General features: G+C 46.1%; 3 protein-coding genes across 8 annotated transcripts; 1 reads left to right on the plus strand and 2 right to left on the minus strand.

Moving 5' to 3' along the window:
• The first annotated feature begins 1,096 nt into the window (after positions 1-1,096).
• SYCE1 (synaptonemal complex central element protein 1) lies at positions 1,097-9,820 on the plus strand. The gene is made up of 13 exons (XM_041744366.1): positions 1,097-1,166; positions 4,771-4,833; positions 5,432-5,491; positions 5,803-5,877; positions 6,491-6,538; positions 6,937-6,991; positions 7,654-7,743; positions 7,972-8,035; positions 8,813-8,879; positions 8,960-9,083; positions 9,159-9,269; positions 9,420-9,507; positions 9,743-9,820. Exons 1-13 carry the CDS (start codon positions 1,097-1,099, stop codon positions 9,818-9,820), a joined length of 993 nt encoding a protein of 330 aa, XP_041600300.1.
• Positions 9,821-12,413: 2,593 nt separating this feature from the next.
• LOC121485741 (zinc finger protein OZF-like) lies at positions 12,414-29,389 on the minus strand. 2 transcript variants are annotated; one of them, XM_041746470.1, is made up of 5 exons: positions 29,306-29,389; positions 28,423-29,054; positions 27,116-27,282; positions 17,454-17,580; positions 12,414-15,248 (listed from the first exon to the last, which is right to left on the minus strand). In XM_041746470.1, the coding sequence occupies exon 5, from the start codon at positions 14,761-14,763 to the stop codon at positions 13,417-13,419; it is 1,347 nt and encodes a 448-aa protein (XP_041602404.1). In that variant the 5' UTR covers positions 14,764-15,248; positions 17,454-17,580; positions 27,116-27,282; positions 28,423-29,054; positions 29,306-29,389; the 3' UTR covers positions 12,414-13,416. The 2 variants fall into 2 exon arrangements, with proteins under 2 accessions (XP_041602404.1, XP_041602405.1); XM_041746471.1 differs by having other exon boundaries at positions 17,454-17,596; positions 28,423-29,383.
• An 11,686-nt stretch (positions 29,390-41,075) lies between these two features.
• LOC121484666 (cytochrome P450 2C23-like) lies at positions 41,076-64,165 on the minus strand. Of its 5 annotated transcripts, none has more exons than XM_041744155.1 (10): positions 64,057-64,165; positions 63,122-63,362; positions 61,010-61,172; positions 51,793-51,942; positions 51,460-51,620; positions 50,918-51,094; positions 50,015-50,156; positions 47,438-47,625; positions 43,383-43,524; positions 41,076-42,920 (listed from the first exon to the last, which is right to left on the minus strand). In XM_041744155.1, exons 2-10 carry the CDS (start codon positions 63,299-63,301, stop codon positions 42,733-42,735), a joined length of 1,491 nt encoding a protein of 496 aa, XP_041600089.1. In that variant the 5' UTR covers positions 63,302-63,362; positions 64,057-64,165; the 3' UTR covers positions 41,076-42,732. The 5 variants fall into 5 exon arrangements, with proteins under 5 accessions (XP_041600089.1, XP_041600090.1, XP_041600091.1 ...); XM_041744156.1 differs by lacking the exon at positions 64,057-64,165 and adding an exon at positions 63,931-64,033; XM_041744157.1 differs by lacking the exon at positions 64,057-64,165 and adding an exon at positions 63,870-63,891.
• Between the last annotated feature and the right edge of the window lie 6,682 nt (positions 64,166-70,847).

Below are 70,847 nucleotides of genomic sequence, written 5' to 3' on the forward strand. Positions count from 1 at the left end.
GGCTACTCACCTCCTCCTCCCGCAGCTCCAGGCCCCCAGAAGCCCAGGACTAGCGGCACCTCCGCGGTGGCCCCGTCCATGAGGATGCAGAGCAACGCCACAGGAGTGCGACCCATCTTGGCATCAGCATTGTTTGAGCGGCTAGAACAGACCAGGAAGCCAGGCTCAAGTGAAGGCCCAAGGCTGGGAAGGAGCCAGCCCTGTGCCCTGGCAGCAGGCAGGGGGGAGCCTCGCAGGGGACGCCCTTCACGGTCTCGCAGGAGCCCGCAGCGCAGCAGGCCTCCAAGCGCACCTCGTCTCGCCGGTTCTCAGGACCCCCGCGGTTTGGCAGGGGTTGGCCTGTCCTGGTGGTCAATCTCTACTGTTCCAGATAAACCCGTCTTTTGCTGATAAAATAAATGGCAGGTTTTGTTAAGGTTAACAGGCCTGATTCATTTTAAGGAAGAGCAAACAGAAAACAGCCTCTGAAAACTGAGCGGCAGCTGGGCTTGGCTGGCACAGCTGCAGTAAAAGGAAAGTGTCCGTTTGCACTAGGAGCCGCGCGGGCCGGGTGGCCTGGGGCCGCCGCTCCGCCCACGCCGCCGGTGCCCTGGGTGCCCCCGAATCTGAGGGAGGAGGCCCCCGTGTTAGACTTGCGGGCTCCCCGCTTCATCCTTCGTCACACGGACGCACCAACAGTCCCAACGGGCCTCCGACCTAACGGGCTTCGTCCGGGCTGGCCGCGCGCCCTGCGCTCCAAGACCGCCCGCCGCGCGCTTGGGGCTCCGGGCAAACCGCAGCCGCAACCGCTCCCGGCGGCCCCGTCGGGGTCACGACCCGGGCACCAGCCCCGGGAGCGCGGAGCTGGCCCCACAGCGGGTCCCCAAGAGCGCCGCCCTCGCGGTCACGGTCACGGAGCCCCGCTGGCCAATCAGCGGCCTGGACCACCGCGAGGCTGCACGCATGCGCACCAGCGCCCGTCCGCAGCCGTTGGGACCCGGCCCGCCGCGCTCCGAAGCTCAGTGCGCAGGCGTGCCGCGGGAAGCCCCACCCCCGGCGCGGGTTTCAGCCAATCCCTGCCGAGGCGCCACACGCCGGGCGCCGGGGAGCTGAGGCCATGGCGGGGCGGCCGGGGCCTTCGGGCGTTGAGCGGGCGGGAGCCATGGAGCGGGCCGAGAAGGCTGGAGGTAATGTGGGGGCCCGGCCACCGGGAGGGGCGGGTAGGCGGGGGCGCTGCTGAAGGAAGGTCGGGCGTCCACAGCCGTTCCCCCGGCGGCCGGCGCCTCAGGAGACCGCAGTCGCTCCGCTCTCCTCGCGGGCGTCGAGCAGCCGGGAACGCGGGGGCAGCGCGGCTCTGCTCCCGGTGCCGGCCGCCGCACCAGCCCCGCGGGCGCCCTCGCGGCTCACAGCTCGGGGGGCGGGGGGCGAGGGGCACCGGAGAGGAGGGGGAGGGGCACCGGAAGCGGCGGCCCCGCCCCCCAGCCCCGCCCCCACCCGGAGCGAGGGGCCGTGGAGGGAGCGGGGTGACACCCGGAGACGGCACCCCCGCCCCCACCCCACCCGGCCAGGACCGGCCCACACAGGGGGGCTCAGCCTGGCGGCCCTAGTGGAACCTTCAGGGTGTGGGGCGGGGCTGCCCTCGGGCGCGGACGGGGGGCGCCTCCGGGGGCCGCGGGGAGCATCCCTGAGGTGGGGCAGGTGTGTGGCGTCTTCGCGCCTCTGCCCGCCTTGGCTGCGGCTCCCCTGTGGCCTCGACGTCAGCGCGGGGAATGGGAGCCACATGTCCGCCTTCCACCGCTTCTTAGTCGGTTTGACATTATTTTGAGATAAAAGTAAAACCTGGGGGTCACACTGCACAGGCTACCTTTTGCCCTGGATGCTTTGTTCACAGGCTAACAAGCGTCGCACAACAAGGTATGACGACCCCGTGAGGGCACAGCAGTCTGCCTTCCCTTGTGAGGGCGCTGGCCATGCAGTAGAGGAAAAACCCCTGCAGCTCACTGCCTGGTCCACTGATAGTCCCTGCGAAAATGGTTGCCCAGACTAACTGTAAAAACCGTTTTGGAGTCCCCCAAATTTGTTAACTTCAAAAAAATTCAACCTTGTGTCTGATGAAAGGAAACACCCTCTTGTCCTCCAGTCCCAGCCTCCAGAGGCAATGACTGTTGAAGTTTCTTCTGTTATTCTGGCCAGACGTTACCTAAACATGGTGGGCACGAATCTGTAGACTGACTGACGGTGTTTCACTCTGGCCCTATGGGGTTCGCTCCACACCATTTTTTCCACTAGGGTCTCTTTCCCTGTTAGTACACGCAAATCTACCTGTTCAGTGGCTGTACGGCATCTTGTGGGGATAAGGCATAAGTTCTTGACTGCCGGGCATTCAAGTTGTTTCTCACTTTTGATGTAACAGGTATTGCTTCAGTGTCTTTACAGGCCTTGTGCATCCTTAACTGACTATATCTCCTACATAAATCCCTAGATAACAGAATTATGGCCCCTTCAGTTTCCACAGTCTTACCAGTATGTATGAGTTTTCCCACATCATCTCACTGGCCATTGTCAGATTTATTAATCTTTACCAATCAGATAGGTATAATATGTTATTTTCAATTCATTAATTATGATAGTTACCTCTTTTAAAATATTTAGTGACCATTTATATCATTTTTGCTTGACTGTCCTCTCCTTTTCTCCATTCTTATAGAGAAATGATTGTTTACCTTCTTTATATTGACTAGTTGCTCTTTAAAAACATATCATGAAAAAAAAAAACATATCATGGAAAAATTTAAGCATATTCAAAAGGTAAGAATAAAGTATAATTACCCCATGACCCCATCTTTCCACTTCAGTAGTTACTAGCTTTTAGCAAACCTTGTTTCTCCTTTATCCTCACCCACTCACTCCACTATTTCATTGGAGGATGACAGGCATGATAGCATGTCATCTATAAATATTTCCGTACATATCTCTAACAGTTATCCAAAATATAACCACAATAGTATTCTCATGTCTGAATAACAACTACAGTAATTCCTTAGTTTCAAATATCAAATATCCAGTCAGTTTTCTAATTTCCCTGATTGTGTCATCAATATTTTTTAAAGTGCACAGGTTTGAATCAAGATCTAAATAATGTCCATTTTCAGATTAATTTATGTTCCTTTAATCCCTTTTAGTCTGCAAGACTTTCTTTCTTCCTTATCCCTCAAAATCTGTTGAAAGAACTGAGTTGGTTTTCCTGTAAAGTTGCCAATCTGGATGTTGCTGATTGCATCCCCATGTGTCCTGTTGCCTGTATTTCCTTTGAATTAGTATTTAGACTAGTGGATTAAAAGATATTAGTCTGACTTTTTTTTTTTTGGCAAAAATAGTATATTTTTACATCAAGTGGCTCATAGTATCCAGTTATCTTTATTGTGATGTTAACGCCATTAATAGTAATTGCCTAGATCTACCAGTTCATTAAGATATTAAGAATAAGAGGCAGCCCCAGTGGCTCAGCGGTTTGGCGTCGCCTTCAGCCCCAGGTGTGATCCTGGAGACCCAGGATCGAATCCCACATCGGGCTCCCTGCGTGGGGCCTGCTTCTCCCTCTGCTTGTGTCTCTGCCTCTGTGTGTGTGTGTGTGTGTCTCTCATGAATAAATAAATAAAATATAAAAAAGAATAAGTGCCTATATTGGTTATAAACAGGTTAATATGAAATATTTTACTAAGAGGCTTCATAATAAGTGATTGTATATAGAATAGCTTTTTGTATTTTTTATTTATGTATTTTTTATGTTTAAATGAGATGTCTTAAATTTTCTTCTATTTTTTAAGATGCCTTGAATTTTCTGTTCTCAAGACTCTTTAGAACTCTCTAGTTAATTAGCCATCTGCAGTTAGAGTGATTTTTGATCCCTGTTTCTATATATATATATATTTTTATTTATTTATTTATTTTTTTTTATTGGTGTTTAATTTACCAACATACAGAAAAACACCCAGTGCTCATCCCGTCAAGTGTCCACCTCAGTGCCCGTCACCCATTCCCCTCCAACACCCGCCCTCCTCCCCTTCCACCACCCCTAGTTCGTTTCCCCGAGTTAGGAGTCTTTATGTTCTGTCTCCCTTCCTGATATTTCCCAACATTTCTTTTCCCTTCATTTATATTCCCTTTCACTATTATTCATATTCCCCAAATGAATGAGAACATACACTGTTTGTCCTTCTCCGATTGACTTATTTCACTCAGCATAATACCCTCCAGTTCCATCCACGTTGAAGCAAATGGTGGGTATTTGTCGTTTCTAATTGCTGAGTAATATTCCATTGTATACATAAACCACATCTTCTTTATCCATTCATCTTTCGATGGACACCGAGGCTCCTTCCACAGTTTGGCTATTGTGGCCATTGCTGATAGAAACATCGGGGTGCAGGTGTCCCGACGTTTCATTGCATCTGAATCTTTGTTTCTATATATACGCCTTTTTATATATACCCCTCCTTTTTTTTCTTTCATTATTACATCATGAGCTTTGAGCCAATCTTGAATATTACAGGCTGTGAAAGTTCACCCCTCCCCTTGGCCTGAGTTTTATTAAGGGGGAATCTGTGGTATGATTTCACAATTGCAGAAGGTTGACAGTGAAACAGTCTGACTCATCTCATATTCAGTGTCTACCTCAGGACAAGAGGCAGGGGCTGCCATTGTGGCTGGGGACCTGAGCTCCTTCAGTCCCACACCAAAGTTGTTGGACCCTTACTCGGGATTTTAAAGCGTTTGGTTTTGCCTCCACAGGGCAGGCCAAGTCCTCACAGAAAATTGAAGACTTGCTGGAAATGGTGAAGAAGTTGCAGAAAGGTCACATGTCTCCTGTAACTGAAGCACAGCCTGAGCTTTGGGATAAGGCAGAAATGGATTCAGTTCCAGACCCCACAATTTACAACCTTGGGAAATTAACTCATTTGTTCTCTCTTACTTTTAAAAATTAATTCTTTGAAGTAAAGATACAGCCCCATGATTCAAAATTACAGTCTGAGGGGATAGAAGGCAAAAAATGTTCCCCAAACCCTCTTGCTAGACACCCATTTGGCCCCCACTGCATTTAGTTAAATCCAGGGTTTCAGTGTAAACCTCCACCTTAGCTATACTGCTCTCTGCAGCCAAGAGCTTACCAGGCTCGTTCTAGCCATGTTCCCACCTCATGGTGGTGTCCCACCCCCACCTGGAAACTTCGCTTCCCGTGATTGGGGACCTTTAAGAGGTCTTCCCATGGCTAAAGAGCATGCCCTACTCGTTCACTCTTTAATTCCTTGCCTGTCTATTTTTCTTGGCTACAATTTCTACAACCTGACTCAGTATCTCTATTTTTTCATTGCCTCCCCTGCCCAGAATAAGTTCCTGTAGGGCTCCCAACTTCCCCTTCCTGTCATCACTCAGCTTCCTTTCCTTCCTGCAGCGGGAAGCCTAGAGCCCAGGGTTGAAGTCCTGATCAATCGGATTAACGAGGTTCAGCAAGGTGAGCTCAGGGACTAGCTACATGATTTGCAGGTTCCTTGTTGAAAAGTGACTTAAGTATTTCATAGCAGATCATTAAACCAAGGATGGGTCCATCTAAATGCAACTGCTATAGTCATATTGTCCATTAACCTGGCACTGCTGTCACCTGAGCCCCCCCAAAAAAGGCATGGGCTCTGGAAGCCTCATTTCTTGCCTTAAAATCTGCCCCCCCACCCAGATTTCCTTGAAGAGAAATGTGAAATGTCACTGTTTGCAGGGAATCGTGCAGTTGGAGGCTGCACTTATACATAGTTCTGCTTTTTGGCACAGCAAAAAAGAAAGCCAGTGAGGAGCTGGGAGAGGCCCGAACTGTTTGGGAGGCCCTGCAGAAGGAAATGGACTCACGTAAGCATACCAGGGGTTACCCAGAGGTCTCTGGTGTCAAGCCTTCCTGAACTCAACACTCTGGACATGTAGCATCCTTGCTGTGGCCAAGGGCTCCCGCCCCCTCTGCAGCATCAGGTCCTACCAGTCTCCTACTAGTAGGGTGGATAGGAGTATTCCCAGAGTACCCTCCAAGCATCCTTCCACCTCAGGGCCTGTGAGGCGGTTCAGCCCCAGATAGTACAGGTCCTTCTTGCCACCCGTCATCCTAAGCCCTTACCTTGAATGTCCCCATCTCCAGTAGAACTCCCCCAGCCATCCCATTTAAGGATAGCATCCTGTCCCCACCGGATCACATTCCCCTTAGAACTTAATGTGTTTCTTCTTAGCGCATATTCCCGGTTCATCTCTCCCCTCCGTGTGAACACACTGGCCTCCACAGTTTCCTCAGTCAGCCGTCACCAACCCTAGGGCCCTTGACTGCTTACAGGGAGTGTGGGCTCAACTCCCAAGGGTCCAGTTTTGGGGTTGGAGTAGAGCTGTCCCAAAGTGCCTGTGCAACCAGGGGCAGGTGCACTCCCTGAGGGTGCAGTGGGAGGTCTCCGATGCCTGAATGTGTTACTGTGTTTTCCAGTGAGTGGAGAGAAAGTACGCCTGAAAGAGATCTTGAACAAAAAGCAAGGTAATTGCAGCGACTCCATCCCCCTGCAGAAGCCAGTCTCTCCATAGTAGCTGAAGCCCTTTGAAACCTGAATTAGCTTGTATTCCTCCTGTGGCTTCTACCAGACTTTTAAATTTATGACAGACACACAGAGAGGCAGAGACCTAGGCAGAGGGAGAAGCAGGCTCCCTGCGGGGAGCCAGATGCAGGACTTGATCCTGGAACCCTGGGATCATGCCCTGAGCCAAAGACAGATGTTCAACCACTGAGCCACCGAGGCATCCCTCCACTAGACTTGGAGTAAATGACAAAGTCCCATCAGGTGTCCACAAGCCCACACATGATCTGACCCTATTTCCTACATCCAATCCTGATGTCTTGAAGGATTTTCACGTGGCCCTTGGCCCCTCTCCCTGCAGAGACCCTAAGAATCCTCAGGCTGCACTGCCAGGAGAAGGAGAGTGAGGCACAGAGGTAAGAGCTTCCACCTGGGCCTTGTTCTGCCCACCCCCTTGATCTGGGTGGAAAAGACAGCAGGAAAACCAGCTTTGGACCCACGGTTGCATTTTCTTCCTCTGTAAAAAAGAGAAGCTAGATGCATGTCTTCTCACCTCAGTCCCAACAGCACACAGTAAGGGTACTCTGACTCACTCAGATAATCATTCATTTGCTAGAACTACCAAATTCTTTCTGTGGTTTTATTCTATGCTTGGTACTCTTTCTAAAATAGGCTCCTTGGTTCTCTGTGCACTCATGTGTCCCCTCATTTAGGCATCTAGCCACCCAGTGTCTCTCCATCCACTTCAGTATTCGTTAATCCATATCTCCACATACCCTTGATTTAGCTCATTTCGTGACCCAGAGTCCCCAAGCCCTCGTATACCAACATTGGAATGGTGTGGGAAATTTGGAGGAGATTAGTATCTCTGTGCTTGTGCACCTGTGTCCATGTTGATCTCCCTGATTTCACAACAGTATTTCCAGGGGACACGTGCCCATGCCCCCCCATAAAGTGATCAAAGAAGGACCTCAACCTAGAAAGCAAGAACAGACCCCAAGAGGAAGCAGAAGCCCCACCCCAGCCCTCTCCTGGGGAGACATTCAGAGACTGTGAGAGCTGCCTTGCCTCTTCCCAGGAAGCATACCATGCTGCAGGAGTGCAAGGAGCGAATTTCTGCCCTGAACTCCCAGATTGAGGAAGAGAAGAATAAACAGAGGCAACTGAGGTAAAGTCCCCAAGGCCAGACAGGGTGGTGGTGGGTAATATTAGGGATGGGGCTTAGAAGAGCTGGCTGAGGTGAGGCCTGGAGCCTCAAGGTGGTGAAGGTGCTTCCCACAGAGCAGAGGATGTGGGCAACTTTTATATGGTCTATGCATGAAGACCCCTGGCTTGGGCCAAGGTGGGGAGGAATGTCTCAGCACATGGCTCCTCATCTTGTGTGGTTGGTCTGCAGGTTGGATTTTGAGGAACAGCTAGAGGATCTGATGGGCCAGCACAAGGACCTCTGGAAGTTCCATGTGAGTCACCCAAAGCCATTCCTCCCACCTTTCACATCTTCCCTGGCAGTCCCAGGCCCAAAACTCATGATCATGCTGCAGGCCTCCTTTCTCTCATCTGCCACCCCCAGCTCCTGAGCTACCATGGGTGGTCATATGTCCAAATGGCCCTTAACTCAATCCCTCGTCACCATCCTCACTGCCACCCAATGTCCTTCTCTTCACCGGGCCTGCCCATTCATCCCTTCAGGGGCCAGGAGGAACCCTGATGAACCAAGGAGAGGTAATCCATAGAGCGGATAGGAGGTGTGTCTGCAGCCATGACTGACACAGGGCACACAAGCGGGGATCCAGGCAGACCATCCTGACCACCTGGGAGTCCAGAGAGAATAAGTGTTAAGATGGAGGGGCTCAGTGAGGAGGCCACACAAAGGCAAGTGGAGCTGCAGTGCCAGGCTGGTAACTGATTCTCCAGGGAACAGTTGTGATTTGTAATATTTTCGGGATATCCTGTAAGAAATAGTTGCCTCAGACCTGATCTCAAAACTGGCAAAGTTCCTGAACATTAACCACCTCATGAGCCTCAAGTGCAGCATCACAGGTATCAGGTGAGACAGTTCCAGGTGCAGACAGTAGCCAGTACAAAGGCCCTGAAGCTGGAACATGCCTTGTGTGCCCAGAGGCCCAGAATAGTAGGAAGTGAGGCAGGTTGAATAGAGACCAGATCCAGATAGACTTCTCTGAAGGGCATGGGAAGAGGCTGGAACACATGGACAGGCCTCCTCTCTACCTACTCAGGGGCCAGAGCAGATGGCCCGGGAGATTGACACCCTGGACAGCAGCAAGGAGCACCTGCTCAAGGAAGGTGAGAGCGAGAAGGGGGAAGCCCTGATTTGCCCTGCACTGCCCTGCTGTACCCTGCCCATTGTCCCCATCTTGCTGCAGAGAAGCTTGTGGAGGCAAAGCTGGAAGATGTGAAGCATCGTCTGTGTTCCCAGTTTGGGGCTGACGGCTGCTCAACCATTGCTGAGGGGCTCTTTCTCCGCAGCCAGGAGGCTGCAGCTGCAGTGTAAGACCAAAGAGGACAGGGACAGGGAATGGGGTGGAGGGACGGAGTTTCCAGTGCTGATGGCCCCACCCTCAGGCATCTGTTTGAAGAGGAGAACAGGAAGGCCCAGGGACTCCTGGATGCTGCTACACATCACCATGAGCAGCTGCAGCAGAAGTGCCAACAACTGCAGCAGAAGAGGCAGAGGTGGGCATGGAGGCCCTGCCCCCAGTCCCCAAGAGGAAGGTGGCTGTGAGGGCACCTCTGCTCCCCTTTCAGCTCATCTCCTCATTTCTTTACACCCTCTTGTCCCTTCTCCTCCCCCTCCCCGTACTGACCCCACCCCTTTCTGTCCAGGCTTAAAGAGGAGCTGGAAAAGCTTGGCATGCAGATCCCTGTTCAAGCCCAAAGCAAACAAGAGGAAGGGGCTGGCCCAGGAGAACCTGTGAGACCTGGAATTGGGTGGCAAGGAGCATAAAAGGAGCTGGGTAGAGGAAGGCAAGGAAGGGGAATCACAGAGTCCTCAAAGATGCTCTTTGGGGAAGGGTGTTCTCATAGGGCATAACCAAGACAGAAGTACAGAGGCTGGCAGTAGTGGGGTGGGAAGGGGCACATCCCAGTAAGGCTGTGGGCACAGGGGTGCACAGAGACTTCGCTTCTCAGACCCTGACCTCCCACAGGCCAATCCCAAGCTCCTAGGAGTCATTCAGGAGAAAGACCCAGAGATGCCCACCAAGGAAGGCCCTATGCCCTCTTAGGCAAGAAGGACTCTCCCTACTCTGGAGCCTATTTAGTGCCATGAACTTCAAGAAATAAAATTACTATTTCAGTACCACTGTCTCAGCTGAGTTCGTGCAAGGGTGGTAGGGGTTGTCCAGCCCAAGACCCTTGACCCCTGAGGCTGGGTAAAGCCTTGGCCACATCTCCATTTGGCCTCAGCCAGAGTTCAACAGGAGGTACCCAGTATGTGCTTCCCTAACCTCATAGTTTCTGCTCGTTTCTAGGACTATACACCCTGTTTTGGATCTGCAGGCAGAAAGGTGCACGTTCTGCAAACCCACCCTGTGATTATTTGAATTTGTTACTGAGGCCTGGACTATACAGAACCTACAGAACCTGGAAATCCCAAACATGAGGAACAAGGTGCTTGGGATCTCAGCCAGTTCCTTACCCACAGTCCCCACCGACTAGCTGAGAAAAACATAATTGGAAGCCAAGTGTAGTTTCTGCTCTTGTGGGCACAAAATACATAACTGACATACCTGTCTATACAACACAGTATGTTAGAATTTTCCATGTCCTGGAGTCAGTCACCTGAGACTATTGTGTGCTTTTGAAGTAGGTCTCAAATAAAAAAATGTACTCCCCAAATCAACGGCAGCAAAGGTAGTCCAAGTCGGATCCTAGGCCAAAATGCAGTGACTAAAGTAGAGATCCTTCCCTTGGAAGGCTCCCACATGCCAGTAGGGAGGTAACATGGGAGGATGGAGAGAGGTCCAAGCAGGCCACCAGTGTGGAGAGCACTGTTTCCACGAAACAATGGGAAAACCTAACCTGGTGAGAAATTATTCATTCAGCCAGACCGTAAGCATCAGCCTTCCAGTTTTCTACCTGAGGTGGGGTTAATCAGACCTGTGTCATAAATGAATAGGTAATCTCAAAGCAACTCCTGCATCTCCTGGAAATTAATATTTTTCACCGCATGCCGGTGGAAACATCACCTTTAAGAACTGCATCTCAGCCAAGCCCATGATGCCCATGATTGTAGCATCAGGTTTAGATTTTTAAAACAGGACACACGATTGCTTCAACAGATGAATGAAAGGCTTTGGCAAAATCCAACACCTATTTACATAAAGAAAAATTATAAATCCAGGAATAGAAGGTAACTTCACTTATACTTGGTGGTGAAGTGTTAGAAGCATTTCAGGCGTATTTAAATACTATTCATGACATTGAAGTTCTAGACAGTGAAATAGGATCAGAGAAAAAGGACTGGAACCTTCCCCTACCCCTGCTCACAACCACATGACTATCTGCCAAAGAAGAAAGAAAATCTTCCTGCTCAGCCTTGCAATCTCCCTCCAGGCCCTTTACTTGGAAACCCAAAGATCGTGTCAGCTGGAAAAGGAGAACTGTAGCCCCATCACCACAGTGGGGCAATCAAGAGTGGGTTCCCAGCTGAGAAACACTAAAATCCATAGCTGGTGGAGTCACTTATAAGGTTAAGGTAAAGGAAGATGACCTAGAAGAGATTGTTCAAAGATTAACCTAGACAAAATACCAAGGAGCCAGGACTCACTAGGTTTGAAAATAAAACTGTTCCTCCTTCCCAGCTTCTCCAGTTAGATCAGGCTAAAGATCACTTTCAAGACAGTACCAGCAAAATGGAGCCGCAGAGTAAATCTCAGACCAAGGGTGCTGCTTTAAGACCCTTCCTTGAGACTCTTGGGACACCTGGGTGGCTCAACAGTTGAGCGTCTGCCTTTGGCTCAGGACATGTTCCCAGTTTGGGGGTCGAGTCCCACATCAGGCTCCCTGTGAGGAGCCTGCTTCTCCCTCTGCCTATGTCTCTGCCTCTCTCTGTGTCGCATGAATAAATAAAATCTTTTTAAAAATGCCCCTTCCTTGAGACTCCTAAGAGTGCACCTTGTATATTCTCACAGATGATTAATAAGGCTTTTACAAATCTCAGAGGCTCTGTCCCCACATCACTCTCAGGTTGAGGTAGAGTGGATCCTGTTCCAGAAGTATGGGGCTGGCTTTCATCTAATAGAGTGGACAGTAGTTTCATGTATCAGAAATCCAAAAACTTTTTTAAAGGAATCAAATCAATTACAAATGAAAGGTTTAGAAACAGCTCAAATGAAGAAACTAGTTAAAAAAAGGGGGGGGGTATGTCTTGTAGAAGAGAGAAAATGACTGAGTGCAGAATCCAGAACCTTGGAAGTCATCCCCAGAACCACTGCACCCTAATCCAGGAACTGATGGTGTGCCCTGCTAGAACCCAAAGTTTCTATGGACCACAGATGGCTAAGTGCCTCCCGATTCCCCTCCGCTTTGAGTGGACCAGCTGAAACTCCCATCTCCGTGCCACCACCGTGTGTTGTATTGTGTTGTGCAGGGCCCTAACTGGTCATGTCAGGTCACATGGCTTCAGCTTAAGAGCAACCACGCAGAAGGGACTGTGCCCAAGACCGAGTACAGATGATGTCCTAGATTTTGAGCCAAGCAGCTTTATAAACAGACATCCTTGAGTTTTATTTTAAGTTTTTATTTATTCATAGAGACACAGAGAGAGGCAGAGACACAGGCAGAGGGAGAAGCAGGCCCCATGCAGGGAGCCCGACATGGGACTTGATCCCGGGTTTCCAGGATCACACCCCGGGCTGCAAGCAGCGCTAAACTGCTAAGCCACCAGGGCTGCCCAATCCTTGAGTTTTAATATAGTTTTTATATGTAAGTGATGTGAACTCTATCGCCAGAAAGCAGATTGTATCCACTCAATTTTCCAAAAATGGCCACATTACTATGTCCCATCCCACCATACTCTTTTGTAAGATGCCCTTCTGTCAATAGTTGGAATCTATTTCTCCACTACTTAGAGTCTTCATGGGCCCTGTAAATACAGACTAAAGAAATGGAGAACGGGCACTGGCTACTTAGCAGTAGTACTGGTAAATGTCCCCTTGGAGGCTAAAATCACTCAAAATAACCAATGGTCTATAGTGTTTAGAAAACTTTTTTCAATACATTATCATTTATAGCTGAGTTTTTATAAACCTTGCTGAAACTGATCATTTTTCCTTCATGAGAAATTCACTGATAAACACAAAATTCGTTCTCTTGAAAACTTGGACAAATTAAAGATATTTATAAGGTTTCACTTTATTCTAAGTGCTCATCTAAGTGAGTCATCTCTGTCTGATAAAGGCATTCCTACCTTTATTGGATTCTTCCTTCCTATATTTAATTTTTCCATACATTGACTTGGGTTTAAAAGATGACCCACAGGTTCTTTCCTGTGTGATTTCCTACACACGGATTGGTAACTCCTCTCCTATCTCAAAATCAAAGTGAACTCACTACAGTGGACTGGTAGTGTTGTAGATGTGTCAGTAGGGCACATAAAAGGGTCCAACAGTGAACACTTCTCATTCAGGTAAATATAAGCAAAGATTTCTGAGGTAGAGTTGAGAAGACCTCTGCCCTCTCCATTCAATTCTTTCTGCCCTAAGTCATGGCTGTGATCTCCATCCTGTGGCCCCCAAAACAAACTTGTGTGTAATCTGTGCTTCAGGAGCACAGGGAATGAAAAAATCAGCAAATGCAAGTAAGTATTTTTGGTGGCAAGTCATAGATGTAATGTTTGTAATTTATATTCATATCCTCTTGGCCAGAATTCAATTACATGGTTCCACCCACAGTTAAGGGAGGCTGAGGAATGAAGGCTGTGTGCCCAACACAAAGAGAAAGTGAGTTTTGACATACACATAGCCAGTCTCATACATGACCTCTCCCCAGTGTGAGTTCTCTGATGTTTGCTGAGGTGTGATTTCTGAGAGAAAGTTTTTCCACATTCATGACATTCATAGGGTTTCTCTCCTGTATGAGTTCTCCGGTGCACAGTCAGGGCTGACTTCTGGTAAAAAGTTTTCCTATGTTCTTTACACCCACAGGGTTTCTCTCCTGTGTGAGTTCTCTGATGTTTATTCAGAGCTGATTTCTCACAAAAGGTTTTCCAACATTCCTTACATTTGTAAGGTTTCTCACCTGTGGGAGTTCTCTGGTGTACAGTGAGTTTTGACTTCTGGTAGAAAGTTTTCCCACATTCTTTACATTCATACGGTTTCTCACCTGTTTGAAGTCTCAGATGCACAGTGAGCTTTGGCTTTACACAGGAGGATTTCCCACATTCATTACATTTATATGGTTTGTCTCTTGAGTGAGTTCTCTGATGGACAGTAAGAGCTGGGCAATGGCCAAAGGACTTCCCACATTCTTTACATTCATATGGTCTCTCTCCTGTGTGAGTTCTCTGATGTGCAATGAGAATTGGCTTCTTATGGAAGGTTTTACCACAAGCAATGCACTCATGATGTGTCTCCCTATTGTGAACCCTTTGATGTACAGTGAGGGCTGACTTCTGGTAAAAGAACTTCCTACACACATTACATTCATAGCATTTCTGCCCTGTGTGTGTTCTCAGGTGTACAGTGAGTTTTGTCTTCACAGAGAAGGATTTCCCACCTTCATAACACTCATATGATTTTTCTCCTGTGTGGATTCTCTGATGAACAGTTAGGAATGACTTATGGCAGAAAGATTTCTCACATTTGATACATGCATAGGGTTTCTCCCCGGTATGAGTTCTCTGATGGATTGTAAGAACTGTCTTACTGATGAAGGTTTTCTCACACTCGCTACATTTATAGGGTTTCTCTCCTGCGTGTATTTTCTGATGTTTACTGAGATTAGACTTTTTGTAGAAAGTTTTACCACATACATCACATTCAAAAGTTTTCTCTCCTAGCTGAGTCCTTGAAAACTGAGGGAAGTGTAATTTCTTGCAGAAATTATCCCCACTTTGATTACATTTATGGTGATGTTCCTCAAAATCAGCTCTAGGAAGATTCAGCTGTGTTGGTTTCAAACAAATGGTGTTCCCCCATTCATTATATCTACAGGGATTCTCCCTCATGGAAGTTCTCTCTTGGGCAAGGAGAGCAGATTTGTCACAGGCTCTCCAATATTTATAGGCAGTCTCTCCAGTGTAAGCCCTGCTACAGGTAAAGAATGTTGTCTCCTTGTTGAAGCCTTTCCCTTGCCCAACAAATTCAACAAGTGGCTACAAAGTCTGATCCTTCTGATGACAACTAAGAGGCCCAGAACACCTGAGGGGCTTCCCAGTCATATAACTCCTCAGGCTTCTTTCTATCATGTATCTCATCAGGCTCACTGGGGAGAAACATGTCCTGACACATGTTAAACTCCTCTGGCTTTGTTCCTGAATAGTTTCCATCATTTATAATCAGGTTTGAGATGTGGATTGCACTCATATAACCGGTTTTCCCAAGTCGGTTCTCTCCTCAGTTGATGTTTCCTGGTTGGAGAATCCAAATTGCCACAAACGTCTGCTCTGATGCTCCTGTTGGGTCTCCATCAGGTCATTTGCAGTCTGGACATCTAAAATAAGACAAAGTAACCATATCTGTGAATTGCATCTAAGCACTTCTTATGGAATGTTTGTGTAAGAATAAAGAAGTTTTTTTGCATTGCAGTAGAATATGAATTTTAAAGACTCAATAATGGGTATGATTATGATAAACATATGATTTTTCTTTCTAATGAATTAACGTAACACATTACACTAACAGATTCTCTAACATCAAAGCATGGTTTTATTTGTTCATTTTGCCTATTTAAGGTTTTTTTTTTCCCCTTTCTGGGTCCACTAGGAAATATCTGGTCACAATATTCACCTATTCCCTAGCCATGATTCTCAGCTGAGGTCCTTCAACTGCATTTCTGTCCCTGTTCTGTTTCCTGCTTTCTCTCATAATACCTGTGGGTTCCTTGTGCTGGGCTTTTTCTTATCATTCAGCTTTGCAGATGGCAAGATCTTCCTGGATCGGTTACTCTAGGATGCAGGAGAGGGCCATCTGTCTGTCACCTAAACAGGTATATTGCTTAGGGACAAACTTTATTTTTTTACTCCTCTATGGATGGCTATGGGCACCTGTGGGGTTTTTCAAAGGCATCATCTCTACTTCTTCATGCTAGCCAAAGACAGCTTTCTTTTTTTTTCTTTTATTTTTTAAGGATTTTACTTATTCATGACAGAGAGAGAGAGAAAGAGGCAGAGACACAGGCAGAGGAAGAAGCAGGCACCAGAGAGACCGATGTGGGACTGGATCCCAAGATTCCATAACGGGTACAGAAAACTCTGGTCATCACTGTGCAATTCCTCCCTTCTGGTCTAAAAGATTTAGGTTCTGCTGTGCCCACCAACTCTGAAAAATCTTCTTCTGGATCCTACTTAGGTAGAAACAAACAAACAAACAAACAAACAAACTCCTGGCATTCTCACCCACAGTTTACAAATGTCCATACTTGATAATTTAGTTTCTAAAGACTTCTATCTTGCATTTCAGAGTTTCAGCTGTCCTATAGTTCTACTGAAACTGGAGTCACACACCTTTCTCTTTTTTAACAATGATTTCCACAAAAGAAGGTAAAAATGCTAACTTCAGATTCCAGTCCCCAAGTTTGAGTACCCTAACCTAAACACCTCATTCTACTAGACTTCAACCAATAATCTCTAGTTTCTCCTCTCATGTCATGGACCACCTCCTTCCGTGCTCAACAATTTACTGGGTCCTCCTTTGTTTCATGATCTCTGATGCTGTCATTCACAAGGTTCCAGCTGGACCTCTTCTCTCAATTCTTAATAACTCCCTAGGCAACCTCCTCTAATCCTACCCAGTTTAGGGTTAATAATTCCCTAATTTACATCTCCAATATGGTGATGGATATCCATACCCTACTCCAGATTTTAGGTGCACCATGTATGACATATGGAAATGGAAACTTCACATTCCCTGAAAAGGACATTTCAAGAAACTTCAAGAAACTTCACATTCCATGAAAAGGACATTTCTTTGATTACTGTTCTTTACACAACAAAAATGACCAGTGCTTAAAATTTTCCACTTCACATGCCAAAAGATTAAACCAATGTATGAATAAATGCCTGAAAGAAAACAGTCCTTGAAAATAGACAAAAGGAAGACATTAAGAATCTAGGGATTGTAACTAACCAAGAAAATATTCCAAGAGATGCAGCTAGGTACCACATGTTGGTAAGTCTAAGAAAATATACTTGGTAATTTTTTAAAAATGGGGATGTCTGTGTATGAGAGTAAAGAATTCATGAGTCTGATACATGCAGACTCACTGTCCTAAGGTCTGGACCTGGGAAAAGCACTGGGGAAAACAGCCCAGCATGGCCAGCATCTACTGGGCTCTCCTCTTCCCAGACCCCTGCCCAGTATGCACTGACTGACCTGGGAGGCTCTGGGCTGGGGGTTCCTCTACAATCCATGGCTCTGCTCCTAGCTCAACCTGATGATCACCTCAGGTTTTGTCATACAGTGCCCTGTCGATCAGAAATAAAGAGGGACTCTTAACAAACTGCTTTGGTTTCACGGCCTTTGAGGAATGACAGGAGCACCGCTGCAAGAGCTGTACAATGAAGGGCCAATGTGAACCTCTGAGTAGAGGGGTGAACACACGTTCTTCTGGGCCTTGAATCTTAAACCTAAGAAACATTTAATTTCATAAACAGTTGCACATATACCAATGAAGAAAAAAGTGGACACTTTCACTCACCCAAAGATGCCAGGCTACTGTAGGTCTCCAGCATCACGACCTTGCACAGGGTCCGCTGAGCATGATCCAGGTCCTGCCACTCCTCCCAAGTGAAGTTCACAGCCACATCCTCAAATGACACCAACTCCTGTAATGACACATGCCTCAATTCAAGGCATTAGCCTGGATCAGAACAGGAGTCTGGGAGTTCACTCTTCTTTGTGTGTTTTATCTTGTACAAAATACAGCATGATCTGTACTCTGCACTGTGGGGTAAAGAGAAACCACAGTAGAAATTTCCTACCTCAGGCTGTAAACAGCAGCAAAAGAAAGCCACTGAACTTGAAGATGGATCAACAGATTTTTCTAATCTTTGTGAGACACAGAGAAAGAAAATGAAGAAAAATGGAACGAGGTTTAAAAACAAGTTTAACAACAGTCTAACAACATGTAATTGGAGTTCCATAAGTAAAGAAGAAAGAATTGAGCATTTATGTATTTTCAGAAACAATTACTACAACCTTCACAAATTTTGTGAATGATAGTAATTTACAAACTTAAAAATTACAATGACCCATAATTAACTTAATAAAAAACTACTCTAGGCACATTACAGTCAAACTGCCAATATCCAAGGATAAAAAAAAAAACTTGAAAGCAGCCATAGAAGGAAGAGCACATTCAGATAAAAATACATATGAATGATGAGTGACTTATCAGAAGCAATGGAAAAAGATATCTTTCAAGTGGTGAAAGGAAATATCCTTCAATCCATGATTCTACATCCACTGAAAACTTATGCTACAAAATTGAGGTGAAATGAAAACATTTTCAGATAAACAAAAACTAGATAATTCATCATCAAAAGATGGCACTATAGTGATAAAGAACATTCTCCATGGTTGAAAGAAAATGACACCAAATAACAATATGGATCCATAAGACAGAATCAAGATTACTAGAAATGGCAAGTGTATATGTAAACATAAATAAATAAACGTTTTTCTTCTTTTGGTGTCTATAAAATACATGGTCCTTTAAAGAAAACAAAACGTACAGACTCAAGATGTACCTATGTATTTATACTATTGATACAAGTGATAGGTTTGGAAACAGATTTATACTATTCTAAAGTTCCTTTATGGTGTATGAAATAGGGCACTACTGCTTTAGTATGTTGTGATAAAGATTCATATTGTAAAACTATATACAGTAATGAATAAAAAAGTTAAGGAATGAAGCACAGTGTTTTAATTTGCTATGGCTGCCACATCAAAATATAAAAATGGTTTAGCCATTTGGAAGACAGTTTGGTACTGGATTCAAAAGTAAACACAACCTTTCAACACACAATCCAGTAATTGCACTTCTGGTATTTACCTAAAGAAGCTGAAAACGTCCACAGAAAAACCAGCACATGGATGTATTGCAGCTTTATTCACAATTGCGTAAACTTGGGACGCGACCAAAATGTCCTTCAATGGATGCATGAAAATGTGGTACATTCAGACAATTATATTACTCAGCACTAAAGATAAATGAGCTATCAAGCCATTAAAAAAAAAAGGAAGAGGGGGGAGGGGCAAGATGGCGGAGGAGTAGGGTCTCCAGGTCACCTGTCCTCAGCAAATTACCTAGAAAACCATCCAATCATCCTGAAAACCTACGAATTCGGCCTGAGATTTAAAGAGAGACCAGCTGGAACGCTCCAGTGAGAAGAGTTCGCGCTTCTATCAAGGTAGGAAGACGGGGAAAAAGAAATAAAGACACAAAAGGCCTCCAAGGGGGAGGGGCCCCGCGAGGAGCCGGGCTGAGGCCGGGGCGAGTGTCCCCAGGACAGGAGAGCCCCGTCCCGGAGGAGCAGGAGCTGCACCGACCTTCCCCGCGGAAGGGGGCTCCCCGGGAATTGGAGCAGGATCCCCAGAAAGGCGGGGACGCCCTCGGGCTCCCTGGGACAGTAACAGAGGAACTGCGCCCGGGAGAGTGCGCCGAGCTCCCTAAGGGCTGCAGCGCTCGGCGGGACCCGGAGCAGCTCAGAGGGGCTCGGGCGGCGGCTCCGCGGAGGGGGCTGCGCGGCTCCGGGAACAGCTTGGCGGCGGCGGCTCGGGCGGAGGAAGAAGCTCCGCGGAGGGGGCGGCGCGGCTCCGGGAACAGCTCGGAGGGGCTCGGGCGGCGGCTCCGCGGAGGGGGCTGCACGGCTCCGGGAACAGCTCAGCGGCGGCGGCTCGCGCAGAGGAAGAAGCTCCGCGCGGAGGGGGCTGCGCGGCTCTGGGAACAGCTCGGAGAGGCTCGGGCGGCGGCTCCGCGGAGGGGGCTGCACCGCCGGGAGCGCGAATCCAACAGCGCAGGCCCCGGAGCACAGGGCGCCGGGACACAGCCCAGGATCCGGCCTCCCCCGGGACAGGCAGAGGCCGGGAGGGCCCAGGACAGCAAGGACGCTCCTGCCTGGAACTGAGCAGATCAGCGGCCCCGCCCCAGAGCCCCCAGGCCCTGCAGACGGAGAGCCCCGGAGCTACTGCGGGGGCTGACTCCAGGGTCCCAGAGCTGCCCCCGCCACTGTGGCTTCCTCCCGGGGCCTCACGGGGTGAACAACCCCCACCGAGCCCTGCACCAGGCAGGGGCAGAGCAGCTCCCCCAAGTGCTAACACCTGAGAATCAGCACAGCAGGCCCCTCCCCCAGAAGACCAGCGAGACGGACCAGTTCCAAGGGAAATCAAGGGACTTAAACTACACAGAATCGGAAGATACTCCCCCGTGGGTTTTTTTTGTTTTTTGTTTTTTTTGTTTTTGTTTTTGTTTTTTTTGTTTTGTTTTGTGCTTTTTTTTTCTCTCTTTCTTCTTGATTTCTGATTGCTTCCCCCTCCCCCCCCCTTTTTTCTTTTTTCTCCTTTCTTTCTTTTTCTTTCTTTTTCTTCTCTTTTTCCCCTATTTTTTTCTTCTTTCTCTTTTTTCTTTTTCTCTTTTCTTTCCTTCTCTCTCTTTTTCTCCTTTTCCCAATACAACTTGTTTTTGGCCACTCTGCACTAAGCAAAATGACTAGAAGGAAAACCCCTCAAAAAAAAGAATCAGAAACAGCCCACTCTCCCACAGAGTTACAAAATATGGATTACAATTCAATGTCAGAAAGCCAATTCAGAAGCACTATTTTACAGCTACTGGTGGCTCTAGAAAAAACCATAAAGGACTCAAGAGACTTCATGACTGCAGAATTTAGATCTAATCAGGCAGAAATTAAAAATCAATTAAATGAGATGCAATCCAAGCTAGAAGTCCTAACGACGAGGCTTGACGAGGTGGAAGAACGAGTGAGTGACATAGAAGACAAGTTGATGGCAAAGAGGGAAACTGAGGAAAAAAGAGACAGGCAATTAAAAGACCATGAGGATAGATTAAGGGAAATAAATGATAGCCTGAGGAAGAAAAACCTACGTTTAATTGGGGTTCCCGAGGGCGTGGAAAGGGACAGAGGGCCAGAATATGTATTTGAACAAATCCTAGCTGAAAACTTTCCGAATCTGGGAAGGGAAACAGGCATTCAGATCCAGGAAATAGAGAGATCCCCCCCTAAAATCAACAAAAACCGTTCAACACCTCGACATTTAATAGTGAAGCTTGCAAATTCCAAAGATAAGGAGAAGATCCTTAAAGCAGCAAGAGAAAAAAAGTCCCTGACTTTTATGGGGAGGAATATTAGGGTAACAGCAGACCTCTCCACAGAGACCTGGCAGGCCAGAAAGGGCTGGCAGGATATATTCAGGGTCCTAAATGAAAAGAACATGCAACCAAGAATACTTTACCCCGCAAGGCTTTCATTCAAAATGGAAGGAGAGATAAAGAGCTTCCAAGACAGGCAGGAACTGAAAGAATATGTAACCTCCAAACCAGCTCTGCAAGAAATTTTAAGGGGGACTCTTAAAATTCCCCTTTAAGAAGAAGTTCAGTGGAACAATCCACAAAAACAAGGACTGAATAGATATGATGACACTAAACTCATATCTATCAATAGTAACTCTGAATGTGAACGGGCTTAATGACCCCATCAAAAGGCGCAGGGTTTCAGACTGGATAAAAAAGCAGGACCCATCTATTTGCTGTCTACAAGAGACTCATTTTAGACAGAAGGACACCTACAACCTGAAAATAAAAGGTTGGAGAACCATTTACCATTCAAATGGTCCTCAAAAGAAAGCAGGGGTTGCCATCCTTATATCAGATAAATTAAAATTTACCCCGAAGACTATAGTGAGAGATGAAGAGGGACACTATCTCATACTCAAAGGATCTATCCAACAAGAGGACTTAACAATCCTCAATATATATGCCCCGAATGTGGGAGCTGCCAAATATTTAAACCAATTAATAACCAAACTCAAGAAATACCTTGATAATAATACACTTATACTTGGTGACTTCAATCTAGCTCTTTCTACCCTGGATAGGTCTTCTAAGCACAACATCTCCAAAGAAACGAGAGCTTTAAATGATACACTGGACCAGATGGATTTCACAGATATCTACAGAACTTTTCATCCAAACTCAACTGAATACACATTCTTCTCAAGTGCACATGGAACTTTCTCCAGAATAGACCACATACTGGGTCACAAATCGGGTTTGAACCGATACCAAAAGATCGGGATAGTCCCCTGTATATTCTCAGACCATAATGCCTTGAAATTAGAACTTAATCACAACAAGAAATATGGAAGGACCACAAACACGTGGAGGTTAAGGACCATCCTGCTAAAAGATGAAAAGGTCAACCAGGAAATTAAGGAAGAATTAAAAAGATTCATGGAAACTAATGAAAATGAAGTTACAACCGTTCAAAATCTTTGGGATGCAGCAAAAGCAGTCCTGAGGGGGAAATACATCGCAATACAAGCATACATTCAAAAACTGGAAAGATCTCAAATTCAAAAGCTCACCTTACACATAAAGGAACTAGAGAAAAAGCAACAAATAGACCCCACCCCCAGCAGAAGAAGAGAGTTAATTAAAATTCGAGCAGAACTCAATGATATCGAGACCAAAAGAACTGTGGAACAGATCAACAGAACCAGGAGTTGGTTCTTTGAAAGAATTAATAAGATAGATAAACCATTAGCCAACCTTATTAAAAAGAAGAGAGAGAAGACTCAAATTAATAAAATCATGAATGAGAAAGGGGACATCACTACCAACACCAAGGAAATACAAACGATTTTAAAAACATATTATGAACAGCTGTACGCCAATAAATTAGGAAATCTAGAAGAAATGGACGCATTCCTGGAAAGCCACAAACTACCAAAACTGGAGCAGGAAGAAATAGAAAACCTGAACAGGCCAATAACCAGGGAGGAAATCGAAGCAGTCATCAAAAACCTCCCAAGACACAAGAGTCCAGGGCCAGATGGCTTCCCAGGGGAATTCTATCAAACGTTTAAAGAAGAAATCATACCTATTCTACTAAAGCTGTTTGGAAAGATAGAAAGAGATGGAGTACTTCCAAATTCGTTCTTTGAGGCCAGCATCACCTTAATTCCGAAACCAGACAAAGACCCCACCAAAAAGGAGAATTACAGACCAATATCCCTGATGAACATGGATGCAAAAATTCTCAACAAGATACTAGCCAATAGGATCCAACAACACATTAAGAAAATTATTCCCCATGACCAAGTAGGATTTATCCCTGGGACACAAGGCTGGTTCAACACTCGTAAAACCATCAATGTGATTCATCATATCAGCAAGAGAAAAACCAAGAACCATATGATACTCTCATTAGATGCAGAGAAAGCATTTGACAAAATACAGCATCCATTCCTGATCAAAACCCTTCAGAGTGTTGGGATAGAGGGAACTTTCCTCGACATCTTAAAAGCCATCTACGAAAAGCCCACAGCAAATATCATTCTCAATGGGGAAGCATTGGGAGCCTTTCCCCTAAGATCAGGAACAAGACAGGGATGTCCACTCTCACCACTGCTGTTCAACATAGTTCTGGAAGTCCTCGCCTCAGCAATCAGACAACAAAAAGACATTAAAGGCATTCAAATTGGCAAAGAAGAAGTCAAACTCTCCCTCTTCGCCGATGACATGATACTCTACATAGAAAACCCAAAAGCCTCCACCCCCAGATTGCTAGAACTCATACAGCAATTTGGTAGCGTGGCAGGATACAAAATCAATGCCCAGAAATCAATGGCATTTCTATACACTAACAATGAGACTGAAGAAAGAGAAATTAAGGAGTCAATCCCATTTACAATTGCACCCAAAAGCATAAGATACCTAGGAATAAACCTAACCAAAGAGGTAAAAGATCTATACCCTAAAAACTATAGAACACTTCTGAAAGAAATTGAGGAAGACACAAAGAGATGGAAAAATATTCCATGCTCATGGATTGGCAGAATTAATATTGTAAAAATGTCAATGTTACCCAGGGCAATTTATACGTTTAATGCAATCCCTATCAAAATACCATGGACTTTCTTCAGAGAGTTAGAACAAATTATTTTAAGATTTGTGTGGAATCAGAAAAGACCCCGAATAGCCAGGGGAATATTAAAAAAGAAAACCTTAGCTGGGGGCATCACAATGCCAGATTTCAGGTTGTATTACAAAGCTGTGGTCATCAAGACAGTGTGGTACTGGCACAAAAACAGACACATAGATCAATGGAACAGAATAGAGAACCCAGAAGTGGACCCTGAAATGTACGGCCATCTAATATTCGATAAAGGAGGAAAGACTATCCATTGGAAGAAAGACAGTCTCTTCAATAAATGGTGCTGGGAAAATTGGACATCCACATGCAGAAGAATGAAACTGGACCACTCTCTTTCACCATACACAAAGATAAACTCAAAATGGATGAGAGATCTAAATGTGAGACAAGATTCCATCAAAATCCTAGAGGAGAACACAGGCAACACCCTTTTTGAACTTGGCCACAGTAACTTCTTGCAAGATACATCCACGAAGGCAAAAGAAACAAAAGCAAAAATGAACTATTGGGACTTCATCAAGATAAGAAGCTTTTGCACAGCAAAGGATACAGTCAACAAAACTAAAAGACAACCTACAGAATGGGAGAAGATATTTGCAAATGACATATCAGATAAAGGGCTAGTTTCCAAAATCTATAAAGAACTTATTAAACTCAACACCAAAGAAACAAACAATCCAATCATGAAATGGGCAAAAGACATGAAGAGAAATCTCACAGAGGAAGACATGGACATGGCCAACATGCACATGAGAAAATGCTCTGCATCACTTGCCATCAGGGAAATACAAATCAAAACCACAATGAGATACCACCTCACACCAGTGAGAATGGGGAAAATTAACAAGGCAGGAAACAACAAATGTTGGAGAGGATGCGGAGAAAAGGGAACCCTCTTACACTGTTGGTGGGAATGTGAACTGGTGCAGCCACTCTGGAAAACTGTGTGGAGGTTCCTCAAAGAGTTAAAAATAGACCTGCCCTACGACCCAGCAATTGCACTGTTGGGGATTTACCCCAAAGATTCAGATGCAATGAAACGTCGGGACACCTGCACCCCGATGTTTCTATCAGCAATGGCCACAATAGCCAAACTGTGGAAGGAGCCTCGGTGTCCATCGAAAGATGAATGGATAAAGAAGATGTGGTTTATGTATACAATGGAATATTACTCAGCAATTAGAAACGACAAATACCCACCATTTGCTTCAACGTGGATGGAACTGGAGGGTATTATGCTGAGTGAAATAAGTCAATCGGAGAAGGACAAACAGTGTATGTTCTCATTCATTTGGGGAATATGAATAATAGTGAAAGGGAATATAAATGAAGGGAAAAGAAATGTTGGGAAATATCAGGAAGGGAGACAGAACATAAAGACTCCTAACTCGGGGAAACGAACTAGGGGTGGTGGAAGGGGAGGAGGGCGGGTGTTGGAGGGGAATGGGTGACGGGCACTGAGGTGGACACTTGACGGGATGAGCACTGGGTGTTTTTCTGTATGTTGGTAAATTAAACACCAATAAAAGTTAATTAATAAAAAAAAAAAAAAGGAAGAAACATAAATGCACCTTAGTTAAGTGAAATGAGCACATTTGAAAGGCTATGTACAGTGTGGGTCCAACTACATAAGACTCTGTAAAAGGCAAAACTACGAAGACAATAAAAACAACACCAGTTGCCAAGGGCTATGAGTAGGAAGGAGTGGAAAGAGCACGGAAAATTTTTAGGACAATGATGCTACTCTAAATGACTACAATGGTGTGTGACTAAAATACAGATACATCATATTATACATCTGTCCAGATCTTGATGTCAGATGAGATTAGTGGGAGAGAAAAAGGAGTACAGAAACCCCACTTTGGCCTTTTGAGTCCCTGGCTGAATGGAAGAACTATCATCCAAGAAAGAAGAAAGGAAGATATGGTTTTCGGGTGGGACTCGCTCAGTTTGAGGTGCCTTCTGGATGGCATCAAAAAAGTCACTCACCAGGGAGCTGAACCCATAGTCTAAGGGCGAGGGAAGAGGCCCAGGCTGGAGAAAGAAACTGCCCAGCACAGAGGGCCATGCAAGTCAAGGAAAACCATACAGGGTGTGAATGCAGTGCAGACGTGAACACTTGGATGAGCCATGTTCAGGATCGGACACAAACAGAAGAAATCATCAGGGAGGCCGCCACAGAAGCTAACAGACAAGAATGTCTGGAGAGGGACGCCTGGGGGGGGCTCAGTGGTTGAGCATCTGCCTTTGGCTCAGGGCGTGGTCCTAGAGTCCCGGGATGGAGTCCCACATTTCCCTTTTCCCTCTGCCTGTGTCTCTGCACCCCCCCGTCTCTCATGAATAAATAAATAAAATCTTAAAAAAATATACCTAGGAGAAGATCGCAGACAGTAGTTTCACTGCCGCAGATGATGCAAGAAAGGCAAAGCCTACAGCACAGTCACTGAAATGAACTATAATCTGGGTTGATATGCAGGCTGTAGGTTACCTCTTCACTTAGAAGACATGAATTAAGACGGCACCGCAGAGGTTAAGGTACAAACGGGGTGTGGAACTCTTTGTCAGAAAACACAACTCTGAACAGTCTGATGCATAACCTACACAGACGGACTGGCTGAGAGATACATGTGGAGAGTGATTTAAAAGACCTACAGTTGACTCAGTCCTGCAGACATCCCAAGGGCCAGCCGTGGATCGAGAAGGGCCTTTCAAAAGTTGTCTGGGATGCTATTTTAGCAAACCTTATCAGGCAAGTTGTGTTTTTGCACCAGTAGCCATCACCACTGCAGAGTGCTGGAGTGTTTATTTCCAGATTGGTAGTGCAACACTGTCCACTACTTCATCCATGTGACCAACAAAGACACCACTTCAGACTTCTGTGCCCACAAGTTTTCATGTCCCATGACAACATGGCACACTCTCTCCTAAAAGACATAACCAATGTGTGTCTGATGCCACAGCATCAGAAAGACCAGAGACCAATGTGTACTCACCTTGGATGACTCTAAGGTCACATAACCTGCCCATATCCACATGGCACCTTTATCGTGTTTATGTGTATCTTCCTGAAGATGCATTTTCACTTATTTTTACTTTTCTATTTAAAGGATGACCCCTTCCTCATCAAGCACCACATAAAACAAACTGAGGGACCACTAAACAAATAAACACACAAACCACTCACCAGAGATGTATTCATCTTCTGCTGCTCTTGGAAAAGCATAGAGACTCTGGAAAAATAGCTGGGAGAGAAGGCGAATGGACTAGAGTCATGACAAGACTGCTGTGGCTTGCTCCCAGATCCTGGATTCACTGGTCGGAAGCTCTCTACACAGCAGCTAGAAAAGACAACTGACAGAGAGAGAGTGAGAGAGCTTGAGAGGGGACTGAGAGAGCCCGCCAGCCTTCTCTGGGACAAGTGTATTTTACACCTGGAAAAAGGGCAGGAAAGACCCTATTGAAGGAATACCCACAAACCCATGAATTTACACATACGGTATATCCTTAATTAAAACACATATTTCCCACTGACTTATTGACAGTAACAGTAAGAATCAATTTAAGATTTTGAAGATATGGGACGCCTGGGTGGCTCAGTGGTTGAGCATCTGCCTTCGGCTCAGGGCGAGATCTTAGGTCTCGGGATCAAGTCCCACATCGGGCTCCCTGCAGGGAGCCTGCTTCTCCCTCTGCTTGTGTCTTTGCCTCTCTCTGTGTGTCTCATGAATAACTAAATAAATTCTTTAAAAAAATAGATTTTGAATATGTTTATTAAAATAATGGTTGTTTAGCCATGCTCCTATTAATAGAGACATTACACGAAGGGCTTCACAGTGGTGTCTCTGTGAGGACACCTGTGGTTTAAATACCTCATCCTCACAGAAATTACACATCCTGCCACACAACACTTTTGGCCTATGACTTTATAGGAAAAGATATACGTAAGGTACACAGTGCGGTCTGTTGTGGTTCTCAACGACTTGCTCCCCTGTATTCATCACCTCCAACACTGACCTGGGCTTTACCATCTGACTTGCTTTCGTCTAGAGCACCTCAGCACATGTGACCCTAACACAGGATGAAGGGCACTTTTCCACGAGAGCTTACCTACCTCCTAGGACCACTATTGTTTTGGAAGACACCTGGGGCTCACCTGGTAGGGACACGTGGCTTGGCCAACAGCCAGCACCAACCACCAAAAACAGTAAACAAAGTCCTCTTCCACCAATTACCAACCACCAAGCTTAGTCACGGCACCAGAGGACTATGTCCTCCATCGTGAACCTGGCAAACACTAGCACAGGACCTGATCATGTGACCCTAGCCCCAGGTGCGGAGCCACGGGACTTCAACAAAATAAGAGGACTGCTGCTTACAGTCACTAAATCTGGTTGGCCTGTCACCCAGCCCGTGCTAGAGGGATACATCTAAACCCCCAAACTCAGTATGTTCTTAGTAAAATTACACAGGGGCAAGTCGAATTACACGTACCATCACAGAAGCTGACAACCACACCCAGAACTTGTGAAGAGCGTAAGGAAGGTGCACTCGGTGGACTTCAGTGAGGCTGCTGGAGGTGAGAGGCCACGGAGTCACCCGGAGCCCGGCCGCATCTCAGACAACTGTGTCCTTCGCTCCGCCAGGGGCCTCTGCTGACCCCCATTAGGCAGGAGCTGCGCTGTATCTGTGCCCTAAACAGCAGTCTAGCCGGGAGGGTAATGCAGTCGCATTCTCCCATTTTACACACTGGAAAATGCAAAACGCGCTCCTGACGTTGTGCCGAGGAATTTACGGCCTTCGCAGATCCCCGGCGCTCAGGGCGAAGCCCCCGGATTACGGACGCCCGGGGCACGCGAGGCCTGATGCACACAAGGCCTAGAGCACATGGGGCCCGGATTACGGACGCCTGAAGCACACGGAGCCCGGCACACACCAGGCGGGCAAAGCCACGCGGCAACGCGATGCGCACGTTTCCGGCGAGTCCTTCTCAGAAGTGGCTGCTCTACGTTGGCTGCATTATCGGAAACGACGTCAGAAGCAAGCACGTGCCCTGGCCTCGGGGCGGCAGGAGCGACGAGCCCGGCAGCCCCGCGGGGCCGACGTTCCGGGCACCGGCTCAGAGGCTGCGGGGAGGGAAACGCGAAGGGGGCGTCGCGAGCCGGGCACGCGGCTTCTGCCGCTCGGGCCGCCAGGCACCTCCCAGGCCTGGGCCCGCAGCCAGCCGCCCCCGACGCCCCCTGCGAGTCGGGCCGACCCGGCCAGCGGCCCCCGCGCTCCGCTCCACCGCCCACGCGCCCGGCCGCCGCACCACGCGGGCCCAGGTCCCAAGCCGCCAGGCCCAGGGACCGCTGTCGCCGTCCGCGCTCGCACCGACCTTCAGGGACGCGGAGCGCAGGCCAGAGCCCGCGGCGACACCGGACTCAGGGCGCGGGCACCCGGCGGGGAGCGGGACTTCCGGGCGGAAGAAGGGCGGGGCCGCAGCGCGCGGGAGGACCCCGGAAGACTCCCAGAGTCCCGCGCGGGAAACCCCTCGCGGACTACATTTCCCACAAGTCTCTGCGCTGCGTCCCTTAGCAGCTTGGGAAGTGACGCGTCCAGCTGCCGCGGCGGCTGTGACCGGTGGGAGTGTGACGGGGTCTCTACCCACGTGGCGGAAACGGGGTTCTGGTTAGTTGTGAAGTCCTGGTAAAATGGTAAAATTCTGATATAGCGGAAATATTCCGTCACATGAAATGTCAGCTTTGTTAGTCGTACAATGATAATATAGTTCTAGAATTCACTGGGGTATTTTTTTCCACTTGCTTCCTAAAGCCTGAATAGTGAAATAGCACAATGTCTGCATTTTATTAAAGAACTTTAAAAGCAGATATGGCAGCTCTTGTTACTTTGTTAGACTCATATTTTTAAAGCAGATCGTGACGTTTGGTTTGGCGAACCAATGTTCATTAAAAGCCTACACTGGAAAGTGAAAAAGAGAGGTTCATTACTCACAGGTTGGAGGAACTGTACCTCATGCTTCGAGGGGACCCAAGGCGAGGACAAGACGGGTGTGGGCAGAGAAGTTCAGTAGAACCTGGGGCGCAGGCCTTCCTTATCATCCTCCCTTGACTTGTTTGGAGTTCCAAAGCCAAGTCCACGTGGGTCTTTTCGAACCTAAAAGAGTGGAGTTTTGGTATGGTCCATGGGGACCCTTACCTAAGGGAATTACGAGGTGAAGGTTCTGGCAGGACCAGGAAGGCCTGCTGCAGAACATCACATCAGACTTTGGCATTGAGCCTCTGTAGATTGTCATCTAGGGCAGGGCTAGTGTTAGTATGAGGTCCCAGCATGCCCCCTGACCACACAAAATGAATGCGGGGGCAGCAACGTCCTGGAGCAGTTCGTCTAAACACTGGACACCAATACCCTATGAACCCATTAAGTAGATACTCGTTCAAGTGCCTTCTTAGCCGGCATGAAGCAGCCTCATAAATAGATGCTATTCTCACCCACTGAAATAACTTCTAAGCCATCAAAGGTTGCTATTCCACTGTTGGAAAACTTCCTCTAGTGTATATACAGGAATAAAATAATTGGATCATAGACTGAGTGCCCTCCAAGCAGAGAAAATTTACATTTCCAGTGTCTAGTAATTACTTGCCAAGAAACTCCAATAATTTCTCCATTCATAAATTTTATCAGAGTCTTTATCTATTTTCCTGGGAGTTGGATTTAAACATGGGCTTCCCAGAACTCCCTAGTTTCTGTGACACAGTAAACAAATTCAACACACTGCTTTTTGCTGTCACTGCTGCATTCTAGAAAGAGGGGTACAATGGGTTTTTGTGATTGGGTTGATGTGGACTTCAGTGGTAGGGATGGTGGTTGATGGTCTGGCCCATGATCTATGTGACTTATCTCTGTTTTTCCCTTTTCCTAAACGATGACCTCCACTGTGCAATTCATGTATCTTTTATGATCCTGCAATTGCCCATTGACTATAGTATGCAGACCCAGGAACCTCAGCCTTTACTTTCCCATTCCTTTCTTTCCTCAGACTCTGGAATCCCTAGCCCTCCTTCCTCAGTCTCCTCGATCTCACAGTTCTCTCTTAAACACCTATTTGTGGGATACTTGAAGATCCTTTAGGTCCCTCCCAAACAATCAAATGTTTGCTGATTCATCAGTGAAGTTCTAGACCTGGGCATTTCTTGGTGTGAACTTTTAAGTTACTAATTCAATCTCTTTAGTTGTTACAGATTCATTCACGTGTCTTTTCTTAAGTCAGTTTTGGTATTTTAGGTATTTTATGAACTTATCCATGTCATCTAAATTATCTAATTTAGGGGTGTCAATTGTTCATATAATTCCTTTAAAACTGTTGAATTTCTGTAAGGTCTGTAGTAGTGTCTCATCTTTCATTTTAGCAAGTTGAGTCTTCTCTCTATTTTTTGGTCAATTTACCTATTGTTTGTCAGTTTTGTTGATCTTTTCAAAGAACCTGGTTTTGGATTCTTTGATTTTTTCTCTTTTGTTTTTCTATTCTCTGTTTTGTTTCCTTTTGTTCTAAACTTTATTTCCATCCTCTACTTGCTTTTGATCAGATATCTTTTCTTTTTTCAAGTGTCTTAAGGTGGAAGATTCCATTATTAATTCAAAATCTCTTTTCTTTGGTCATATAGACTTTCATTGGAAGAAACTAGCACCCAAGTACTGTTGTAGTTGCCTCCCATGAATCTTAATAGGTTGGATCCTAATTTTCAGTTATTTCAGTATGCCTTCTAATTTCCTTTTTGATTTCTTTGACAAATAGTAATTTTGAGGTTTGTTAATTTCCAAAATATTTGTGAGTTTCCCTTTCTACTTTGTTTTTAATTATGAAGACCACTTAATTGTGATTGGAGAATATGCTTTGTATTATTTCGATGATTTTATATACATTCTGGTTTGTTTTGTGGCTTAGTGTATAGTTTTTCTTGAGGAATGTTTATGGGCAGTTGAGAAGAATGTTTATTCTGCTTTTAATGAATGGATTGTTCTGGACATGTTTGTTAAATCTAGTTTGTTTATAATGTTGTTTGACTCTATGTTTTGGTTATTCTTTTGCCTAGTTATTCTATTCATTATTAATGAGGTATGGAAGTCTCCAACAATTGTCACTGAATTTTCTATTTCTCCCTTTATTTCTGTCCGTTTTTCTTACATGTATTTTGGTATTCTGTCATTAGGTGCCTATATGTTTATAATTGCTACGTCTTCCTCATGGCCGGACAATTTTTCATTATAAAATGACCCTCTTCATCTCTTAATATTTTTTTTGTTTTAAAGTCTATTCTGTCTAAGATTAGTATGACCACTTTAGTATGACATTCTTGTGGATTTTTGTTCAAATTATATTTACTTTCCTAACCTTTTTAATACATTTTATCTTTGAATCTGAAATGTGACTCCTGTATCCAACATAGACATACATCTTGTTACTTATCAAGTCTGACAATCTCTACTTTATGATTGGATTCTTTAATCCATTCATACTTAATGTTCTTATTGATATATTTGGGTTTTTACTTGCAATTTTACTTTTTTCTATGCTTCTCATATCTTTTTTCTTTTCTTTTTTTAAAGATTTTATTTATTTATTCATGATAGAGAGAGAGAGAGAGAGAGAGAGAGAGGCAGAGACACAGGCAGAGGGAGAAGCAGGCTCCATGCCAGAGCCTGATGCGGGACTTGATCCCGGGACTCCAGGATCACGCCCTGGGCCAAAGGCAGGCACTGAAACACTGAGCCACCCAGGGATCCCCTCTCATATATTTTTTCATTCCTCTATCCCTCCTGCTTTCTTTTTACAGCTTTCTTTTTAAATTTTTTTAATTTTTATTTATTTATGATAGTCACACAGAGAGAGAGAGAGGCAGAGACACAGGCAGAGGGAGAAGCAGGCTCCATGCACTGGGAGCCCGACGTGGGACTTGATCCTGGGTCTCCAGGATCGCGCCCTGGGCCAAAGGCAGGCGCCAAACTGCTGCGCCACCCAGGGATCCCCCCTCCTGCTTTCTTTTACAAAAAAAAAAAATAATGTTTTTATATGTAGCATTTACATAACTTCATTGATTTTTTCACTATCTATGTTTTATAGCTTTTTCCTTAGTGATCTTTGGTTTACTGTATACACCTTAACTTATCAGGATCAGATTTAGATTCATACCAACTTAGTTGTAGTTATATATAAAAGCATTATTTCTATATATCTCTATATCCATCTCACCCTTTTTTTTGAGGTACTATTGTAATACATATTACATCTATAAATACTACAAACTAAACAAAGTTTTGTTATAATTCTTACATGATATAACTTTATATTTTTAAAGACATTAAGAAAAGAGCAAGGATTTACTTACAGATTTATGTATTAAGCTTATTTATTACTTATGGTTCTCTTCATTTATTCTTATAGACTCAATTTTCCATCTGGAGGCATTTTCTTATCACAATACATCTTCTCTCCCACTGACCTCCATTATACTGCTATAGGCAAATATATTTTCACGCATTACAGGCCCAAAAATACATTATATACATACTGTTTTATACAGTGCTTTTAAATCAGTTAAACGAAGAAAATAGAAAAAAATGTTCATTTATACTTTCTTTTATAGTTTTCCAATTACCTTTCCTAGTGCCTGTCCCCACATTTGGGGGACATATATTCAAAGTACTCTCTGGGGTCATTTACTTTCATCTTGAATAATTTCTCTTTATATTTCTTGTAAAGCAGGTCTGCTAGCAACAAATTTTCTCAGTTTTGTTTATATTGAGCATGTCTTTCTATCATCTTCATTTTTGAAAAATAGTTTTGATAGATATAGGATTCTTGGTTGATAGTTTTTTCCTTTGAGCAATTTGAATGTTATATCAATTCCTTCTGACCTCTATTGTTTCTGCTGAGTTCATTGTTAATCTTTTTGGAGTTTCCTTACATTGTAAAAAGTTTCCTTTTTAAGTATAAAGGGTTTCATTTTTCTATTTTTCTTCTCCTGAGATTTCTTCCTTGGCATTAAGATTCAGCATTTTTATAGTGATGTGTCTGTGGATTTCTTCGTGTTTATCTTAATTGTAGTTCAGTAAGTTCCTAGCCAGTTAATATGTCTTCACTGACTATATATCCTTGGAACTAATTCCTCAGACTTTATTTTTTTTATTTTTTTAATAATAAATTTATTTTTTATTGGTGTTCAATTTGCCAACAACAGAATAACACCCAGTGCTCATCCCGTCAATTGTCCCCCTCAGTGCCTGCCACCCAGTCACCCCCACTCCCCGTCCTCCTCCCCTTCCACCACCCCTAGTTTGTTTCCCAGAGTTAGGAGTCTTTCATGTTCTGTCTCCCTTTCTGCTATTTCCTACCCATTTCTTCTCCCTTCCCCTCTATTCCATTTCACTATTATTTATATTCCCCAAATGAATGAGACCATATAATGTTTGTCCTTCTCCGATTGACTTATTTCACTCAGCATAATACTCTCCAGTTCCATCCATGTTGAAGCAAATGGTGGGTATTTGTCATTTCTAATGGCTGAGTAATATTCCATTGTATACATAAACCACATCTTCTTTATCCATCCATCTTTCGATGGACACCGAGATTCCTTCCACAGTTTGGCTATTGTGGACATTGCTGCTATAAACATCAGCGTGCAGGTGTCCCGGCATTTCACTGCATCTGTATCTTTGGGGTAAATCCCCAGCAATTGCACTGGGTCATAGGGCAGGTCTACTTTTAACTCTTTGAGGAATCTCCACACAGTTTTCCAGAGTGGCTGCACCATTTCACATTCCCACCAACAGTGTAAGAGGGTTCCCTTTTCTCCGCATCCTCTCCAACATTTGTGGTTTCCTGCCTTGTTAATTTTCCCCATTCTCACTGGTGTGAGGTGGTATCTCATTGTGGTTTTGATTTGTATTTCCCTGATGGCAAGTGATGCGGAGCATTTTCTCATGTGCTTGTTGGCCCATAGATCAATGGAACAGAATAGAGAATCCAGAAGTGGACCCTCAACTTTATGGTCAACTAATATTCGATAAAGGAGGAAAGACTATCCACTGGAAGAAAGACAGTCTCTTCAACAAATGGTGCTGGGAAAATTGAACATCCACATGCAGAAGAATGAAACTAGACCACTCTCTTTCACTCGAGAGTTTATATAAAGATAAACTCAAAATGGATGAAAGATCTAAATGTGAGACAAGATTCCATCAAAATTCTAGAGGAGAACACAGGCAACACCCTTTTTGAACTCGGCCACAACAACTTCTTGCAAGATACATCTACGATGGCAAAAGAAACAAAAGCAAAAATGAACGATTGGGACTTCATCAAGATAAGAAGCTTTTGCACAGCAGAGGGTACAGTCAAAAAAACTAAAAGACAACCTACAAAATGGGAGAAGATATTTGCAAATGACGTATCAGATAAAGGGCTAGTTTACAAGATCTATAAAGAACTTATTAAACTCAACAGCAAAGAAACAAACAATCCAATCATGAAATGGGCAAAAGACATGAACAGAAATCTCACAGAGGAAGATATAGACATTCCTCAGACTTTATTTTTTTTTTTTTAGTTGTTCGCATTTGACACTTTTATTTTGTTTATTTGTGTTACTCTAAACTGGTTGTATATAAATTCATGAAAGCAAAGTTTTCCAATTATGTTGAAATTATTTGGCACTATATTAGGCAATTCTTTGAGTCTTTTTTTTTTTTTTTATGATAGTCACAGAGAGAGAGAGAGAGAGAGAGGCGCAGAGACACAGGCAGAGGGAGAAGCAGGCTCCATGCACCGGGAGCCCGATGTGGGATTCGATCCCGGGTCTCCAGGATCGCGCCCTGGGCCAAAGGCAGGCGCCAAACCGCTGCGCCACCCAGGGATCCCTCCTCAGACTTTAAATGGTTGTTTTGTTTTGTTTTACAACTTTTACAGTTTGGATAGGGAGCAGGTCAGTGGAGTTCCTCACACTATTGTGCTGAAAGCCCCTCCAGGAATCATATAACTTTCAAACCTGGACGCTCAGTGACTTGTGAACTTTGCAATTTCCACACAGTAATGACACACAGGTTAACAAACAAGATTAAGCTCAATCAATTGTCAGTGTTATATGAATGAGTCATAGTATATTTATGTGCTTTAAAGTTTTGCAGGTGCTTGTTGGGAGCCGCGTGCCAGGAAGGGGTTAATGGATTGAGCAAAAAGGCTCTCTGTTGACTCTTCCAACCGCAGCCACCTGTCTCACCCTTGTTGTTGAAGGCTTGTGGCTCAAGGATGCATACTATAGCTATCTATTCAAGGGCGCATACTGTTGCTGTCTACTGTGAAAGGACATGTCTGGAGAACTAAGCTTAAAATATCCTGCTTGTTAAACAACCCTGCTTTATAAAAGAGTGGATAATACAAATAAAGTTGGCATTGTGGCTGAATCCGGCCATATGTCCCTCCTGCTCCCACTCTGTTTATGTCTCTTTCTTTTCCTCATTCCCTTACCCTCAGCCCTGGACGGTTGTCGCCCCCAGCACGCGCGACAGGTGCTATCGTGCTCTGGGTTACTATAATTTTAAAAACTTTAAATTCTGTAATAGTCATCCACATGTTTATTAAGTGGGTAAAATTATAGCAAATGCTGAAAACTACACCTGACAATAACTTGAAGAACTGTTTATATTATAAAAGTTCAACAAGCAATTGGGGGAAAAAGCCACCATGATACACTATATAATTTAGTAGATAATACAGAAAAAATATAAAGAAACATTAAACAAATTTTTGTTCTAGTATTTGTAAATATATGCATTCTGGGACATATGAGTTTTTAGAGATATTATAAGAAATAGTGAAAGGGATTATAGGGGAAAGGAGAGAAAATGAGTGGGAAATATCAGTGAGGAAGACAGAACATGAGAGACTCCTCTAACTCTAGGAAACGAACAAGGGGTAGTGGAAAGGGAAGCGGGTGAGGGGAGGGGTGACTAGGTTACAGGCACTGAAGGGGGCACTTGACAGGATGAGCACTGGGTGTTATACTATATGTTGGCAAATCGAACTTCAATTAAAAAATATAAAGTAAAAAATAAAATTTATAAGAGCCATAGAGGACATAATAAATGCCAATTACAGTCTTGGGGCCCCTAGAATCAGCAGGAACTGTGGTTTTTAACACCAACCATCCTATTACGTTTTATTTTAGTTTGCTGCCAGCCACTGCCTTGAAAAGTCAAGCAAAAGGAGCCTCAGTATGGGGTATGGAAGTGTCTATACAGCACCAAGCATGATCCATTGGCGCCCTTGGCTACATCCCTCAGCCTGGTTGTAGAGGGGGAGATCATCCCTCTCACACAGACAGAGCCTCAGCCCAAGTCTCCACGTTGTCTCCACATGATTCAGCCTCGCGGTTTTTTCCAAAGCTAAGGGAGCTCCTTCACCCACTGCATGAGGAGTTCAAGGAGTCTCGCTTCTCATGCCTCAGTGGGTCAGCTGAGATACATGGACTAGCTTTTTACAAAATGCCCCACAGGATGAATGTCAGCTTGTTCACAGTGGTCACCAGCTCAGCAACACACACTTTTACTGGCTTCTCCTCCCCTGTCGTGTTTTCTGCACTTCTTCATTGTTGCTTTTTGCCATCACTTTCCAAATCAACCGCGAACACAAACTCCTATCTCAGCTCTTTTCGAGGGGGAGGGAGGAATACAAAACAAAGGAAGCAAGAAACCCAAGCAAGACAACAAGTCCTACTCAAGTCAAGACGAAAGTGGCAACTCTAGCCAAAGCACCGACCCTCTCTCCTCCCCGGAGTGAGGTGCCCAAACAGCAACCCCAACACAATCACCCAGCGGGATCAATATCATCACCAGGACGGTGTGTTTGTCCGAAGATCCGACGGCTCCGCGGAAACCAGCGCTCGCGGTCGGGAACAGCCGCGCCACAAGTCCGGGGTGTGAAGTGCGAGGAGCTCTGGTTTCCTGCGGCTGCTGTAAGAAATCCCCACGGTCGGGATGGCGGAGGCAACACAGGTGTATCCCTTCAGCCTTCTGGGGTCCCAGTCCGAGGCCAGAGTCCCCGCGCCGACGTCGGGGTCCTTGGCCCTTGGCCACCCGCGGCATTTCCGCGTTAGTGGGGCCCCCGAAAGTAAGCGGGCGGACAGGCCCCAGCGCGAGCCGTCCTCGCCCTCCCAGGGTCTGGGCTCAGACCCAGGCGACCTCGCAAGCTCCGCGGGGCGTGCCCCCGTGCCCTTCGCCAGCATCTGGGACAAGGCAGCTCCGCGCACGGAAACAGGAGCAACCTCTGCGAGCCGAGAAAGAGGGACCGTAAGGGGCTACACGGCTGCAGGCTGCAGCACGGGGCAGAGCGGGGGGAGGACGGGGCACCGCCTTCCGAACCCTAAACTCAAAGGGATCCAGAGAGAGAACGGAGCTCCTGCAGGAGCCAGCGGAGGCGGCGAGTCCCGGCGGGAGGGGGGGGAGGGGCCGGCCGAGTCCCGGCGGGGAGGGGCGGGGCAGGGCGGGGAGGGGCCGGAGGGGAGGGGAGGGACGGAGACGGCCGAGTAAAGGTGGGGAGGGGCGGGGAGGGGCGGGGCGGGGGAGGGGCCGGGAGGGGCGGAGACTGCAGAGTCCCAGCGGGGAGGGGAGGGGCGGGGCGGGAAAGGGAGGGGCGGGAGGGGCGGGGCGGGGGAGAGGCCAGGAGGGGCCAGGAGGGGCGGAGACGGCCGAGTCCAGGCGGGGAGGGGAGGGGGGGGAGGGGAGGGGGGAGGGGCGGGAGGCCCGCCGCGGGGGGTGGGGGGGTTAGAGTGGCAGCAGGAGCTGAGAGACGCGGGGGAGGCAGAGACAGGCAGGGAGCCAGGGAGGCCCGAGCAGCGTTAGCGATGACAGCCCGGAGCGTCTGGGGTCTTCGGGAGGGGTGGGGGGTAGAGCGAGCGGAGTTTGGGGGCTGCTGGTGGAAGGGGGACGGGAGGGAGGCGCTGCGGAAGCTGGAGCCGCGCTCGCACCTCTGCTCCGATCCAGTGACGAGGCTCCAGGCCCGTGACCTGGGGTCACTCCTTCAGGGGCGGTTCCTCTGCTTCCAAGCCGGGTGTTGGGCTCACGAGGCGTCGGGTGGCTTCCCTCGGGCGGCTGAACCGTTTCCAGCTTGTGACTCAAAGTGAGAGACGTGTGACTCCTCCGTGAACACCCAGGGGGACGGTAGGGGCATCCCCTGGCCGACTCTCCATCCCCTGCTTGTGTCGCGGAGTGGGGGGGGGGGGGGGTCAGTGGTAACATCAAAGATCACATGATCACCGATCACCAAGGAAATATAATAATGAGGAAGTTTGAAATACTATGAGAATGACCAAAATGTGACACAGAGACACAAAGTGAACAATTGCTATTGGAAAAATGGGGCCAAAGGCTGGCTCTGTGGGGCCTTGCCACAGAGCAAGTGCACAGGTGTAGCATCTGCGAGTGTGACTGCGTGGAGCCGGCTACACCGTGTGCCTGCAAGTGCCCTGCTCGGCTGCTTGCCCACCCTCTGCAAGTGTGGCGGAGAGGCTGGCTCCCGCCGGGGACCCGGGGACAGGCACGGCCGCCACACTCTTCAGCCCTTGAACCACAAGTGGGCGTGTTCTCCATTATTCCGGATGCCCAGGGAAGGGCCGCCCAGCCTGTTTCCACGTGGGCACTGGGCAGGGTCCCCGGGCTCCTAGGCTGGACGTCACCCCCCGGCTCCCGAGCCTGCTCTGGGGAGACACGCGGCGGCCACGCTGGACCCAGGCTGCCCTCGGTGTGCCCGCCGCCCTGGCAGCGCCCTGGGAACCTCCCTTCCCTGCGCGGCCCTGCACGAGGGCCCAGATGGGCAGGCAGGTGCCCGTGGCCGAGGACAGCAGAGGCTCGGGGAAGCGAGACCTGCCACGACACAGGAGACCGCAGATGGGCAGGCAGGTGCTCCCAGCCGAGGACAGCAGAGGCTCAGGGAAGCAAGACCCCAGGCGGCCTGTGTCCCCACCTCCGCAGGGCAGGGCACAGCTGTCCTGGAGGGCACGTCCACAGGGGAGCAGGGGTGCCAGGCTTCTCCATGAGGCCTTGAGGTCTCCGGCCTGCGCTTTGGGCAGATGCTCGCCAGCTGTTCACCAGGTGTTTGCCCTCGTTTCTCAGATTAGGGTTGGACATTCCCAGCAGCTTCCCTGGGGCGTGACAAGAAGGCACGGCGGCCGAGCCCTGGGGTTCTCCGTGCTGCTCTGTCCTCAGTGAGCTTGGCTCCCGAGAGTGTGGGAATCACGGGCGGGGACCGGGTGTGCGGGCAGTCAGGCAGCGTGGGCGATGGGACATGGCCTCAAAGAGCATCTCGAGAACAAGCCTGGGACGCAACCCAAACTCTTAGGGTGAACCCTGGATCCTTGAAGCCAGACCTCAGTCTTGTCCTCAGCCCTATACTCTCACCCTCCTCTCTGACCCCTACTTTAGCCCCTGCCCCTGAGCTCAAAATCCCGTCCTTACCTGTCATCTGCCTCTGCCTTGGCTCTGTGTATGAACCCGGCATCACAGAGCTGATGAAGACAAGCCACAGTGGTGCTGGGGACATCCAGGACGGTACGCAGAAACCGTAAGTTCTCAGATTCCCTCTGAAGGCTGAATACACTCATGTTTACAAAATTTAGGTTTCATTTTTTTTGGCCTTCCAAGTTACTAGTGTCACTGCATATACTTCATTTTTTTAATGACAACAACTTTTGACATCTCTCTTATTGCAACATGGTGTTACTAACTGCAGTCACCATTCTGTACATTATGTCCCACCAGGTATTTATTTTATGTCTGGTTTGTACCTTTGACCCACTTGGACCGTTTCTTCATCAATATGCTTTTACTTTATTTTTTGAAGATTTTATTTATTTTGAGAGAGAGAGAGAGTGTGTGTACATGAGTGGGGGGAGGGCAGAGGGGGTGGGAGAAGCAGACTCCCCGCTGAGTGCAGAGCCTGACATGGGGCTCGCTCCCACGACCCTGAGATCATGACCTGAGCTGAAACCAAGAGTCAGGTGCTTAACCGACTGAGCCACCCAGGCACCCCCCCATATGCTTTTAAAGTCATAAAACAATATTTTTTTAAAAAAAAAACACCATATTCTAGTAAATTAAGTTGAACATTATCAGACTTTATTATAGGATGAAGACATTAAGTATGGGGATGTGAAAAGGATCCAGTATTCTTAGAAAGAGCATACCAGGTACTAACCACAGGTCTCTCCTCCACCGAGTCAACTGATGCGGATTTAAGGGTTTTCATTGCTGATGTCATGATGTTTATTTCCAGCAATTTCCCCGATTCTGTTTTTATACTTCCCATCACTCTGCTCTTCCATCTTCTCACGCATGTTTTCCACCTTCCACTAGATCTTTGAACACACTAATCATGAAGATTTTAAGGTCCTCGTCTGGGAGATCCAAAATCTCTGTCATCTGTGAACTGACCCTATTGATCTCTTCATTTCTTGATTGTGGTAGTTTTTTTCCTTGCTATTTTGTGTGTATAATTTTTAAAATTCAATGCTGAACACCATGTGGGTGCAGGAAAAACTGAGGTAAATCATAATTATCCTGGAAACCGGCATGACTGTTACTCTGTCAGGCCATTGATGTGGAAAGTTGAAACAATCCAGACAAGAGATGAGCTAAATTTGGGATTTGTTGTTATCATTACTTCTTTTATGCCAAGACTTCACATTTCTCCAAGGGAGTCATCTCACTGCCTTGGGCACGGGGCAGAGGCTGGGGTGCCGGGTCGCCTTTCTCAGCCCAGGTGTCCACACTCAGCTTTCAGCCACTTCTCCGTTGTTCTTGCCTCTGTAGAGCAGCAGATGACTGCTGACGGGTTCGGGGCTCACGGTGAGGGGCAGGGGACCCTCTGTGTCCTGCTGACCCTCAGCCCTGTGCAGGGTCTCGCACCTGGGCAGGATGCTCCTGTCCCTCCCTCCTCTGCTGCCCAGCCTGCGGGGGGGGGGGGGGGGGGGGGGTGGGGGGGGTGGGGGGGGGTGGGGGGAGATGTCTGCCTCACATCCCCCTCAGCCTCGGGGCTTGGTTGCAATAGAGCTTCCTACCTGCCCTCAGGGGTTCAGGATTTTGCTTCCTGTTTGTCCCCAGCAGCCCTGGTCCTTGCCTGCCCTTCCCCAACAGCTTAAGGCTGTCTTGTTGTGAGGAACAAAGGACAGGCCTCAGGCCTGTCGGGCATCGCGGAGAGCGCTGTCCCCCGGCTTCTGCTGACCCCATCTGTCCTGCGAGCTTCTGGCGAGGCAATGAAGGCCCCTTCTCTTTCCTGTCCAAGACCCCCAGCTCTTACTGCCCAGACTTGGGCTCCGGCAATTCATTAACATTGGGGCAGACTCTCCCCGACCCTTGCAGAGTTCTGCCCCGCCTGGGATTTCAGGTTAGGCCACTTTGACCGGTGCTTTGTCCGGCTCTTTCTTGTCAGGAGGGCAACACTCTTGAGCTTGCTACAGCTTGGTGGAAGTGGAACTCATATTTTCCTAACAGCTCTCGTTCAGTGAGGGGCACTCATGCCAGCAAATATCTTCCATGTTATAAAGAGGCCTGTGGATGACGGTCACACCCAGTTAAAACCTGTCATACATAGGACTGAAGTCGTTGGCGCCAGCACTTACTTAGTATCCAGCGGGCATCTACTCTATGTGAGTTCTGATCGCGTTGAGGAAATAGATCTTGCAGGGATTTTAACCAGAGATGCTGGTGGCCACCGGTAGGCCGAGACTGTTCTGCTTTCCTCTGGTTTGTCTTTTATTTCAATCTGGGTATGAAGCAGAGCTTGAAAGACTGACGGATGCTCAAGAATCCATTACACATCGGGTCAATGTTCAGCTCCCTTTGATCAACAGCAGGCTTTAAGGTAAAATTCTGCAGAGTGGTGGTCAGGAATAAAAATACCTCCATTCGAGCAAGACCTTCTCCAAGACATGCCCGTTTTCCTGGAAGCAAAAATCATTTCATTAATTGACTTTTGTGAAGACTGACAAAGGAAAATGGAAATTTTATCGTCCAGAGTTCTTTTTGTTCTTTGCCCTCCAAAGATGGCTGGAACCTGGTCACCTGTCAGGATGGCAGGACGGGAAGCCGCCCAGTGATCATCTCCAGGTACCAGAGGGAAGTGACAGAAATACCATTTTCAGAAAAGTTCATGTTGAGCTGGAGGGTGGCCTCTTTCATCATCTAGAGATTATTTTCACATGTGCACAAGAATAATTCGATTTTTACATTGTTTTTATTCTAGATGGCCATGTATTTCAGGGGCAAGTGAAAATCATTTCACAATCATTTCCACAATCATTTTATTACAAACTACATTTTAAAATATACTGAATTGATTTATCTGTGATTCCATTTTAATGAATTAAATTGATAGATGGCCGGAAATGTGGAGTTTTATTTACCAATAGAGAAAGGCACGAAGAAGTCACTCTTCTGAAAGCTGCCATTTTCATCCAGAAAATGGTTCGGATCAAACCTTTGTGGGTTCGTAAACTCTTTACTGTCGTACAAAACAGAGGAGAGCAATGGGAACACAGTTGTGCCCTAAAACCAAGAAAATCTGATAGTTAACTGAGGCACTTCTTTCCAGAGAGCCCAGTGTCAATTGATGGAAGGTGGGATGACAAGTGACGCAGGTGACTCTGCTCCATCATGACACTGGATCTGCGGCTTTCCCTGCATTTGCAGGAGGAATAGTTCAGGGACACATGACACACTGGGGGAGTCAGGTGGCAGTTGATGCTGAAGTGTCCAAGCAAATGGGTAGGACTCTCTGATCCAGGGCGTGAATATGAAATAGACCCTCAGGGTTCCCGCCTTTGCCACCACGTAAACACAGACTCTAAGACACACATCCTTGGATCTGCCTTCACCCTCACAGGAGCTGGTTCCCAGAGCCAGCGCAAAGCTTGAAAAAATGATAACAGAAAAAACTACTGAGAGAGGGAAATTTTGTGAGCCTGTCTACAGCAGCGCTAAATCCAATAAATTTTATGTCTGATACTTTTTAATGAAAAGCAGAATTGTTTATTAAGGGGTTACAAACGGGAGCAAAACAGTGAGGACAGAACAGAAAGAGAAGACCATTGTGGTTCATAAAGAAAATCATCGCAGCTGAGTAGATGATACTTATATTTTGCTGAGGGAAGATGTGAACATATGATGGTGCGGATTGTGTATGTAAACATGCAGTTGTAAAACACGACACTTTAGGAGGAGCCTGTGCTTGAGGAAACATGAAGTGATGAGGACAGTGTGAATTTGATGGCTATGCAAGTGAGGATGAGGTGTAGGCCTGTTTTTTGAAAAAAAATGTAAGTCACAAAATATGCTTTCTTTTTAAGTATTGTCTATTTCTACCTTCTCTTTATTCTTTATTTTCTAAATCTCATCATCATGTTGCAATTTGCCTTTCCTGTCTCCCTGTCTCAGACTCTGTCTCTCCTATCATATTTCTCTTTATTTCCCTGCAGTGGATCCTTGATAATCTTCCCCAGATCCATCAGCACTTTATTTCTCACTTCAGCTGTGCATAATAGATCCATTATGCTGTTTAGTCCAACTATTATCCTTTAAAATTTAAAACAACTGCTTATGTATTTAAATAACAGCTTTATTGGGATATAAGTTACATATCATAAAATTTAATCCTTTAAAGCATACAGTGCAGTGGTTTTAGCACATCCACAGTTGTGTAACCATTGCCTACTTTTAAACATTTTATTCACACCAAAGAAACCCCCATACTGCATTAGTAGGCATTCCCCATTCCCTTTGACTCCCAAACCTGATAAACACTAGTCTAATATCTGGCTCAAAGGATTTCCTAATCTGGACATTTCATATAAATGGGATCATACAAAACACATCCTTTGATCTTGTTTTTCTCACTTAGCATATTATTTTTAAGGTTTACATGTGTTGTAAAATGAATTGGTACATCATTTCTTTTTATGACTGAATAATACTCCATTGTACAGATAGACTTCTTTTTAATCTATTTGTGAGTTTTGGACATTCGAGTTGTTGCCATTTTTTTGGCTGCCATAAAGATTGCTGCTGGAGACACTTGTGTACAGGATGTGCGTGCGTGCGCACATGTGTGTGTGTGTGTATATATTCACTGTTTGGTTTGTGAATTCTGCACCCTAATAGCAGTGAAACTTTTGTGTCTAAACCTAGGCATGGCATAGGACTGGGCTTTGTCCTTACCCAGAATCCTTGGCAGTGATGATTCTCCATTGTGCTTGTTGGCTTGTGAGAGGAATTTTCTGCGTCTCATAGAGCGCATGGTCTTCATGCTGGGGTCAGGTCTAGCCGCTGCCCCACATGGACCAGTACACCATTCTTGCCCATGGGGCTCAAGTCTCTGGCCCCTAGCTGCTAGGATCTCTCAAAGCCTCTATCCATGTGAGTCACCCACGTTTTTACCAATACTTGGTAATAAAAATTTTTAAGTTACCTAGAGTATTATAGACTATAATTACAGTTTTAATTTGCACTTGCTAGTTTGCTTGAATATCTTTCCATACACATATTGACTTTCTAGGTGTTCTGGTCTGTGATTCTCTTAGTTTTATCTTTTGTTCATTTGTTCTTTGTTCTGTGTTTTATTTCCTTATGATTTGGGGAGTTCTTTACATAATTTAGAAGTTATTTATTTATCAGTTATATGCACTACAGGTATTTGTTCATGATCTTTAGCTTAGCTCTGGCCTTGTGTTGTGTTTGTTCTACAGAACATTATCCCTTTTAATGGAATCACATTTGGCCATGCTTTTCTTCAAGATCATGCCATTTCCATTGAGTTTGAGAAGAATTTTCCTGCCCCAATATCATAAAAATATTCTCCTGTTGTTATAAATGAATTAATTTACTTCTTTTTTTTAGATTTTTAAAAATTTATTTATTCATGATAGACACAGAGAGAGAGGGAGAGAGAGGGAGAGACACAGGCAGAGGGAGAAGCAGGCTCCATGTGGGGAGCCTGACATGGAACTCGATCCCAGGAGTCCAGGATCAGGCCCTGGGCCAAAGGCAGGCGCCAAACCACTGAGCCACCCAGGGATCCCCAATTAATTTACTTCTTGCATGAAAGTGCTCAATATTTCCAGAAATACCTTTTCTGTGGTTTGAGGTAGGGACTTCATAGGGATTTTTTTCTATCATCATTTACTGAACAGTCTTTTCTGTCTCTAATTTACAATATCCCCTCATCACACACACCTGTCTAGGTCTCTTTCTAGGCTCCCTACTCTGTTCCCTGGGGGGAATCACCACTATTTGAAACAATCACAATATCCACTGACATTGATTTAATATTATCACTCACCTTTTAAAAATGTATATGACTTTTCTTGGCATGTTTCCATTCTATATGAATCTAGGATCTTCTTGTTGTGTTCCATAGAAAACATAGTTCAAAGTTTTATATGACTTTATAGATTAATATGGGGAAAATGTCACCTTGGTGTTATTTTTTCTCTACTAACATATTAAGAATAACTCTATTTATTTAGGTCTTCTTTATGCCCTTCAATAGCTTGTTAATTCTCTCCACAAATGTCTTGCAGAGATCTTGTTAGATTAATTCCTATGACTTCATTTCCTATAATTTCGAGTCCATTTTAAGTGGATGTTCTTTAAATAAATATAAAATAATTTGTGTTTTACTATTGCTGATGTATGTAACCCATATTTTCTATCATATGAGTTTAAGATCATAAATTTTTATCACTAAAATATTATATTTGTTCCTAAATAAAAAAGAGAGTTGTGCAGCATACATTTTCTTTCCAATTCTCTTCTTGCTGCCCATGTAATTATCCCTTTATATCTTACTATTGTTTAAATCCAAATATATTCCAATTTCCATGAGAATTTCTGTTCTTAACTGATTATTTGATCTATTCCCTCACACTCTTTTGTTCTTTATCAGTCTCTCTAGAGGTTTGCTATTTTACAATTTTTTCTCCCAAATCTAGATTTTATTTTTTGTCTATCATTAGTTTCTTTTTGGTATTATGACCTCATTTGTGCTCTCTTAGAGTCTGCACTGTTATTCTTTCTCTACCTTCTAATTTTAATATTCACTCATTAAACTCGAATCTGTCCTTTCTCTCTTCCAATATTCCTTTTGTCTTCCTTAGGTATATTGCACAAGCATTTCTAGTGGAGTTTTATTTAACTACTATTCAAGTGCAAACTCTATTGGAAATTGTGAAATCTCTGGAATAAAAACTGCCCAAAATATTTTTTTCTCCTACCTTTTCTTAAGATATAAAAATTTTTTTGATCATGATTACTAAAATGCCTCTTAAGAAAACAAGTAATTTTTTGGTCAAGTTTTTACTTACACAGAGTCAGCAAATGGGGCTAATAGAAACCCACTTCCCATAAAATAAAAAATCAGGCACTTAATTGTCCTAATACAAGAATGTAAAGGAAGATGACTGACCTTAGGAATGTAGAACTGTCTGAACTTGGTGTCCTGAGTCACAGCATGAGGCAGATTAGAGGGGACGAGATTGATGTACCTCTGGACCTCATGCACCACGGCATCTGTGTAAGGCATCTGGGCCCTGTCGTTCATGCAGGGGACCCGGTCCCGGCCCACCACTCTGTCAATTTCCTCGTGAATTTTACCTGCATGAAACAAGTGTCACTCATGAGCCATCCAGATGAAATCCTGAAATGTCATCTGAAACTGGGCTACAGGGGTCCAGAAACTCAAGTCTACAAATTCACAAAGGAAAGAATTCCCTCCTATAAGTCATGCTGTTTGAAACTGTGGTAGGAACATGTTTGATTTGGCTGAAATTGCCCATAATGCAGGATGTGCCCAGGACCCCCCATGAGATGATCCTGTTAGCCTGAATCCTTCACTTGTTCTTTATGAGAACTAAAAGGGCAGGGTTACAACCATTCAGTTCCACACAGATATTTGCAAGCTATAATGCGGACAATTCTGACTCCGGAAGACCATCTAAGATGTCACTAGCAACCAGTATCCTGAACATTTATGAGAAGTGGTGGGAAAGATACTTACTAAGTGTACTAGACAATCAGCTAGAAACCTGTTCCTCTCAACAACACTCTAGGGTAGGTTTTAATCTTGTTTTTTAAAAAACATTTTATTTACTTATTTGAAAGAGAAAGAGGGTGAGCATGGGCAGAGGGAGAAGCAGGCTCCCCGTGGAGCAGGGACCCCAACTGGGGTCATGAGCAGGACCCTGGGATCATGACCTGAGCTGAAAGCAGACACTTGACCTACTGAGCTACCCAGGTGCCCAAATATTCTTGTTTTTAAGAGGAAACAACTACAATTCAGAGATATCAAGTGACCTCATGGAGGCTATCCTATTGTGGAGCCAGGATGGAAACCAAGACTGTTTTACTGTAATCACACAATGCTTTTGGAACAAAACTTTCTAAGCGAAGAAAGTATTGATTTCCTTAAAGCTCTCAAGAGACAGCTATTCTAATTTCATGAAATAGCTCCAGAGAACCACAGAAGCACTAGAGAGGGGCCCTCAGCTCTCACTTTGTGTTGCTTTGTACCAAGAGGGAGACTGAACTGAGAATGCACGTTTGTCCTGAGCCACACAGCCAATGTGCGGCACATGTGCAACAGGCGTGTCACGTGCCGACCCTTGTGTGTGAAATGAGGTTTGAGATTCAGAAACTAATTCCTTCCTCTTTCACTGATCAAAAAATTATTTATGTCATTTGATATCATCTTCATTGTGATTAAATATTTCAGTTTATTTATTGCCTGCTTGTATAAGGCAATATATACAGGGGTTTCCAAGGACATATCAAAATTTGGGAATAATGATCAAAAGTTGGGCAGCCCAGGTGACTCGGTGGTTTAGCGCCGCCTTCAGCCCAGGCGTGATCCTGGAGACCCGGGATCGAGTCCCACGTCGGGCTCCCTGCATGGAACCTGCTTCTCCCTCTGCCTGTGTCTCTGCCTCTCTCTCTGTGTGTCTCTCATGTCTCAATAAAATCTTTTAAAAAATGATCAAAAGTTATTTTAGTTATTCATTGCTATTAACATAGCAATTCAATTTCTAAAAATTTATCCTAAGGCCATGATCAAAGGCATATAAAATTTTTGGTACAATGATCTTTTTCAAATTATGTGTCATAGCAAAAAATGTAAAACAATTGAAATTCTCACAAATAATGAATTAGTTAAATTATAGTATGCTTCAGTATGAATAATTACATGCTAATTTAAAATAATATTTTATAAGAATTCCTAATAATGTGTAAACAAGCCCATGATGTATTACTAAGTGAAAAAATAAGGTTCAATACAGTAAAATTCTGATTGTTTGTGAAATGTGCATGTGCACACAGAAAGAGGGTTAGGAAGGAGACTGTCGGGACCCCTGGGTGGCTCAGCGGTTAAGCATTTGCCTTTGGCTCAGGGCATGATCCTGGGGTCCTGGGATGGAGTCCCACATCGGGATCCCTGTGAGGAGCCTGCTTCTCCCTCTGCCTATGTCTCTGCCTCTCTGTGTCTCTCACAAATAAATATAAAATATTTTTTAAAAAAAGAAGGAAGGAGGGATCTCTGGGTGGCGCAGCGGTTTGGCGCCTGCCTTTGGCCCAGGGCGCGATCCTGGAGACCCGGGATCGAGTCCCACGTCGGGCTCCCGGTGCATGGAGCCTGCTTCTCCCTCTGCCTGTGTCTCTGCCTCTCTCTCTCTGTGTGACTATCATAAATAAATAAATAAATAAATTTAAAAAAAATAAATAAACAAAAATAAAAAAAAAAGGAAGGAGACTGTCCAATGCAAATATACACTTATATCTGAATGATAGAACTACTTAGTGAATTTTTAAAAATTTGTCTACGTAATTTTCTGTATTTTCCAATTTTTATAGGATGGACCTGTGTTAATTAACTTTTAAATCAGGGAAAGCTAGTACATGAAAAAATTACATGGAAGAAATAACTGTTGAAGAGTTTGGATGCCATCTTCTTCCCCGTGTTGCCCCCACGCCAGCCCAAATGCTCACTCACCCTCCACCTCAGGGTGCTTCAGCAGGATCAGCAGCGCCAGCCGCAGGGTGTTTGTGACTGTCTCAGTGCCAGCACTGAACAGATTTAAGCCAACAGCTACTAGGTTCTCCAAGTTAAATTCAGAATATGGATTGTGTTTTTCCTGTAGATAATGGAGTGATCAGTACATGATTTCTTTTTTTTTTTTTTTCAGTACATGATTTCATAAGTTCCCTACTAGGTACAGACAGATGCAGGTTAGAAATGGTAATAAGCCCTTAGGAAGTTGAATATTTACTGTGTATACGAATGGTTATTTTTATGTCTTTTTTTTGCCAAGTGATTTTCATTTGATACGTAATTTGTAATCAGCAAAGAAATTATTTCTAAAATTTTGCATAGTGGAAAATATATCTTAGGATGTTTCACTTTTGACAGCCTTGAACGTAAAAACAACAGGACCTGCTTGTGTATAAACACATGCTCATGACACACCTGTTCGTGTGCATGGACTCACACACAGATAGACAAGCATACTCACAGTATCCCCCAAGGCACTTATCATCTGTCCAGGTGGGCTCTGTCCAGGCATTAGAATAAGGTGACCTGAGCCCCAAAGTATTGATGGCAGCAACTGTCACTCTGCATATCAGCCAGTTTGCCCACAGTTGTAGGATCAGCCAATGAGCTCCTCAGGGCAAACAGTGGCACTTGGGCCACTTTGCCAACAGGTGCACATACTCAGCCATCCATCAGTTAATGAGGGAAGGGTATGCACTCCACATGTGAACAAGAAGGTTGGAAAACACACAGCAGAGGCCCAGAGGCTTCCAGACAGGGATTGGTTGACAGGCCTGGACCTGAGTGCCTGGAACCCAGAAGAACACATCTGTGCTCCAAGGGCCACACAGCCGCCACACGTACCTCCTCCATCCTGTCGAGGAAGCAGTCAGTGTAGTCCCGGGGCTGCTCAGGCTTCAGAGTCTCTTGATGCTGCGCCACTCTCTCCAAAATTAAATTTTTTATATTCTGAATGTTTTTAAAAAATTTCTGGTGTCTCCCAGGAAGATAGTGAATGAATGATGGCCACAAATTGTAGAGCTGTAAGGAAAAGCCATATCCCCATTCCATCACCAGGAATCAAACACTAAGAGAGGGTTGTGTGGTCTTGAAGCATCTGTTCCAGGGGACCCTACCCTCTGCAGCCCCTTCTCGTTTCTGGATGAAGGATCTCAGGGTGGGCTCCTGCCTGCATTAGCAAGAGCCTGGGAAGCTTGAGGGCATCTCAGAAGAGACATACTGGCACAGGAAAGCCTGACTGCCCCTTATGGGCCCTCAGCTGTGTTCTGTCTCCCCATCTACACCCCGCACTGCTGCCTCCCTGCTGCCCAGGCTGGGACTCTGCACTCTGCTCACCCCTGGGACCAACGGCAGGCAATCCCACAACCAGGGACCATTGACTTCACCTGTGTCCAGAAAGAGCTTGCTATGGAAATGTTTTCATTCAGCAACATAATCAACTGCTGCAATTCCTTGTCTTGGTAGTCAAAGTGCTCATTAAAGAGGATGGAGAAGATCATGTTGCAAGGAGCACAAGCAAAGATGAAGGTAGGGTCTACGGGCTGAGCTGATAAGAGGGAAGATTACAAATATCAAGGAAAACTTTCATGAATGGTCTACACTTTCCAAATAGAAAACAGGGAAGGTGGTCCCAGCGGTGTAGTGCTGGGCTCAGGGAAGCAAGGGGAGGTGGCCCTAACTTCCCCCAAATATCTGGCTGGCAGTGCATGCCGACCAACCCTGTGTGTGAGAGAGGGCCTGCATCAGGTGCTGGGCTTCCTCCTGGATGCGGTCCTCAATGCTCCTCTTCCCCATCCCAAAGTTCCGCAGGGTCATGAGGGTAAACCGACGCATTTGCTTCCACCGCTCACCATGGCTGAACACAACTCCTGAGGGGAGAACCAAGGACAGGAGTCTGGTCACCAGAGGGCAGGCAGAGGGGCCCTGGAACATGATGGACACTTGATACTATGGGGCTTCCTTGAGAACTTTCAGAGGACCAGAGCATCATCAACTTTTCCTTTTCTACCCCAGGCTGATGCTAGAAAGTAGATTTTTTAGAGTCCACAGAATGTCATTTCTTCCTGGAGGCAGCTCATCTGAAGGGCTTTACTCTCAGACTCATCCCAGTTTGGCTCTTGTCAAAAACCCAGTTGTCTGCTTCTCTCCCTTTGTCCTATAGGAAAGTGCCACATCCAGCTGTACAAATCTGAAGTCAGTTCTGCCACAGGATTGTCAGGAAATACCAGCATGAGAGGACATGAGCTCACACTAGTTACCCATATCCATCAATGGGGGCAACAAAGATATTTCTGATAATTCCAGGAATTCTAATTAATGTCTTAGACCAATTCAATAGGATCTTGGCACTATGACCAAAACAAAGTAGTAAAAAGAGGCAGCCAGGACAGAAGAGAGTTTGTAAGAATTAAAAACTTACAGCATCTTTTCTTCTTCTGACAATGATTCAGTGGGCTAGGTGATTCTAATCAATCCCTTCTGCTGATATAAGATAGAGGTGCTACATAAACATATGTATGGTTCATAAGGACCAGTAGGAAAACAGTGCGGAGCCAACAAGGGAATGAGGAATTGTGGGGGTTGCTTTCCAATAGAAGCACAAGTGAGAGACAAAAACCAAGCAGAGCTGTTGAACACTGGGAAGGTCCTAGAAGCAAGAGTCAAGCCTGCCAAGGAGAGCATCTTCGGTAAACATCTGGGGCTGCACCCAGGAGTGAGGGTGACCTGGAGATAGATCAACCCAACAGGTCCACAGCCCAGCTTGAAGCCACCTGCTGGTGCAGGGCTAGGGTGCCCCTGGTGCTGCTGCCCTACCTGCTTCAAGGAAGCAGTAAATCTTCTCTGTTCGAAGATGCCATTACTCAAGCCTGAAATTATCCGTGCAATTTTTAAGATAAGTTGTCTGGAACCTAATACAAAATTAGTAGGCATCCCAATAGATGAGCACAGCCACCAAAGTGCAGGTCATAGAGACCGGCTGGAGCTCCATCTGGTGGCAAAATCAGAGACGTTATTAACTCTGAGTAGGTCAGTGTTAAAAACATGATCAAGAATTTGTTAGAGATTGAAAACAAATCATAGAACATCAAGTTTTCAAACTGAAAAATAGAATAACTAAAGTTAATACTCACATTTACACACAACTGAAGAGAGAAATTGTGAGCTGGAAACTTAGAAGAAAACAGGTCAAACAACAGAAGGTAAAGATACTGAAAATCCTGAAAGAATTTAAAAAAGTTTTCAGATAACATGTATGATTGGTGAGTAGCAGGGAAAGAATATTATGGAAGAAATGCTTGTCTGTATGATGACAGAACTTTCTCAAACTAACACACGTACTTTAAAAATGCAGAAACCAGGGGGATCCCTGGGTGGCACAGCGGTTTAGCGCCTGCCTTTGGCCCAGGGCGCGATCCTGGAGACCCGGGATCGAATCCCACGTCGGGCTCCTGGTGCATGGAGCCTGCTTCTCCCTCTGCCTGTGTCTCTGCCTCTCTCTCTCTCTGTGACTATCATAAATAAATTTAAAAAAATTAAAAAAATAAAATAAAATAAAAGCCCTTTAAAAAAAAATAAAAATGCAGAAACCAGGAGGAGGCAAGATGGCAGAGAGTAGGGGTCCTTGTTTCATCTGGTCTGTTTAGCTAGATAACTATCAAACCATCCTGAACACCTATGGATTCAACCTGAGATGTAAAGGAAGAATGGCTGGAACTCTACAAATGGAAAAGTGATCACTTTTTGCAAAGTAGAGCACGGAGAAGAGAGACGGAGGGGACATATGGGAAGATAAATGATGGGGGAGGGAGTCTGTGTAAGCTGGCTACAGGATAGAGCAGCTGATAGAGACCTGGAGCTCAAAATCAGGACCTTTAGACATCTGCTCCTGTGAGACAATTCCTTGCCTGAAAGGTGCTCAGTGGTGAAGTGGGGCAGAATCACAGCAGAGATGGTAGGGTCTCAAGAGGGAACCCCAGAAAGGACAGAGGTTCATGAGTCAGCAGAGTTCCCCAGCATTGGAGCAGGAAGTGGGTTGAGGTCAACTCAGTTTGCCATAAACTAAGAACTAAGGCCAGATTGGATGACCACTGTTCATGCTGGGTCCCTGCAAAGGCCCGGAATGAAGCGAACCTTGGCCTTCTTCTGGGAGAGACAACTATGCACTCTACCAGGCAAACGCCATCTGTGCCAGGGCCCGGTGACGGACAGAAATGGGGCAACCCTCTGCTTCCTCAGGGAGAGGCTGAGTTGTGTGCACAAAGCTGCTGAAAGCTTTCCCTGCCCGGGCCACAAAAGAAAGAACCAGAGGTAATACTCTCTGTCACAGATCTAAAGGATATGGATTTCAGTAAAATGTCAGAGATGGAATTCAGGATAACAATTAGAAAGTTACTAGTTGGGTTTGAAAAATGCATAGAGACTCTAGAGAATATACTAGTGCAGAAATGAGGTCTAATCAAGCCAAAATTATAAATACTCTAACTGTAATGCAATCTAAACTGAATGCTCTAACAATTAGGGAGAGTGAGGAAGAAGAGAAAGTAACATAGAAGACAAGCCTACTTTCTTTTCTAAGAAAGAAACCAAGGGTAAGAGAGAAAAACAACCAAATAGCTCATGAGGAGAGCCTCTGAGAGATAAGTGGTGCCAAAGAAAAAGCACGTCAGAATTATTGGAATGCAGAGAGAGAGAGAGAGAGAGAGAGAGAGAGAGAGAACCAGAAGGTATATTTGAGCAAATCATAGCTGAGAACTTCTCTAATCTGGGGAAGGAAACAGGCATTCATATCCAAGACATAGAGAGGATCCCTCCCAAAATCAACAAAAATAGATCAACACCCTGGGATATAATAATGAAAACTTCAGAGGTAAAGAGAAAATCCTGAAAGCAGCTCAAGATGAGAGATTCCTAACATACAGAGGGAGAAATATTAGATTGGCAGAGATGTCTCCACAGAGACCAGGCAGGCCAGAAAGGGCTGGCATGATATATTCAGGGTCCTAAATGAGAAAAACATGCAGCCAAGAATACTTCATCCAGCAAGGCTATCATTCAGAATAGAAGGAGAGATAAAGAGCTTCCAGGATAGACAGAAACCGAAAGAATATGTGACCACCAAATCCACTCTGCAAGAAATATTAAGGGGGACCCTGTAAGGGAAGCGAAAGCCTAAGAGTGATATGGACCAGAAAGAAACAGACAATCTGCATAAATAGGGACATTACAAGTAATACAATGGCTCTAAATTCATATCTTTCAATAGTTACTCTGAATGTAAATGGCTAATTCTCCAGTTAAAAGACACAGGGTATCAGATTGGATTTTAAAAGCAAGATCCATCCATATGCTGTATACTAGAGACTCATTTTATTTTTTTTTAATTTTTTTAAAATTTTTTACTTATTTATGATAGTCACAGAGAGAGAGAGAGAGGCAGAGACACAGGCGGAGGGAGAAGCAGGCTCCATGCACCGGGAGCCTGATGTGGGATTCGATCCCGGGTCTCCAGGATCGCGCCCTGGGCCAAAGGCAGGCGCCAAACCGCTGCGCCACCCAGGGATCCCCTAGAGACTCATTTTAGACCTAATGAGACCTTCAGACTGAAAATAAGGGGGTGGAGAACCATTTGCCATGCAAGTGGACCTCAAAAGAAAGCTAGGGTAGCAATCCTCACTTCAGATAAATTGTATTTCAAACCAAAGACTATAGTAAGAGATGAAGAAGAATGCTATATCATTTTAAAGGGTCTATCCAATAAAAATATAATATCTAACAATTATAAATATAGGAGCAGCCAATTATATCAACCAATTAATAACCAAAGTAAAGAAACATATAGATAATAATACATTGACAGTAGGGGACTTCAGCACCCCACTCACAGCAATGGACAGATCATCAGCAGAAGAGCAAGAAGAAACAGGGGCTTTGAATGACACACTGGGCCAGATGGACTTCACAGATATATACAGAACATTCTACCCTAAAGCAACAGAATACATAATTTTCTCAACAGAACATATAACTTTCTCCAGAATAGATTTACCGGGTTACAGATTAGGTCTCAACTGGTACCAAAAGATTGGGATTATTCCTTGCATATTTTCAGGCCACAACGCTTTGAAACTTGAAACCAATCATAAGAAATTTGGAAGAAACTCAAACACTTGGGCGTTAAAGAGCATCCTAGTGAATGAATGGGTCAACCAGAAGAACAGTAAAACAGATCAGAAATTAGGAGCTGGTTCTTTAAAATAATTAATAAGATAAATAAACCCCTGCCCAGACTTATCAAAAATAAAAGAGAAAGGACTTAAATTAATAAAATCTTGAATGAAATAGGAGAGCTCATGATCAACACCAAGGAAATACAAACAATTTTAAGAACATATTATGAAAAAAGAACATATTATGAGCAACTACATGCCAACAAATTAAGCAAATGGGAAAAATAGATACATTCCTGGAAACCTATAAATTATCAAAACTGAAACAGGAAATAATATAAAACCTTAACAGACCAATAACCAGCAAGGAAATTGAAGCAGTCATCAAAAACCTCCCCCCCCCCAAAAAAAAACTCCCAAAAAACAAGAGTCCAGGGCTAGTTGGCTTCCCAGAGGAACTCTACCAAACCTTTCGAGAATTAACAGTACTAAAAAAAAAAAAAGAATTAATAGTACTTATTCTATTGAATCTGTTTCAAAAAATACAAATGGAAGGAAAACTTCCAAACTTGTTCTATGAGGCCAGCAATACCTTGATCCCCAAAACAGATGAAGACCCTATCAAAAAGAAGAATTACAGACCAATATCCCTGATGAACATAAATGTCAAAATACTAACCAAAATACCATTAATAGTTTCCAACAGTACACTAAGAAGATTATTCACCACGACCAAATGGGATTTATCCCTGGGATGCAAGGCTGGTTCAACATTCACAAATCAATAACATGATAGAACATTAATAAGAGAAAAGCCAAGTACCATATGATCCTCTTGATTGATGCAGAAAAATCATTTAGCAATAGACACCATCCTTTCTTGATTAAAACTCTTCAAAGAGTAGGGATAGATGGAACATACCTTAATATCATAAAAGCCATCTACAAAAACCCCACAGGGAATATCATGCTCAATGAGGGAAAAACAGAGCTTTTCCTCTAAGGTCAGGAACACAACAGGGATGTCCACTCTCACCACTGCTATTCAACATAGTACTAGAAGTCCTAGCCTCAGCAATCAGACAGCAAAAAGGAAAAAAAAGGCATTCAAATTGGTGAAGAAGAAGTCAAACTCTCACTCTTTGCGGATGACAGGTTATTGTATATAGAAAATCCAAAATACTCCACCCTAAAATTTCTAGAACTCATATAGGAATTCAGCAATGTGGCAGGATACAAAGTCAATGCACGGAAATCAGTGGCATATCTACACACTAGCAATGAGACTGAAGAAAGAGAAATTAAGGAACTGATCCCATTTACAATTGCACCCAAAAGCATAAGATACCTAGCAATAAACCTAACCAAAGAGGTAAAGGATCTGTACTCTAAAAATTACAGAACACTGAAAGAAATTGAGGAAGACATAAAGAGATGGGAAAACATTCCATGCTTATGGGTTGGAAGAACAAATATTGTGAAAATGTCATGCTACCCAGAGCAGTCTACACAATCAATGCAACCCCTATCAAAATACCATGGACTTTCTTCACAGAGTTGGAACAAATAATCCTAAGATTTGCATGGAACCAGAAAAGACCCCAAATAGCCAGGGGAATGTTGGGGGGAGGAACAGCCAAAGCTGGGGGCATCACAATGCCTGACTTCAAGCTATATTACAAAGCTGTGATCATCAAAACAGCGTGGCACTGGTACAAAACAGACACATGGATCAATGGAACAGAATAGAGAACCCAGACATAGACCTTCACATCTATGGTCAACTAATATTCCACAAAGCAGGAAAGACCATCCACTGTAAAAAAGACAGTCTCTTCAAGAAATGGTGCTAGGAAAATTGGAGAGTCACATGCAGAAGAACGAAACTGGACCATTCTCTTACACCAGACACAAAGATAAATTCAAAATGGTTGAAATATCTAAATGTGAGACAGTAATCCATCAAAATCTTAGGGGATAGCATAGGCAGCAACCTTTTTGACCTCGGCTGCAGCAACTTCTACAAGACACATCTCTAAAGGCAAGGGAAACAAAGGCAAAAATGAACTATTGCAACTTCATCAAGATAAAAAAAAACTTCTGCACAGCAAAGGGTTGACAAAACTAAAAGGAAACCTACAGAATGGAAGAAGATATTTGGAAATGACACATCAGATAAAGGGCTGGTATCCAAGATCTATAAAAGAACTTCTTAAACTCAACATCCAAGACACAAACAATCCAGTCAGTAATGGGCAGAAGATGTGAACAGACATTTCTCCAGAGAAGACCCTCACATGGCCCCCAAGCACATGAGAACATGCTCCACATCCCTGGCCATCAGGGAAATACAGATCAAACCCACACTGAGATCCCACCTCACCCCAGTGAGAATGGGGAAGATTAACAAGACAGGAAACCACACATGTTGGAGAGGATGTGGAGGAAGGGGACCTTCCTGCACTGTTGGTGGGAACGTGACCTGGTGCAGCCCCTCTGGAAAACTGTGTGGAGGTTCCTCAAAGAGGTAAAAATAGACCTGCCCTACGACCCGGCAATTGCACTGCTTGGGATTTACCCCAAAGATACTGATGTAATGAAATGCTGGGACACCTGCACCCCAGAGTTCACAGCAGCAGTGTCCACAGTAGCCACACTGCGGGAGGAGCCTCGGTGTCCTTCAAAGGTGATGGATAGAGATGATGCGGTCTATATACACAATAGAATATTATTCAACCATCAGGAAGGATGAAATCTAACCATTTACATCATCGTGGATGGAACTGGAGGGTATTATGCTGAGTGAAATAAGTCAATCGGAGAAGGACAATTATATGGTTTCACTCATATGTGGGATTTAAGAAAGAAAACAGAGGATCATAGGGGAAAGGAGGGAAAACTGAATGGGGAAATCAGAGAGGAAGGCAAACCATGAGAGACTCTTGACTTTGGGAAAAAACTGAGGTTTCGCTGGAAGGGCTGGGGTGGGGGGATGGGGTACCTGGGTGACCAGCATCAAGGAGGGCACATGATGTTAGATAACAAGTGATGAATTACTGAACACTACATATGAAAATAATGATGTACTATACGTCAGGAAATTGTATTTAAATTGTAAAAATGCAGAAACAGGATACATACAAACAAAACCATCGAAGGGGGATAAATACACACCATGCTCTAAAGGATGACACTATGAACCGTAATTTTGCACAAAAATAATAGACACCAGATACAAGGAATGGCATCTTTAAAAGAATGAGAAGAAAAAAATAAAATAAAATAAAATAAAAGAATGAGAAGAAATCGCCACTAACCAAAATGCTGATTCAGTTGAAACCTCTTTCAAAAATGAAGATAAAATTAAGGCAGGTTGAGGCAAATGTAATCAGAAAGAATTTGTCATGGAAGACTGCAGTAAATAAATATTAAAGGATGTATTTTAGGCAGAAGTAACTTGATTCCAATAGTTCACAGGACCCTTGTTGTTCGTTTTTTGGAAACAGATCCAGGAATAAAATGACTCGCCGTAGCTGGTGTAGTTTCTGCCTAAGTAGATACAGACCCACGACAGCAGGAGACGTGTTCAGGTGTGTTCCCAGCAGCAGCATGGGCCATGACCCCCAACCCAATGTCCACTAACAGTGGAAAAGATAAATGATGTCCAAACGGTGGAGCGCCGCACAGCGACAGAGCTGGCCTGAGCACGGCAACCCCCACATGCAGGCAGCGCAGAAGCACACTTCCGAAGGGAAGAGGCCGGATCCTACAGAGTAACTACTGTATATGCCATGTCTATACAGCTCTAAAGTAGGAAAATTGAACTATGGTGTTCAGTGTCAGGGTATGTGTTAACTGGGGAAAGGCGGAGTAATGTGTTTGGGGGGAAGGCAAGCGGGGACTCCATGGTCTGGGGTGTTTGCTCCTTCATCTGAGTGGTGGCCCCACAGGTGGGCAGCACAGGTGCCCACTGAACTATACGATTGCGACTTTGTACTAACCCCAGGAAAGGTGGTAACAACTGTTATATTAAATGGTTCAAGCACTCTCCAAGTAACAGACACAAGGCTTAAGACTAAGCTGGTGACCCGAGGGAGGCCAAGGAAATCTTTCCTACTACAGAAATAGGGACAGCAGGGGGGCGGGAGGGTCACTGGCACCCCCAGCCTTGGACGCAAAAGACGGTATCCATTCCAGATCTTCTGCTCACCAGCCACCAGTCAGCCACGAAGGCAGGAGGACACCCCTGGGTATGAGGACTCAGAAAACACCCCCACGCCTCCTCGCTCACTCTAGGGCGGTGCCTCACGAAGCACAAAGGGAGAACCGAGACGGGCCTCTGCTCCCTGTGCTCTTGCTCACTGCAGAGCCTTTCCTGGCCAACCCTCCCGTCCACAGAAAATCTAGCATGGTGCCTGCCATCCCCTGGCGCAGCAACTCTGCAAGCAATTAGACATTTCAGTCCTTGTGAAGATGAAGACCTGTCGCTCACACTTGCAGTAACTGGCACAAATCACTGTGTGATGCTGTACATCCTAGGGCCCCCACCCCTTCAAAAAGCCACATATTCTGGAATAGGAGATGGAGGGGAATGGAAAGGGGGGAAGGGTACGTGGGTGGCATGGGCTGGGCAGAGCTGTGATGGAGTAACTGGGGTACCTGCCACCCCCCCAGCACCCCAGCCCCGGGAAGGGCTGTGAACCACAGCATCAGGCAGATCTGAGGCCCAGAGGGAAGGGGGCTGGCCCGCCTCTGGTTGGAGACATACCATATCCTCTGAGGGCATTATCCATGATGGGGAACTTCCCTCTGCCTCCAAAGTTGACCGCCTGGCCGCACAGGGCTTCCTTCAGAGCCTGGTATCCATGCAGCACGACGACCGGATGGGGGCCCAGGCGCAGTGAGTACACAGGGCCGTACTGCTCAGCCAGCTGGGGAGAGTGGCAAGGCACACCTGAGCAACTGGCCCGGCTCCTAGCTGCGCAGGCCCAGGTAGAAGAGAAGCAGCCCCGATGCGTGGCCAGCACCCTCCCCTAGTGAACCCCGGCCAAGACTCGGGGCTGCAGGCCTGGCGGTGGGGTGAGTCATACTCCGGCCTCTTGAGCTCTTGTGCCTTTGCCCTAATCCCTTCCTTTACTGGAGGGAACAAACCACTTACTAAGTGTTGGACAAATCCTAGGTACTACACGGTGTCTCGACTGGGAAAAGACAGGGCCTGGCAGGAGAATTACTGTCTTTGATACGCTTTCTAGTGGGTGAGACGTGATGGTCAAGTCTGGACTCTGCTAGCGTGCAGACACGCAGAGGGAGACACCAGTGAGGATGGGGTGGAAGGCTGGGGCGTGGTCTCATCCTTGAGAGGCCACTGGGGAACGTCTCCTTGGAAGGCAGCACTGTCACCACCAAGAAGGAAGGGAATGGCAGCCAGGTGGGGATCTGCAAGAACAGTATGTCCTGCAGAGGGATCCGCGAAGCCCTGAGGATCGCGGGTGCCTGGGGTGGGAAGGATTGAGGAGGCCAGTGGCCACAGAGGGCGGCGGAGGGCAGGAGGGTGTGCAAGGTGGGGTGGGGGTTAGAGGGTGGGGGGAGTGGAAGGGCCAGGTCCTATGAGGGGCACAAGCTGCTGAGGGGGGTGGGCCACCTCCTCCAGGGCCTCCCTGCCTGGAGTGGGAACGGAATGGAAGGAGGCCATCTGTGGGCAGGATGCTGTTGAATTGATCCAGGTAGAAAGAGAACGCTGGGTTCCCCGTATCTTCCCAAGGTAGAGAGAGGGGTTTGCTGGTGGCTGGGATGTGGTGGGAGGGGGGAGTCGGGGTGACTGAGAATACAAGCACCCCTTCCAGACACAGAAGGCAGGAGAGGCGGCAGGGGCAGAGGTGCAGCTTCGTGCCGGTCAGGGCAGTGCCCGTGAGTTCCGTGGTGCGAGGGCTGAGAGCTCTGGGCTGCAGGACAGTCTGTCCGAGAGCTGGGTTTTCTCAGAGAGATGGGCATGACAATGACATGGCGGTGGGAGGGGACGCTGCTGGAGGGTTGAAGAAATAGGAGCAGGCAGGAAAGAGTCGCTTAGGAGAGTGGGTGGAGGGGAGGAGCGGACATCCGGGGGCTGTGGGCAGCATGAAGGGGCTCTGAGAGCTTAGGGACCCATGTGTAGGGCCACCTGAGTCCTCCCGAGCCTGGCCCTGTAGAGGTGCAGACTCTGGGCAGGGAGAGGGGACCACAGCTGATTGCCAGGGAGAGAAGCACATGACTAGGCATGGAATGCCAGCCGGGCTAGGACAGGAAGGTGCCCACGTGGGCATTGGGGAAAGTGGAGACGAAGGACTCCATGAGGGCCCTGCAGAAGCTTCTAGAGGCAGTCTAGGACACACCCACCCACCTCTGCGTCCCTCACTCAAGTCAGAATCCACTGCTGTCTGAGGATCCTGATTCCCCAACAGCCCTCCTAGCCTTTCCTGAGTGGATGCCCGTGATCCTGGCATCTGAGACTACACGGCATTGGGCTGACACAGGACAGGGCAGTGGGACCAACGTGCTGGCAGGTCACGATGGTGCGATCCCAAGGTACAGCTGGAAAGCCAGATGGATGGGGGCACATTGAGTCACAACGATGGGGTACAGATTGGGCAATGACCGCGCTGTGCCGCGGACACGCTCCTCACTCAACAGGTGCTCCGTATGTTATGGTCACATGTCAGAGTCCAGCTGGAAGGGCCTTCTCTAGGGAGAGACCTGTCGGGGGGCCTCAGAGGCCGTTAGTTAAAATGGAGCCATTCTTGAGGGGTCACCATTCCTGCTCTCCTCAAAAGGATGGAACGAACAGGAAGTAGGAAGGAATCAACACCCGCCCCGGTGTTAGCTGGCCATACCTGAGAGGCCTTACCCTGGAGAGAGAGGTGGGCAGGTCCCAGAGGTTCACCTGCAGGATGTTCCCAATGATGGGAAGAGGAGGCGGGCCTGGTGGGAGCAAACGCCCGCGAGTGCCTCCTCTTCTCCGCACAAAGATGAACAGCAGGAAAGCCACACAAGCCACCAGGAGGGTGGGCAGACCGAGCAGAGCCATGTCACCGCCCCGTGTGGGCCGTGGGGCTGGCACTCGGACTGTCAGCCACTCGTGGTGTCAGCTGTTGAAGACAGTGTGTTGTGATTGCAAACCAAGTGTACAGGAGCCCCACACACTCCCTTGAGCCTGTTTAGAAATGTGACGGGTTTGGCATCTTTGAAGTCACTTAGTTCAGAGTCTATATACTGTCGCCAGCAGGGTTCCCCTTGTCCCTTTGTTTCCCGCCCCCACCACCAACCTAGTCGTCAGTTTGGCTCTTCTCCCAGGATAGGAAGGGAGAATTTGGGCGTCTCTTGCTCCAGCATATACAGAGCTGGCGGTGGAAGAGGGTCTTTAACTGGATCCCCTCGCCCCCTCCTCTTCCCAACCACCTCTCATCCCATCTTCTCCCTCCTGGGCATTGGTGGTGTCCCCACATGTGGCACCTCCTCCCTTCCCACTGAGCCCCTGCATCACCCCTTCCCTGTTCAGTCCATTTAGGACAAAGTTGTCAGAATCTCCCTGAAAGACATAGGTCAGGCAGGTCATTCACCCGCTGAGAAACCCTCAGTGGGTCCCCGGGATTTACCTAAGGGTAAAGCCTAAAAGCCTTAGAAAGACCTCCGAGACCCCCTAGCTTGCGGCCTTGCCTTCCTGCCCTGTGGGGACTCCGAGCGCCCAGCTCCAGGAACAGCCCACAGTGTGGCCTCCGGGCATCTCCCCTGCCCTTCCCTCGGCCTGCGATGATGCCCCTCCTGCCTCTTCTGGGGACTCACCTGCACCTTTAGCCCCAGGCTCTCCTCACGCTCACCACGCAGACCTCCTCTCATGTCTTAGGTGGTGATTGTACATTAACTTCGATGACTTGCTGTATTTGGACAGAAACCATGGAATTGAGGACAGTGAGCGAACTGTCCACTTACCCTTGGCCCCTGGGATGGGGTCCAGCTGCCCACACCTCCACTAGGCAGGTGCGTTTCATAACCGTCCCGGCGTCCTCCATCTCAGGCACCTTCCACACTTGCCTAACTATTCCTTCTCTCCATCCCACGGTGGGCTGCCTCCTCATTTCCACTGGCACTTACTTAGTTATCCACAAGATTAAACAATTAGTATTCTTTAGGTTTACAGGCTATTTGTAATATTTGAACTGTTATTTGCCCATTTTTCTAACGAGATGTTTGCCTTATTGCTTTTTCAAGATCTCTATGATATAGTCAATTTTCCAAAAAGGCAGTAGCATCTTCATCTGCCCAAATAATATGCACATTAACTTAGTGAACGTGTTCCCCAAATTAGGTGTCAGTTTGTCAAATTTCATGTCAGGATATTCAAGACAATGTCTTACATGAGAAGTAATGATGAGCTATTCCTTTTCTGGCATTACAAATTAAAGTTCATTTTTTAAGTAAATCCTCATTTTCACTGGGGAAACAATACACAGGTATGTGAAGAAAGTCACTACCCCCCCCCACCTCTCCTCCAGACTCACTCCCGCCAAGTCCCTGGGTCGGCAGCCAGCCACGCATTGCTCCTTTTGCCTGCACGTTTGGGTGCCTGCACGTGGGGTGGGGGAGCCAGTGCTGCTGGCCTTGCCAGGATCCTGGGGGCTCACTTGGTTAAGTATCTGCCTTCGGCTCAGGTCATGATCTCAGTGTCCTGAGATCGAGTCCCTCATAGAGACCTGCATGGGGTTCCCTGCTCAGCGGGGAGTCTGCTTCTCCCTCTGCCCGCTGCTCCCCCCATTTGTTCTCTCTCTCTCTCTCTGTCAGAACAAAAAAGAGTCTTGCCATCTGCTCTTCTACTTGTTTTTTGTTTTAAAGATTTTTGGGGGGTATCCCTAGGTGGCTCAGCGGTTTAGTACCTGTCTTTGGCCCAGGGTGTGATCCTGGAGACCCAGGATCGAGTCCCACATCGGGCTCCCTGCATGGAGCCTGCTTCTCCCGCTGCCTGTGTCTGTGCCTCTCTCTGTGTGTGTGTGTGTGTGTGTGTGTGTCTCATGAATAAATAAATACAATCTTTTAAAATAAAAGTCTAAAAAAATTATTTATTTATTTATTTATTTATTTATTTATTTATTTATTTATTTCAGAGAAAGCACGAGCTCACTTAGAGGGAGAGGGAGAAGAAGGCTCCCACTGAGCAAGGAGCCCGACTTGGGGCTCAGTCCCAGGACCCTGAGATCATGACCCGAGCCAAAAGCAGACACTTAACTAACTGTGTCACCCAGGTGCCCCTGGCCTACTTGGTTTTTATTCTCTCAGCAGCTATTCCTTGGGCATCCTCTTTGAGATCAATAGATGTGGCTCCTGATCATTCCTTTTAATGCTGCACAATATTCCGTGGTGGGATACATGATAAGATAAAGGAAATTTTCAACTTCTAATGTTTCTGGGCCTCAGGAAATTATACTTGAACATTAACCAATGTCAAAGCGACTCAGCAATGTCTCAAACCATGGCTCTATTTCTGGCCGGCACACTGTGTACATCTGTGTTGTTCAAAGTATAACTGAAAGGGGGCATTCCAAACACAAAGATAAACCAAAGGGAGAAAACTCTCTTTGTTCCCATAAAATTAAAGCCACACGCCCTGCGTCTTGTGTGGTTCGGCTCACACCTGAAGCCCAAGGTGAGGTCTGCGACTCTCTAAAGCATCCTTGGTCTGATGACTTCTAACTGTTGTACGGGAACGACACGCACAACCCTGCACCAATGTCCTCCCTGAGACCCTCTTCTCGTGGAGATCCTGTGCTCCAGGCAGCTGGCCTCACTCGGGCTCCCGTAAAACTCCTCCTCTTTTTAGGTTTCTTCATTTTTGCATCAACATACACCACACGCAATAAACCATTCCCCTGAGAAGGTATATTTGCGTCCTTTCCAGTTTTCCTGTTTGCTTTTTGCCCACAATTAAGGAGGCTGTCTTGAGGGTTCTTTCATGTAATTTTAATATTCTGTTGTTTCTGTGGTTCCCAAAACAGGAGCAGTGGGGTCGAAGGGTGTGTATCATGTTCCTTGGAGGAGGATTATTTCCACAGGACACACTCCCAACCTGGCGTCGCTGACCTCTGGTGGGACTCCTTGGGGACTCTGGCCACAGGCCAAGCGTCCAGCCCAGTAGGTGGAGGTCACGGGGCTTCTGGCCCTCAGTTCTTTACCCCACGTTCATTCATGTGATGTCATCACATTCCTTGCTCTGTAGAATAACTCAAATACATCTTTTTTGGAACAAGCTTTTTTAAAAGATTTATTTATTTGGGGAGGGCAGAGGGAAAGGGAGAGAGAGTCTCCAGCAGACTCAGCCCTGGTGGGGGGCCTCATGTGCCTGGACCTGAAGATCCTGCGATCAGGACCTGAGCCAAAACCAAGAGTGGATGCTCAGCAACTGGCCCCCCAGGTGCCCCGGAATAAGTTTATTCTTCATCCCACAACACAAAATCACTGCTTTTAGTCTTTCTCCCACTTAAGAAAAGAATGATTGGCATGATTTAGGGACACCACAAGGAAACTTAAAGAGAGTTCTGTGTTTCTGGGTCTGGAACCAGGGCACTTGGTCCCAGCAGCCCTCGCAGGGGCAGCGGCGGTGGTTTCCTCTACCCTGACCAATGCGCTCTCTGTAAATAAAAGTGGACTTTATAACAAATATTTGTGTTTGGCAGAAACAAGAGTTATGGACTTTGAGAGGGGTTGTGAAATTGGGGGGTGAACTCGTCTTGTGTGTGGGAAACAGGTGAGGCAACTCCAGCAAGTGTGAGCAAGAGGCTCCCAGGCCCCGCCCCCCAGCCCCTCTAGCCCCCCTAGCACCCCTCCTCCCCCAATGCCCCTCTTCTTCCTGCACCGCCGTGGTCCGAGCCCTCCTGGGACGCAGGTGCGCTGCTGGCTGAGCACCTGCTCCCAGGCCGGCAGGTGACCTCTGTCAGCTTTCCCTGGGCCGCGGGACCCTGACACACCCCCGGGAGAGGCGGGGAGCGCCTTCGTGCACCTGCCTCTGCTCTGTGCCGGGGAGCTGGTCCAAGATCAGGCCCCAACTTCCCTGGCAGGGAAGCGCCCCACCTGCGACCTTCTGGTGCAGCCAGAGCTGAGCCACAGGCACTCAGCCACCCTCAGCCTCGGCCACGGGAACAGGTGCTCGCCCAGCCCGCTCCTGGCCTTCTTGTCTTCCAGCACCACGCAGCACTGTGGAGGTACGGGGTTCTCTACCCCAAAGATCCCGAGGGGCTTCCTCCTGAGCCAGGCGCTCCCACCGCTGCTGCCCAAACACTGAAGGCCCCGTTGCCAAACTAGCAAGACCCTTGTGTTGGCTCCCACAGGGGCTTGAGCACTGGGCAGTTTTGCTTCAAGGGTGAGAGCTTCATCACGTGGGAGTCCTGAACTGGGATGTCTCAACTCCTGAGAACTCACACCGGGGCTGTAACTGACCCCAATCAGGGAAGAGTGTGAGCAGTCCCTGAGAATGCCTGGTGTTCCCACCTACAAGAGAACAGTGTGGACAGCAGCTCTCACTTTGGACCACCCTCGCCAAGAGAAATCACTACTAGGTATGACAGTCCACTCGGTCCTTCCTTTGGGAAAGTCTTGGCAGAAAATTCACATTCAGTAGGTTTGCAGGTAAGCTGGGGATTGCATCAGGGCTCAGGGGCAGGTGAGCCCATGTGTCCTTGGGCCACAATGGCCTGACATAGGGGTTGGGTCTCCTGTGACCAATTACCATCCGCGCCCTCCGGGCTCACCAGTCAACTTCCACCATATCCCAGCTCAGGTCTCCAAGGCCGTGAAGGCAAGGGCTGAAGGCTCACAAGTCCCCTGGGTTCTTGTCAGGAACTTTATGCACCATCTGGCCCATCACTCTCACCCCACGCTCACACTTGCACACACTCCTGCTTCTCATCATGACCTGTACATGAGCCTGTTTCATGTCTCACACACATGCTTATACACAAACACATACTTCATTCATCATATACACACATACAACTTTCATGTCCCACACATGTACGTACTTGATTCATTATACACACACAAACACACATGCACATGTGTGTGTCCATATAACATGAACACAGGATCTTTCTCACTCTGATTCCTCCCCGCTCCTCTGATGGAGCATGCTATGGTCATCTGTGAGGCAGGAAATACCCCTGGTCGATGGCCTCACTCCCTGTGGGAACATTTGTGATTCTGAATTGGGCCTATCCAGTCACATTCCCCTAGTTTCTTTGAGACAATTGGACTCCTTTCCTAGTGGAGTTGCTGTACCTTGAATGGGTTAGCTTTGCTCTGGGCCAGTGGGGACACAGGCCATCTGCCTCCTTTTATTTCACCCCTACAGAACCTCAAAAAACTCCTCTCCAACTTAACAATATATTTGGTTTTAATTAAATCTGTCCTAAGATCAAGTTGTATTCTTCTTATAATGGAACTCTCTAGTTATTAAATATGTATCTTTGCTGATTGACAGCAGCTTCCAAGCCACGTTGATGCCCTGCCTCATGCAGGCCTGTGTGATCCTAGGTGCCTGAGCTCGCCAGAAAGCCTAGCAGCCCTGCTGCCAGGAAATATATAGCTGTAAATACTTCCAATAAAAAAAGGATTTCAAATCAACAACCTATATTTATACCGTAAGAAACTAGAAAAATAAGAACACACTAGATTCAATACTAACAGAGGAAGGGAATAATAAGGATTAGAGATAAATTACAGAGAGAATAGAAAAACGATATGAAAGATCTTTAAAACCAAGGGTTGCTTCTTTGAAAGACCAACAACTGACAAATCTTTAAGGTTGCTTTTTCTTTTTTTTTTAAGATTTTATTTATTTATTCATGACAGACAGACAGACAGGCAGAGGGAGAAGCAGGCTCCACACAAAGAGCGTGATGTGGAACTTGATCTCCAGACTCTGGGATCATGCCCTGAGCTGAAAGCTGATGCTCAACCACTGAGTCACCCAGGGGTCCCGTAAGGTTGCTTTTTCACTCTGCTCAGCTTTCTTTTGCTGTTGGGATGGAGTGGGGGCCTCTTAGTTCCTTATATGTGGAACTCAAATCAGAAGTCTTCTGCACCATTCTTCTTGCATTCCTGAGAGAGGGTAGGCACGGGGAAAGCTGCTGCCCCCAACACCAAGAGACAGATGGGTTAACACAGAGCCACAACTTGCAGGAGGAGGACCCACGAGCTGAAGCTGCCATGGGACCATGTGGGGCAGGAAACTTGAACTGTGCAGAGAACACAGAGTGAACTCCAGAAGGACCCACTCACAGGGGTCCCTACAATATTGTGAGATTTGTCTCCAGGACCTTGACCAGATTCCCACAGTAAATATCAGAGTAAGGGAGGGGGGGAAGGTGGAGGGGAAATGAACCATTTGAAACACATCAGAGCACTCCTTTTCTTAACAGGGCCTGCCCTCAGGGGCACTTACTTAACTAGAGTCAATTGACCTGGGAAGGGAAACAGCCCACCTCCAACCGCATCTAGCCACCCTGTCCCACCTGGGGAAGCTTAGAACCCCTTGTTAGGGTCACAGTCCTGAGGCATAGGCCTACTAATGACTGAGACCTGATCATAGGCTGTAGGACATGTCCCCTGCCCCATACCTTACTGCCACACAATGGCCTATTTACTGCAGTTCCCTTTACCCAAGTGTCATATTCAGCAATCAAGAAAAATTACAAGGCATACCAAAAGACCAAGATCATAATTTGAGGATGCAAAATAGCATCAGAACCAGACAGGGAGAGATATTGGAATTGTCAATCCAGGAATTTAAAACAACTATAATTAATATGCTAAGGGTCTTAAGGGATAGGGTAGACAGTATACAAGAATGCATGAATGATGTAAGTAGGGAGGTGGAAATCCTAAGAACCAAAAGAGAAATGCTACATATATTTATCACTGTAACAGAAATGAAGAATGCCTTTGATGCACTCATGGGTGACTGGACACAGATGCAGAAAGAATCTATGAGCTAGAAAATATATCAATAGAATCATCAAAAAGCAAAGAGAATGAAGAATGAAAAAAAAGTATCAGAATATCCAAGGATGTAGGACAACTACAGAAAATGTAACATATATGTAACAGGAAGACCAGAAGGAGAGAAAAGAGATAAAGGACCACAAGAAACATTGAAACAATAATAACTGAGAATTTCCCCAAACTAATGTTAGACACCAATAAGAAATATGAAAACACCAACCAGGATAAGTGCCAAAAACAGCACACCTAGGAACATCATATTCAAACTGCAGTAAATCAAAAATAAAGAAAAAAATCCTGCAAGAAAGTCAGAGGAAAAAAACTATTCTCTATAGCATAACAGAGATAAGAATCACAGCCACTTTCTCCCCAGAAACTATGAGAGGAACAAGAGAGTGGAATGAAATACTTAACTTGAGAGAAAAACCCACCAACCTAGAATACTGTATCCTGCAAAATCAACCTCCAAAAGTGAAGGAGAAATAAAGACTTTCTCATATAAACAAAAATTGAGGGAATTTGTTTCCAGTAGACTTACCTTGCTGAAAATGTTAAAATGAAAATAATACAGATCAGAAACTTGGCTC

Source organism: Vulpes lagopus, chromosome 2 (assembly GCF_018345385.1).
Source record: "Vulpes lagopus strain Blue_001 chromosome 2, ASM1834538v1, whole genome shotgun sequence".
Taxonomy (NCBI): domain Eukaryota; kingdom Metazoa; phylum Chordata; class Mammalia; order Carnivora; family Canidae; genus Vulpes; species Vulpes lagopus.

Coding starts and splice junctions, on each gene's coding strand:
- LOC121485741 (XM_041746470.1), bottom strand. CDS start 14,763: ATGAGGGAGAATCCCTGTAGATATAATGAATGGGGGAACACCATTTGT.
- LOC121484666 (XM_041744155.1), bottom strand. CDS start 63,301: ATGGCTCTGCTCGGTCTGCCCACCCTCCTGGTGGCTTGTGTGGCTTTC. Junction 51,621..51,792: donor GGCCCTCTCTCACACACAGG/GTTGGTCGGCAT, acceptor CCCTCTTATCAG/CTCAGCCCGTAGACCCTACC. Junction 43,525..47,437: donor GACAGTTCTACATTCCTAAG/GTCAGTCATCTT, acceptor TCTTGGTTTTAG/GGCACAACTGTGTTCCCATT.
- SYCE1 (XM_041744366.1), top strand. CDS start 1,097: ATGGCGGGGCGGCCGGGGCCTTCGGGCGTTGAGCGGGCGGGAGCCATG. Junction 8,880..8,959: donor GGAGCACCTGCTCAAGGAAG/GTGAGAGCGAGA, acceptor ATCTTGCTGCAG/AGAAGCTTGTGGAGGCAAAG. Junction 9,270..9,419: donor CTGCAGCAGAAGAGGCAGAG/GTGGGCATGGAG, acceptor CTTTCTGTCCAG/GCTTAAAGAGGAGCTGGAAA.